Source organism: Chenopodium album, chromosome 22, assembly GCF_948465745.1.
Source record: "Chenopodium album chromosome 22, dcCheAlbu1.1, whole genome shotgun sequence".
Classification (NCBI taxonomy): Eukaryota; Viridiplantae; Streptophyta; class Magnoliopsida; order Caryophyllales; family Amaranthaceae; genus Chenopodium; species Chenopodium album.
The window spans coordinates 12,419,597-12,481,865 of NC_137855.1; the positions used below are offsets into that span (position 1 = coordinate 12,419,597).

The 62,269-nt window shown below is 34.6% G+C and overlaps 4 protein-coding genes across 4 annotated transcripts in view; 2 read left to right on the forward strand and 2 right to left on the reverse strand.

Annotated features, from left to right (window-relative positions):
• LOC145603972 (DEMETER-like protein 2) overlaps positions 1-3,825 on the reverse strand; it is a 4,859-nt gene extending 1,034 nt beyond the window's left edge. Inside the window, exons 1-12 of the mRNA XM_081659936.1 lie at positions 3,615-3,825; positions 2,270-2,797; positions 1,999-2,089; positions 1,516-1,918; positions 1,326-1,405; positions 1,146-1,230; positions 949-1,043; positions 797-868; positions 680-716; positions 228-583; positions 100-136; positions 1-5 (exon numbers count right to left, since the gene is read on the reverse strand). The exon at positions 1-5 is cut by the window's left edge and continues 53 nt beyond it. Of these exons, the coding sequence (XP_081516062.1) occupies positions 1-5; positions 100-136; positions 228-583; positions 680-716; positions 797-868; positions 949-1,043; positions 1,146-1,230; positions 1,326-1,405; positions 1,516-1,918; positions 1,999-2,089; positions 2,270-2,797; positions 3,615-3,825 (2,000 nt within the window). The remainder of the gene's footprint in view (positions 6-99; positions 137-227; positions 584-679; positions 717-796; positions 869-948; positions 1,044-1,145; positions 1,231-1,325; positions 1,406-1,515; positions 1,919-1,998; positions 2,090-2,269; positions 2,798-3,614) is intronic.
• Positions 3,826-20,354: 16,529 nt separating this feature from the next.
• Positions 20,355-30,141, forward strand: LOC145604487 (putative magnesium transporter NIPA6). The gene is made up of 9 exons (XM_081660370.1): positions 20,355-21,051; positions 21,166-21,222; positions 25,098-25,188; positions 25,289-25,449; positions 25,530-25,657; positions 25,760-25,897; positions 27,047-27,139; positions 27,247-27,364; positions 29,525-30,141. The coding sequence occupies exons 1-9, from the start codon at positions 20,931-20,933 to the stop codon at positions 29,653-29,655; spliced, it is 1,038 nt and encodes a 345-aa protein (XP_081516496.1). The 5' UTR covers positions 20,355-20,930; the 3' UTR covers positions 29,656-30,141.
• A 195-nt stretch (positions 30,142-30,336) lies between these two features.
• On the forward strand, positions 30,337-56,706 carry LOC145603582 (phosphatidylserine decarboxylase proenzyme 2-like). The gene is made up of 21 exons (XM_081659510.1): positions 30,337-30,939; positions 37,795-37,874; positions 39,352-39,376; positions 41,383-41,442; positions 41,585-41,653; positions 43,269-43,358; positions 43,435-43,485; positions 44,629-44,712; positions 44,817-44,908; positions 46,717-46,872; positions 48,035-48,119; positions 48,811-48,922; positions 51,004-51,104; positions 51,625-51,672; positions 53,112-53,258; positions 53,977-54,072; positions 54,166-54,240; positions 54,359-54,448; positions 55,103-55,189; positions 55,284-55,334; positions 56,100-56,706. Exons 1-21 carry the CDS (start codon positions 30,760-30,762, stop codon positions 56,208-56,210), a joined length of 1,890 nt encoding a protein of 629 aa, XP_081515636.1. The 5' UTR covers positions 30,337-30,759; the 3' UTR covers positions 56,211-56,706.
• A 349-nt stretch (positions 56,707-57,055) lies between these two features.
• On the reverse strand, positions 57,056-59,589 carry LOC145603583 (putative clathrin assembly protein At1g03050). Its single transcript, XM_081659511.1, has 3 exons — positions 59,347-59,589; positions 58,623-59,055; positions 57,056-58,315 (listed from the first exon to the last, which is right to left on the reverse strand). Exons 1-3 carry the CDS (start codon positions 59,587-59,589, stop codon positions 57,207-57,209), a joined length of 1,785 nt encoding a protein of 594 aa, XP_081515637.1. The 3' UTR covers positions 57,056-57,206.
• Positions 59,590-62,269: the final 2,680 nt, after the last annotated feature.

Below are 62,269 nucleotides of genomic sequence, written 5' to 3' on the forward strand. Positions count from 1 at the left end.
TCAAACTATAACATTGCATTTAATGGTCACGATGACATAATTAAACATGTTGCCTATAATCTTAGCTTGCATATTGCCAAACAAGGTACGGTCACTCACCTGTTCTAATATTGGATGCCAATCTGGAAGTTCATAGCTGCATTGATGATTCAATTAGTTAGAAAAGATCATCACATAGGATGATTTGTGTGTAAAAGGTAAATGAGAGTTTCAAACCACCAACTTACACAAAGTGTTGTGTTCTTATTCGGATTTTTTTGGGTTGTTTTCCAACTAAAGAAATAGCTTTTGAGTGATATTGTCCTTTCTGTTTCAAATTCCGGGGTGGTTGATCTTTCACTGGAGTTTTAGGAGCTTCAACATTACCTTCATGGTAGAACTGTTCATGATCAATTTCCAGACCTTTCTGTTTTTCATTTTTTGATTTCAACAACATTTGCTGCTGCTTAGCTTTCACCGACTTTTTTTGAGTCTTAGCCCGACCCATGACACCAATGTCTTCTATGTTGATTTTAGCATAATACTTGCACTCCTTTCTCATGGGACAATCAGTACAGCTAGGCTTCTGCTTTGTACAGAAGACCTGTGCTAGTTATAAACGAGACGCAGTTACTTCAAAACCTTACATTCAAGTGAACAAGAAATTCATAACCTCAATAACACAAGTTACTAAAATTACCTTCCCAAATGTAATCATGTGATAATGAAGTTCGTACCTAAAAACAAATAAGCGTAAAGTATAAGAAAGTATTGAGTCTATTATTGGCATGAAATTCATAGTTAAAGAATATCTTACAAGGTCTTTGGGTCAAGTTTGCATAACCGAGGAAAAAGATAATGATTAATCAAATCATGTAGCTTGGAATCCCTACAAGCAGCACATTTAAAGGTTGTTATCAAAGCAGTCAGTGGTGTTTCAACAAAGAAATAAGAGCAGAGTATTCTTACTCTTCCAAAACAGACATCTGAAGCATATCACTAGTATTTGGCGGGGCAGGAACCCACCCCAGACGCACTGTCACACGAGCAACATTCACATCAACCTTGAAAAAAAAATGTCATCAAATATATAGTCAAAGTTCATAAAATGATCCCATCAAAAAAGATTCCCTAGTAAAAAAATAATCACATTGTATAAATCATACAGGAAATGCAGGTTGTTTGAGTGTTAGAAGTTGGACACAATGTGCACTCTTCAGCCCCAATCCATATATGCTTAGAAGAAACTCCCTAGAAATAAGAAATTTGTGAGCAAGCAGTACAAAAATAACAGCATAAGAAAGTTTCGGAGAGGTTATGCAACAGTAAGTGGCAGTCATGCTTACTTCGCTTGAAGAGGGGGGACATTTCGTACCCATTCAAGGTCCAAATTTCCATGATCCTTCAACAGTCTGTCCAGAAACTCCTACATTGTTACAATCATTATTCCATTAACTTGCACTAATAACAGAAGTAGACATTTATATTTTTACTTTATTAAAAAAACTTATAAGGTATTTTAAGAACTAAGTTAACCTTAATGCGCTTAGCTAGTTTCTTGTTCATGCCTCTCAATTCAATAGCATTGGATATATCCACCATATCTGCTCGCCTGACAGCATGCCAGTCAACATAGTCTACTGCGTCAATGCTTCTTTCTGTCTCCGTGTTGCTAGAATATTGTGTCTTCAAAGTGTCCCAATCAGGCTTAATTTTTTCCATAATTGCAGCCTTTCCTTTTCTCAAGGTCTCCTTTTTCTTCTCATCTAATGGTTTCTGGCTTTCAGGCCCCAACTTTAAATGTCCCCCCTTCAAATCCTGCTTTTGGCAAGAAAAGCCACCTATTGATCTCTTTTCTCTCAGCATTCTATGGTGCCGGCTATAAGTATCACAATCACGATACTGGGGAAAGCTCACACCAAGTGACATAAAAGCCGAACTGCATTGAGAATTCAACTGGTTAGTGCTGCCACCCATCTTCACATTGGTTTCTGAAAGTACAATTAAATATAAGCATACCTCGAATAGTTGTCACTGACCCTCTGAGTCAAAAATGCACCAATAACCGAGTCCAAAACTGATCCTTTCCATGGAAAATAGACTCTGTTCCCTGTGTTAAAAGTAAGTAAGAAACGCTGACATTTCATTACAAGAAGCATTAGGTGGTAAGCAGAACAGCTAATTAATGCTCACTACACTATCGTAAATCAGTATCTTGTTATAAAAAGCTTTACTGATGAAAGAATAACATCAAGCAGTAAAATTAAAATTCTAAAATGTAATCACTCACCCTGAATGGCGCCAACTTTACTTGCGAATGAATGCACCTTTTCATGGAAAAACTGCAATTCATCATCCACCAAAATACTCTCATCTTTTTCCATTAAAATCTCGCAGCTTTCAGCAATAGCTTTCTTCAGTAACTCTTTCCATGCTCTGTTTGTCTCCTTGAAGTTTTTCTGATATGGCTTTTTCTTACCATCAATAGAGACCCTTCCACCATGCCCTTTCAGTTGAGTACTTATACTACTCGCTTCTTGAACTTCAACCAATTTAAATGCATTCGACACTTGTTGATTGATTGAGCGGGTGAAATAGACTGATTTCTCAGCTAATTCTGAAATTTTTCGCAACTTATCTTCCTCAAGATTAATCACAGCTTTTGATATTGATCGGCTTTGTTTGTTGGTCAGGGAGCCTCCTCTACGTGAAACACGCTTTTTCATTGAAGGCAACGGCGTCTGTGGTCCAACCACTGCTGACTTACTCATGCTTTCTTCATCCTTTGACTCATCTTGCTCCTCATTGTTCAAAGTTCCTGTAAAACACTTTTTTCAGTCAATCCCATTTTGTACATATATATCATGCATTCTTTCAGTTGAAAAATACTACTAAGGTAAATAAGGTTACTGATTAACTAGATTCTGTACTATAATCTACAACATCACAAATACATTATATTATGTTTTGGAAAATACGTCATTCAATTCCTTTATGAGTCGCCAAAGAAAGAGGAAGCAGCTCGATATTAAGCAATACACTTACTTGACTACAATTACCAGTAGCTAAAAGCCTAGAAGTCATCATATACTGGTGTTTAAATGATCAAGCAATTATTTCAGAAGAAGAGATGGGAGAATAAAAGGTTTGTTCCTGATTTGTTGTGAATTCTGATAGTTGTTTTACAAAAATACAATCCCGGTCTGTTGTAAACCTTAATCCATCATGAAAACCAGAACACGTCAAATTCTGCCAAAGCTCCTGCTTGAAAGTATTACCTAATTACTGCCGGATAATGAAATGCTGAAAAGCCGAAAAGGGGAAAAAACCACAATAGTATATTCATTAATGATTAAACCATGCTTTATGTAATGTTAGTCCTTGTGTTTATATCCAGATTTTTAGTCCGTCTTATATTTAATTCACACATGCTTGAAGCAAGCTACTGAGTGTAAAATGTACGCGTATACAAGTACTATAAGCTAAATTGCTAATGCCATGTTATATTGAACTATAAGATAAGTAGCATACATCCATGTCATCTTATTACCAACAAAGAAGGTTTCAATATAGGTAACTACTTTAGTCCATTATAAGTTTTATTAAATTAAACACCCAAAGGAAAGTTTACATACTAGGAACTGGTAAATTTTTCAGGATCTTGTGTGCACTTGAACCATCGCCAGCCACAGTCATTTGTGGCACCAACACTAAATCAGCTCGACTTTTTTTGCTGATCAAGGGTGTGTCATCATCAAAAACAAGGCGTCTTTTGCAACGAAGAAGCAAAGAACGGGCCCTTCGTGGCACTGGCACATCCCAAAGACTTGCTGAAGTTGAGGACATGATTGCAGTTTTCTGTAGAAGACCTGTAAATTCCTGTAAACAAAACACCAGCTATAAGGACAGTATCATTGAGCTATATTTTCAAAATTATGCACTAGTAACAAATATAATCGTCCCACTAATCCAACACAGCATAAACTTGTCTTACTAATCAGAAAACAAAAAACATAAACAGAATTTTGATTCAAAGAGAACTCAATTTTCCCACTAATAATATGAACACAGCTTTAAATTGTTCTTCACACTTTACACTACTACACTAGTCCATCATATTTTGCTTTGCTATCCATATTATTTAATATCAGTGCCTAAAATCAATAATCTAATTCATTACTGCTCAATATTGAAGAATATTTGTTATGTCACAATGCCATTTACAACGAGCATCGAAGTATTAATTTTAGTTTTATACTCCCTCTGATCCATCTACAACGAATGACGGTTACATGATCTGATCTACTCTGATCTAATCCGTTATGATCTTATTGAATTTTCAAATTTAACCAAACATTGAACTTATTTATATTTTGTAATACTAATCTTTAAAATAAAAACTTACGGAGTATCAAATGAGATATCATTAGATTCGTATTAATATGTACTTTTCACATATGAAATTTTCAGATATACTACGGGTCTGTTCTCATTGACTGAACTCAGCTGAAGTGAACTGAATTAACTCAGCTGAACTGAACTGAAATGAATATTTTATAAGAGAAGGAAATTAGGAGCTGAACTGAACCGAACAGAACTCAGCTGAGCTGAACTGAATTTCAACGTAAGAAAACAGGCCCTACCTCCGTTTCATATTATTTACAACGATTTAACATGAAATGTGAGTAGAAAGTGGCGAATCGTTGCAAATAATATAAAATGGAGATAATAATTTATAACGAGACAAAAGATATTCAACTATGGAAATCTAAATGCAAATAAAAAGATAAGATATGATTTTATTATAGACTAATTGTCACATTAAATATGAACTAATTATAACTATCTATCTGGAAAATTTAACATGAATATTGATCACAAGTAAGTCATCATTTTTTAAAGAACCCAATTTAAAGTTCCTCAGTTAAAATACAATATTAAAACTGGTATTCTTATGATCAAATTTCGTCTACATCATTTCTATTATGACTCTCTCTATACCAAAAAAATCAATTTAAAAAACAAATAGTTGTGCTAAAATCATTTTCCAAAATACTTGAGGAATAATGTGTAGAATTTCAATTACTTTAATCCATTGAAGTACAATAAACAAAAATAGAAACCTTTTTCTTTCATAACAATTGAACACATATTTCAATCAACACTAAGTATGTGCAAGAATATCATCATAATCATCATTTTTTCAAAAAGAAAAAATAAAAATATCATCAAAATCATCACGTTATCATAGATGCAATTTGATAATTAAGCAAATAATTATCCTTAAATTTACCAACTATAGTTTGTAGAAATTTACTTGTTTGAAAGAAAGGCACTGCAATTTTCTTCCCTATATTATGCGTCTCTTTTACTCTTTGGTTTTCTCTCTCTTTTACAGCAGTGAAGTGACAATGGTAGGAGATGGTCAGTCATGTAGCCTTTCCTTTCATTTTATACAAACGAGAAACTCAATTCAGTTGACTACTCCAACTTTAGACCATCAACTAGTGTAATATTCGTGCAATTGTATGGTCTTTTAAATGAAGCTCCGGTTTATCTTTGTGATGAATTAAAAAAAATATTTATTTAGTAATTAGTGGCATTTTTATAAATAAATTAAATTAATATTTCAGTTAGTATAACATTTTTTAAATAAATGAACATTATTATGCACAAATTTAATAAAAAATTGCTAATTTATTTATAAAAATGTCTTTAGACAAACGTTTTTTAATTTATCATGAATATAAATTTGTATATACTCGATTTTTCATGATGTACAATGCCACGGGATGATGACCATGATGTGGTATGTTTGTAGTACAACTCTATAAAAGAATATTGTCTTGTGGTACGGAGTACATATACATTCTAAAGAACATTTTTTTAGTGTGAAGTAAATTAATATATGAAGTATAGTATAAATTAAAGATATTCTACGGAGTAAATATACATTCTTCGAACTTTTTTTTTGAAACAAAACAATTCATTAATAAAAAGTCATCCAGTATCTGCAAATGAAATCTAAATTAACATTATATAAAAATTGAATCAAATTAGGGTTTCCTTCATTAAAGCTACGATCGTTGAAAAGATCTTGTACAGTGGTACATCTCTCGCGCACACATCGTTGAAATATACAAGCTTTTCGGAGAGATAGTCTAATGATTTGTTGTAGTCGTGTAAGGATGATTTTCATCGGTTTCGCATGAACGCATTTGAAAACTTGACAACCGTTGCGATTCCGAATATATCTTTACCAACGAACTACAATAGAACAAAATATTAAACCTTTTTGATAAACCCTAACATACAAACAAATCCTAATATAAACAAACAACTAAATTAACAAAAATCACGACTCCAATGATCAATTACTCCCTTTGTTTTGTAATAATCGCAACATTTTGACTTTTACACTATTCATATATGTTTACTTTGATTATCCATTAATAAATAAAGAAATAAATAAATAACATAAGATGCCATGTAATAAGATATTTTCAACGCGTTCCGTGCGGCTAGCGTCAGACAAAGTAACCCCAATAACACTAACCAAGTAAACCTTGTAACACTAACCGAGTAACACTAAACAATGACCAACTAACCCCTATAACGCCAAAGAAGTAACCCCTCTAACACTAACAAGGTAATTCCCATAGTGGTTGGCCACATGTTGTGGCCAGCCACATATTAAAGTTTGTGAAATATTTTAGATTAGCTTTTAAGTATATTTTCATTATATTAACCTTTATTCTTCTTAATAATACATAATTACAAATTTTAATGGTCAAAATTGTGCATTGACATGTATTGCAGTTAAAATGTTGCGAATATTACGAAACGGAGTGAAAACTAATTAACATATGCATTCCTCTTACTTTTCTTTTGAATTGATATTTTAGTCCCTTCTTTATCTTCTTATTTGGAGGCAAAATTTGGCATAATTTCACAATATCCCCTTTCTGATAGTGTGTATACATTCTAAAAAAATAGGTTTGTTATCCTTTTGGATTGAGAGCTCTCATTATGAAGTACTTACGGATGGTTGCTCACTCTGTTTAACCTTAACCCAATCTAACCTGAAAAAAAAAATCCCTCAATTCAAATTTCGACTCACATGGACACAACGACTTAGCATGACTTAACTTGGAAATACACCAGATCGATCTAATATACCCAAACCTAATCGGGTACCCGAATTGACACCTCTAATTAACTTTGACCTTCGTTATTTATTTAATTTTGACAAGCTTGTTACAATAATCCTCAATGTATTTTCATATTTTAAGGGCCTGTTCACATTTACTGAACTGAGCTGAACTGAACTGAAAGGAACTGATTGGAGCTGAACTGAACTGAACTGAACTGAGCTGAAATTAATATTTTATGAGAGAGGAAAATTAGGAGCTGAATTGAACTGAACTGATTGGAGCTGAACTGAACTGAACTGAACTGAACTGATTGGAGCTTAACTGAACTGAACTGAACTGAAATTAAGTAAATGTGAACATGCCCTAATTTTAATATTTCTAATGAAAATTAAAGATAATTTTAGTCAAAGCTCCGCGTCGAGAAACGTGTCGGTCAAATTACGCCACTTATAAGAGTGTCCAGTTTTCTGTTTGGATTTACAACAAATTCGATTTGATCTGAAATATAATTTGACTTATAATCTATTTCAATATGAATTTTCATTCAATCCTATCAGATCCATCCTGAATTAGAATTTGATTATTTGTATCTATTTAGAAAATCCAAATTAAGTTATATTATTGCAAATTTTTTAGCCTTTTACTGACAAAATTCAATTAAAAAAAATAATAATACGATTAAAAACAATATTGGTTCAAGCTTTTAATATCAATACAAGTCTTGAAACTTCAGTTTTAAATGATTATCATTTTAAAATTTCAAGTAAGCACTTTATGTATAGTGTGTAGTGGACATTAAAAAGTGTCTTATTATTAAAAAAAATGATGGGAGTATTAAATAGGACAATGAGAATATTGGAAGAATTAAATCTAATCATTTTTTTTTTTTTTTTTGGAAACGAATCAAATTGTTATTATGAAAATTGGATATGATGTCACAAAAAAAAAAAAAAAAAAAAAAAAAAAAAAAAAAAAATTGGATATGAAGCAATACTTTTCTTTTAAAAAAAAAGTAACTACAGATCTTAATTTTAGTACTATATTTCATATTAATAAAGACAATTAGAAAAGCTAAATTGACGTAAGAACATGGTCTCTTCACCTTAATATAATACTATTCAGTAAAATAATTTATGTTCAGTAAAAATAGTTTCAGTTAAGTAAGAATAAGTTCAGTTTAACAAAAATATTTTCAGTTTAGTAAAATAATTTTAGCAAAAATCAATTTCAAAAAACAAATATAACTTGAAATTAGTAAAATAAATTTCAGTTCAGTAAAAATTATTTAAATTTAGCAAAAATAATTCAAATTCAATTCAGCAAAAATGACTTCATATAATTATAAATATTTTCAATTCAGCAATTATAAGTTGAAGAGAACAAGACCTATGTTTGGGAAATGAATGGATTAACTTATACTATTATTTTTCCAAAAAAATTGTAAAGTAAATCTTAAGACCGCTTTTTAATGACTTTTTTTTTTTTTTGAAACAGTTTAATGACTTATTATTATGCTCATAATATATCTTTAGTAATCATAAATTATTGTTTCTTTGATTACAAAATCTGATCAAAATTAAAAGTTATTTAAAAAAGAAAAAGAATTATTTTTGCAAGACATGAGCTTAAAGTTCATATATATATGTGAAGGAGTTATGTCTTCGATAAGTGCAATTACTAAATATATCAAGGATCACTATTATGGAGATAATAAGTTCATTCTATAAGGTCGTCAATATCTGGTGCTAGATATGATAATTGATCTTTGGGTTAGTTAAATAGCCCAAAGCCTTATAGAATGGATCCTATGAGGTCACACAACAAGGGTATTGGGTTAAACAAGTAAGAGGCCCATTAATGGGCCTCATTAGATTATGACATACCATGTAGAGTGTTGAGCTAGAGTAGTGTGTTTTGGATAAGGGTTTTGGGCTTTTGACATGGGCTCTTATTTAGAGATGTGATCTATAAATAAGATCCATGCCTAGGGTTTGTAGTAAGCAGTCATAATTCACACTCAGTGAATTTTGACATCAAGGCAACCAATCCCAAAACCCTAAACATTCTCCTCACTCACGGCCCTCTTCTCTCCCCTTCACGTCCGTACGTGCGGTGCCCCTCATGGTGGCTCGTGGTGTTCGTCGTGGTGGTTCATGGTTAGCTCGTGTCTCTCTTCTCCGTTGAAGGTTGATTGAAGCGTTCAGTCACGACTAACTAGCATTAGTGGAGGTTTAATTTGTGCCCGTGGACCAAATAGAGGAATCACGCTTGGGGTTCTTTATCTCCCTTTTGTTCTTGCTCGATCGCACGTGGAATCACGCTTCAAAGGTACAATTATTTGTTCTTTATGTGTTATGCATTAGATCCTTGGATTAGGTACTGTATGAATATGATTCATGTTTATTTCCGCTGCGTAGTACCTATAAACTCCTACAGTGGTATCAGTTAGCCTATTGCATTTACGCATATTGCCAATAATTCTTTGATAGTCCACAATTTTAATTCAATTAGGAGGGAGAATATTTAATTATGGGTCAATTATTATATTAAATGTGATTTAACTCTTGGAATTGATTAAATGTGATTTAATAATGCTCAAAATAGCCATGAAGAGATCCGAATTTTGCCCTAGTTTATTCGAATTTTTTCGAACCCTAACCCTAATTTTTCGAAAATTTCGAACCTCATTAGCCCTAAAATCTGATTTTGTGCTTGATTTTGTTCGATTTCGTTTGTTTAATGATTCATGAATTTAATCTAGTTGATTTTATGTATAAATTGTAAATTTTGCATGATCAATGATTTGATTTAAAAGTTAAGTTAAATTGGGGATTGTTTTCATGAAGAACCCTAGATTTTAAAATTAGATTGTGAATTTAATTTTAAATTGCATGAATTAGCATAAAAGTTATGTTTTAATTTATCATGGACCGCATGAATTTTATTTAACAAAAGTTGTTGATTAAAATTGAATCAAAAAAAAAATAAAAAAATAAAAAAGGAAGGATTTAAGGTACGGCAGCCGCGGTTGGGTGGCGCTGCCACGGCGACTGCCGCACCAGGTGGTCCAGGAGGGAGGGCGGGGCTGGGCAGGGTGCTCGTACAGCAGGAGCAGCGACAGCAGTGCCGCGCAAGTGTTGTGTGTGCTGCTGCTGCCCTTGCGTCGCTGCTGTGCAGCGTACACCGCAAGGTGTACGGCCACCGTGGCTGGCTTCGGCTGGCCACACCACGGTGGCTGGCGCACGTTTTTCAAAAAAAAAAAATCTGTTTTTTGGAAATTTATTTCAAGATAATTATGAATTATTTTGGGATAAAATCAGTTTTATTTTGGATAAGTTAAAATATTTTGAAAATATGATCTTTTATTTTAAAAGATAAAATTTGTTTTATTTGGATAACTCTTTTATTTAAGAATAAAATCAAATATTCAAAAGTTGTTATATTTGATATTATCCATATTTAAGTTGTTAAATTGGTAATTATCCTAAATTAAAGTGGTTAATTTTGGATAAGATTTGTTAGGATATTCTGAGCATATTCCAAAAGGATAATAATTGATTTAAATAATGTGATTATCCCATAATTATTTTTGGATATAATTGATTTAAAATTTTGTGATTGGCTAGTAATTAGGATAGAATTTCCTAACTTTGTTAGGATAATCTTTGAGGATAAATATGATTTATCTTTTAAGATTAAAATAAGATTTGATCCTATTTCATGACTAATTTAGAATATATGATATTTTATTGATGATCATGAATAATATATGATATTGTCTAATTACATTAATTAAAATATGAGACATTTAATTAGATGCCATGTTTCCTTAATTGTGAACATTCGATGTTGTAGTTTAGGAAAACATGATGAGTGATTTATTATGTGGCAATTTTATAATATATGATGTTGTTTATTGTTATATAATGACTAGTATGGCCCGGTAGATTGCTAAATACGATCTGCGCATCGTGATGTATTTTTGTAATCTTAGTACGGTCTACGAACCGATAAAGTATTTTGTAATTTTATTTTATTTTATTTAAGTAGTAGATAGAATAGAGTAGAATTACAGGTTGCAGTTAATCCAAGAAGCCCATGAAGTGAAGGCCCAAAGGAGCAAGGTGGATGCGATCCATGATGATTCAAGTGGGAGCATTTACTTTATTAGTTTTCTTAGGATTAGGGGCCATGCTATGTCTCATTTATGCATTCAGCATTTTATGCATGTTAGATTTTATTGATGTTTTGTGATGATGCGCTAGAGTTCACTATTTAATCACAACATAATAAATCTAGATCCCAGTAATATTGATGCAACTTTTCCAATTAAAAACCCGACGAAAACCTTGATCGTTTGTGATGGGTCAGCCCTCAGCAGAGCATCATAATATATCTTGGGGAAGTGGGGGTAGGACCGCATATCTACACTTTTAATTGGTTATATTCAACAAGGTTACCTAAAGCGTTTAGAACCTTGAAGCTAAGAGTAATAATTAAACATGCGATGGTTAATTATTCAACCAAGAATTACAAGAGTTGTAATCAGTAAAGAGTTTACTCACCTTGAAAATGTAATGGTTGATTGCAGAGCCTCACTCTGGTTAATTATTGCACGAATAAAGGATCTTGGAATCACTTAATTCAAGATGGGATCACTTAAATTGAATAGAGTGTTTTAAAGTTACCAATTTAATAATCGCTTATGGTACTTTAAATTTAATAAACATAATTGAATTTTGCGTTTACTTATAAGTAACATGTCGTTCTAATTTTATTATTATATATAATTTCCTCGATTGAAAATAAAGTTGAGAAACGTTCTCAAAAATTTTAAAAGATAATCTATAAACCTATAGTCCAATTTTGCTAAGATTGTTCTAAAAGACAAGTTTTAGAAATTCATGTCACAGGTCTAAGGTTGGTTTTATTCAAAATGTTTGAGTAAAATGCCAACACATCTTCATTTTGAAAAATGTTTCAAGGGAAATAATGAGATGAGAGGTACAATCCCTCAAAAGACAAGTGTACAAGTCCAATAAAATCTCTTATCTTCAATATGATTGAATATAAGAAAGTGATTGGAAATCTCTGTGATCAAAAAGTTGATCAAATAATGGTATTCTTCATCTACTTTATATAGAGTTTAATACTTGATTAAACTCAAATATAAATAATGATAGAATAGACTTAGCAAGATCATGAAAAATGCTTAAAGTAATTGAGCAAGGTATCATTTTGAACCTAAGTGAAATGTTCTAAGTGGCTCAAAGGGAAAGGTTTAGGAATACATGAGGATTGCATTAAGAAGTTATAGGCCAAGAATTGCAAACAAGTTGCTACTTCTCAAACCTAAAACTACTTACATGCTAAAAGTTGTTATGAACAACAAATGTTTCAAATTAAATGGACCAATTCTAATTGATTAGATACTACCTCATATAGTTGGAAGGTAAAAGAATGGAAATGTTCCAATTTAAGAATTATATATTATAGAAATTGATTTGGCATATTGCTACTTCTTGGACATATGATGTCTTGTTTAGATCACTCATTGCACAATGTGATTGAACTAAAGGAAGAAGTTATTGCTAAAGGAGAAATAAATCTACAAGTTTAGAAGCAAATGTTGCTACTTCACAAGTAGAATCTATAAGTTTGGAAGCAAAAGTTGCAACTTTACAAGTAGAACCAGTTTTTCACCATTAATAATTGGCTAGAATTAAATAAATGTTATTCATTCTTGTCATTATCAAAACACCATTCAATGTTAGTAATGACTAAGCATCGAAGATTCAAAAAACGTGGAATAAATGTTATTCTATGCTTCTTTGAGTCATAATGTGTTTTGAATTGCTAAATAGGTTTAAAACTCTATATGATAGAAATAATTAAACAATTTCTATATATATAAATTGTCTCTAATATGTCAATTAATTCAAATGAAAATGAAAATTGCATGCGGAAGATCCAAAGGGATGGACTTTCAATATCATTGGATTATGAATCTATTGATATATGTAATTATCATTCTAATTTGAAATTATGACTAGGTCACCATTTAGAGAAATGATGATGTGAACTCGAGGTCGAATACATATTGATGTAAGAAAACCAAAGGTTCAAAGGCTAGAGACGGACAACGAAACTTCATTTGTGATACGATCACTACTTATGCTTAGTTGAAGCATGGAAGTGAAGATTTTGAAAAGTTCAAAATGTTCAGTATGAAGTTCACTATCAACTTGACAAGAAAATGATTACATTACAATATGATTGTAATTGTGAAAATTTAAGTCAAGACATGTACTTGGCAACACATTCGAAATATTGCGATAATTTAAGCCAAGACCTTGATAAACATCCAAGAGTTGAGAAATCGTTTTACAACAAACTCCGAAAGAAAACCTTGTGAAGTGTTTATGAAGGGAGCTATCAACCTATATGAGATATATTTTGATAGTGGATGTAAGTTACCTATCTTCCAACCATTGTTCAAGGGATATACTTAAGATAAGCTACAAAACTAAACAAAAACTACATACGTCAAATTAAAATGTAGCAAAGGCTTCATATGTGATATGGATAAGAAAAATTCTTATTAAGTCTTTCTACAAAGCAAGGAATAAAACATGTATTAAACCGTTTGATGCACGTTCGATTCCTATATAGAGCACTGGGTACTACTATACAACCATACTTAGCACAAAATGTTTGTTGCTCAAGTAGGTGCCCTTATGGAAATTGTTCCAAAAGGTCAAGTGGGAGTAGTGTAAATCTCAAAAGAGTTTGAGAAAAGCAACAAACAAACGTGGTTCAAACCATGTTTGGTTCACCCTATGCTAAATATGCCTCCTCAAACCATGATTGGTTCACCCTATGCTAAATATGCCTCCTCAAAAGGCAAGTGGGAGTATAAGAATCTCGAAAAGTTCGAGAACCTTGAAAGAGTTCAAGAAAAGTAATTTCGAAAATCTTGAAGAAATTCGAGAAGTAATCGAATAAAAGCAACAATATGAGCATGATTCACCTCATGTTACAAATGACAACGCGTGGTCTCATTAAGTGTAATGGGATTAATAACCATGTGTCGAAGGTAGTACATTCCAAGGGCACATCCTCTATTGTCGTTTCTCATTGAAAACTAAACAAAATTGTTGTATGAGTTTCAATTGTTGCATAACACCCACAATGATAACTAGCACATATAAACTTAGCCAAAGAAATATGATTTCATATTGACTGAGAGTTCTAAAATATTTATTTTGGAACATTATGATTATGCAAGTAATAAAGATGATTTGACAAGTTATGACTCCAAGTGGTTTAAAACCAGAAAATCTGAAATAGATCCTAAGTCTGTAAGCAAGTGTATGACAATTGAGTAATTTGCCTAAATTGGGTGAAACCCAAAATAAGCAAAGCAGATAAGAAAGAAAAATGTTTTCTAACTAAAGCAAAGACTTGTTAAAGGATTCAACTAATTCATAGTATGACTATGATTACGATGAAACCTTTACATGTTGCAAAGATCTATTAAAGATATTTAGTGATTTCTACCTTATAAGATTTGGTAGATGGATTTCAAAACACTTTCTTGAAATTGTTCATGAAAGAAGATTTTTATATGATACAATCAAAAGTTTGGAGATCCAATAATCCTAGGGATGCATAAAAGATCAATAATGGATTGAAGTTAGCATCAGGGAGTTAGTGTTCCTAATTTTGTGAGTTAATCAAATCGTTTGATGTTCTCGTTAAATGAAGAAAAGGTCTTGTATGTACAAGATGTTTAGTGGGAGCTATGAAGTCTTCTTGGTCTAGTACAAAATGCAATTATTGAAGGATCAAGTAATGGCTAATGCATTTTATATGAAAACCTTGAGAGGATGATGAGTACATTTGGGATTCAAGATCTATATAGATAGGTCTCAAAGGATGTTTGAGTTTTGGTTAAGAAGCTTATATTGATAAGATTCTTATAAGGTTCAACATTATATTGAAAAGAGTTTCAATCCCATGTGACATGGCACGTTGCTTAATGATTCAATACCTTGAGAAAGGTTGATGAAATTAAGGCTTTGAGTGATGATCCTTATGCAATTCGCAAAGGATGCATCATGCACATGCCATGAACTATACTCGTCTATTTGATTCGCGTGTTTTAAAGAACAAGTGATGATAGATTTCAATCGAAATCCAATGTAACGTTGGAATACAAATTAGAAATTCCTAAGTTCCTTGCAAAAGGGCGAAGGAAAATTCTTAGTGTATGGAGATAAAAATGATTATAAGATTTAGAAATTGCAAAGTTCATGTTTATGAGAATGTCTCATGAACTCTACTTTCTAAACCCCTTCCATGACCAAGGTATGAGAGTCATACTAAGGTTTTTGGATTGAAGCAAGTTATGTAATTTTAGTTGTGTATGTTTTGAGAAAGCATATTACAAAAGTAAATACATTAGCTTGTAGAATTATGTTTATCCATTGAAACAAAGTTTCAATCTTAGTTAATCGTGGTTTCAGGATTAAATAAAATGTCCAAAATAATTATGAATTGATGGGCTCACTAGGTTGATGACCTTTTGAATGAAACCCCACAGGTGAACTAAATTCATATATTATTTAAGTTCCTAGTTCGGAATCATTAAAACTGGACATAAATGATTTCCAATAATGGACTAGCATGTTAAGATTGATTGGATAGCGCAGTTTCATGGGCTATAGGAGCGTAGTGATGCTCGGTCAATCACATGGATATGCATGAATGATGCATGATCGAACTATAGACCTACTTTGAAGTTCAAGTATAGAGCTTCCGGATATATTAGTGGATTCCTTTGACATGAGTGGAACATTGATCTCATTCAATGATTGTTTTAACTGTGGTACATTCAAACGTCTGGCCATAACTAAAGATTATAAAGGATGTTTCCCGGTTACTTCATGAGTTGAGTGGGAGCTTTGGTTGCCATAAGATTGGATTGAGTCTACCTATTTAATTAGGAATGTGTCTTGGCCCCTTGAAGAGGGAGAATTCAGAAAATGCATGGCCGTGCTCAAATGGATTACATTGTAACCATTTGTTTTGTAATTCTAACTCAGATTTCAAGAAAGGATTTGTAGATTAATATGATCACGACATAAGATGCAATCATATTATCAAATCGACACACATTGACTTAAGGAATTTGAATATTGCGCACTTGTCTCAGACAAGTGGGAGATTGAAGGAGTTATGTCTTCGATAAGTGCAATTACTAAATATATCAAGGATCACTATTATGGAGATAATAAGTTCATTCTATAAGGTCGTCAATATCTGGTGCTAGATATGATAATTGATCTTTGGGTTAGTTAAATAGCCCAAAGCCTTATAGAATGGATCCTATGAGGTCACACAACAAGGGTATTGGGTTAAACAAGTAAGAGGCCCATTAATGGGCCTCATGAGATTATGACATACCATGTAGAGTGTTGAGCTAGAGTAGTGTGTTTTGGATAAGGGTTTTGGGCTTTTGACATGGGCTCTTATTTAGAGATGTGATCTATAAATAAGATCCATGCCTAGGGTTTGTAGTAAGCAGTCATAATTCACACTCAGTGAATTTTGACATCAAGGCAACCAATCCCAAAACCCTAAACATTCTCCTCACTCACGGCCCTCTTCTCTCCCCTTCACGTCCGTACGTGCGGTGCCCCTCATGGTGGCTCGTGGTGTTCGTCGTGGTGGTTCATGGTTAGCTCGTGTCTCTCTTCTCCGTTGAAGGTTGATTGAAGCGTTCAGTCACGACTAACTAGCATTAGTGGAGGTTTAATTTGTGCCCGTGGACCAAATAAGGAATCACGCCTGGGGTTCTTTATCTCCCTTTTGTTCTTGCTCGATCGCACGTGGAATCACGCTTCAAAGGTACAATTATTTGTTCTTTATGTGTTATGCATTAGATCCTTGGATTAGGTACTGTATGAATATGATTCATGTTTATTTCCGCTGCGTAGTACCTATAAACTCCTACAATATGTACTTTTGCAAACTTTATTTATTCAACCCATTTATGAACTTCTACTCTTAATATTGTTTGGATATAATAAAGAAAAATTTGTCAAGAATAAGCCAACCTTTGCATGGTTAGCTCAAAATAAGTCAACCTTTCGATTAACTCAAAATAAGTCGACTTTTAAGAGTATTTTTTTAATAGGCCAAATGACCTATAACTTATTACTACGTTTGTCAATTTTTAAATTAAAAATAATTTATTAAGTTAAATTAAATATTTATATATAATTATATTAAATAAACCTTGTACAAAAAAAATTATAAAAAATAAAAACAAAAAAAGTCCAGCCACAGAGCTACCCCTTCACCCCAACCATTACCAGCGGTCGGCGGCGACGACCACGTCCATCTCCCAGCGCCGGCGACCCTACCCCTCTCAATTTCCCCCTCGACACCCTACCCTCCCTTTCACCCATTCTCACTTTCCCCACCCCCTCGAAAACCACCTATTTCCCCTATCCTCCTATCAGTAATTACCCCTCCCCCCCATCCCCAGGCTAAATCGACCCCCTTTCCTCCGTCCCCAGCCTGAATTGACCCCCTTTCTCCATCCCCAGCCAGAATTGATCCTCCTCCCCCTCCCTACCCAGAAACGGTACCCCAAAACCCTATACCTAACCTACAAAACCACCCTAACCGAATTTGGGTGTCGTTTATGGTGGTTTTGGGGGTTGGTTTAGGGTTTCGGGGCTGGGTTCATTTAGGGACGATGGGAATGTGAAAGGGAGGGGATCAGATAGGGTTGCTCGCGACAAAGGAGAGAGATGGTCGCCAACCGCTGGGAGGAAGAGGGGGCGGCTAGCAGTGTGGCAGTTGAGATTTTTCTTTTTCTTTTTTATTATTATATTTATTTGATAATATTATTTAATTATAAATTGAAATTTTTTAATAATTAATCAAAAAATAAATCTTAATTATATTTTTTTAAAAGGACCAACCACATACTGACACTTGTCATAGTTTACCTTAACAACCGGTTACCTTTTAATATAACAGGTTTTGACTCATTTTGAGATGATATCTTATAAAAGTCAACTTATTTTTGAGTTAATTGAAAGGTTAACTTATTTTGAGCTAACCACGCAAAGGTTGGCTTATTTTTGACAAATTTTCCTATAATAAAAAGAAATTAGAGGGTAAGGGAGGGAAGGGAAAAGAAAGGGAACAAATCCCTTTGTTTGGATAAAGAGATGTGATCCAATTTTAATCCCTCTTCAACTAATATGGATGGAAGTGAAGCTCCATATCTCATCAGCTCCCTCCCTTTCCTTCCTCTCTTCCTCTTTTCCCATCCCCTTTTCTCTTTCAAGTTGCTACTCAAACATTATATTACAGGGAAAAAGGGTAAAATTTTGGTTTCAAGTGCATTTTCATTTGTATTGGTTCGAGTGCATTTCACCAATCCGATACATTAATTAACGTTCTATTTAATAGCAACGAGTTCAAGTTAGACGGTGTCTTTCATTAATGGTAGAAGTAATAACACTATCAACAATTGTGAGAAGTGAGTATGCAATAACTATATTATATCAACCATTCTTTCACGAGTAGAAATGTCAATGAGGTGAGGGCAGAACATATGTTGACTTTCCTATCCCCATCTCCCCGTGATGGGTTCACCGCGCTAGTCAGTACAAACCTAAAATTGTTTTACCCTACCCCTACTCGGATATCCACACCGCCTAATCTCTAATTTCTTGGCCCAGGCCACCAACCCACCTAATCCCTAATTTTCTAGGCCAAAATCCAACTTCTCTTCGCCTCCAAAACACAATAGTTATACATTCGACTAATACTCCACATATAATACCAAGCAAAGCTTGTTGGAGTTGGTGAGGAACTTACCTTGTGACTTTGAGGTCACTATTTTAAGCACCATTAACTACAAAATGCTTGGGAGTAGGGGATTCCCCCCTCAACTCTCTTGCGGAATTGAACTGGCTAAACATGTGAGAAGTGCCGGCTCAATAGGGTCTTTCTTTTTAAAAAAAACTCCACATACAATAACAAAAGAAACACTAAACATTGTACAATTGTTTTTCTTTATCATACAATTAGTCTATTATTATCTTTACTATTATATATTATACTTAAGATTTTTTTGGACACATATACTTAAATTTTTTAAAGATAAATACTTGTACAAAAATATAAAACTATAAGGAGTATTGTTTAAAATTCATGGAAGTAGGTACGAAGTGAAGCGAGTCTTATATTTGACCCGCCCCACTAACATCCCTATTCACGACACAACTTACTTTATACTCCCTCCGTTATATATAAGTGTCCAATTCGACGGATACACTTGCCAATGCATAATTTTAAATGATTATATTTTTCATTATTAATAAGTATAAAATATTAAAAGTTGATAGTTAAAAGCTACTTCCTCCGTTTTTTTTAGTTGACACTGTTTGACTTCTACATTATTCACAAACTACACTTTGACTCGCTTTTGTGATTAATAGATACGATAAAATATAGTCATGTGGGATCTTGTTTTAATCATCTATAGTATATTATAGTAATATTCACTTTTTACAATTTTATGATGTTGATAATTAAAGTTATTAAACGTTAAAAACATGTGTTGGCAAGCGTGATAATAGAAAGGTGTCAACTAAAAAAAACAAAAGTACTTGTATGTTATAAGACGATTCCAACAGATACTCATTGATCATATTTTATCTTATGTACGATGTTCAAAAATTGATCAAAGTAATACACATGAATAGTGCCAAAGTCAAAAATGGAGCACTTCACGGTTCATACTTTATATAAAAACACAATACTACCTCCGTTTCATATTATTTGCAACGATTTGACATAAAGTAGAGAGGAAAAATGTCTAATCGTTGCAAATAATATGAAATGGAGGTAGTATTTCATTTTAGTGCGGAAATGACGGTACTACCCCGGGACAATGAGCCTAATCCTAGGTAGCTGTCTATCATCATCTCCTCAAAAATCAAGCATATGCCTTTATTTTATGTGGATTCCATTTTTGTTTTAACAAAAGCATCCTTATTGTATATCCGAAAAAATAGTCATTAATTTTTCCCCCTATAAAAAATTGACACTTTTCCTTTTTTTTTTTTTTTTATAAAAATTGACACTTTTCTTAGTTTAACAAGTACTTGCAATTCTAGCATTCTCCAAATGATGGGCCCCATGTCAGAATTTGAACGTATTGATGCCTTGATGGCTCAAATAGCAAATAGACGGGCAGGTGGGATGAGAATTTTTAATTATTTTTTTTTGACAAAAATACGTCGTTTTTATTTGATTTAATTTCTTTTTCTGCCTCTCATTTTTATGTGATCAAATCAAAGAAAGTAAAAGAAGATCGCAAACTTTGCAAAAAAAATAAGAGGAAGAACGACCCAATTACAAAAATTCAAAGAAAAATTAGCTTCTTTAACTTCTGGTCAACTATTTTCCATTTTTGTTTGTTGTAAAGAAGTTCATTAATTTGATTTTCTCACAAAATCTGAGCTGGGTTTTTAAGAATTCGATCAAAAATCCCAACAAATTGATTTGTTTTTGTTTTTGTTTTTTTTTTTTTTTTTTTTTGTTTTTTTTGGAAATTTGTGGTTGTTAAGGGTGTTGGATTGAATAATTAGAGAAGAAGCTGAAAGTTAATCTGGGGTTTGTGTATTTTAGAGGATCATGATACATGGTCAATCAAAATCGTTGTTGTTTTGATTATTATTGTGATTGTTGTTGTTTTGGGAAGCAATGTATAGCAGTAATTTGAAGGGGGTGATATTGGCATGTGTGTCAAGTGCCTTCATTGGGTCTAGTTTCATCATCAAGAAGAAGGGTCTTAAGCGGGCCGGTGTGGCGGGCCCTCGGGCTGGTGATTTTCTCTCCTGTGTGATTAAATTGGTCAATTTGATGAATACCCTTTTCAGCAATTAACCTAATTTTGCCTAAAATGTGTGTTAATCATGTTTTGTTTGATTAATTTTAGGGAATGGTGGGTATGGCTACTTGATGGAGCCCCTTTGGTGGGTGGGAATGGGCACTAGTAAGCCACTCTTCCTTTATATTTTTATTGTTCAATGTTGTTAATTTGTGGGGGCGTTCCCTACTCAGCGACGCGCTGCACTTCCTAGACCCGGGTGTAGTGATAAGTATGCAAGGGTTGCTAGGTCGTCGCCCAGAAGCGACGCGCCACATTGCCCGAGTGTGGTGTCAAATGAGCAAGGGCGTGCCATTGGGGCGTTCCCTACTGAGCGACGCGCTGCACTTCCCAGACCCGGGTGCAGTGATAAGTATGTAAGGGTTGCTAGGTCGTCGCCCAGAAGCGACGCGCCATATTGCCCAATTGTGGTGTCAAATAATCAAGGACTTGGAGTTGGGATCAGGAGGGAGCGTGGGAGAAAAGAATTTAGTTTGCGGATTGGTTCTTGGAATGTGGGGTCTCTTACGGGAAAATCAGCAGAATTGGTAGAAGTAATGAAAAGACGACGCGTGAACATCATGTGCCTCCAAGAGACAAGATGGACAGGAGAAGGAGCTCGAGGCTTGGTTTTGGGGTATAAGGTATGGTATGTTGGGCAAGAAACGAGCCACAGAACAAGGAATGGTGGAGCTAGGAACGGAGTTGGTGTGGTTCTCGATGAGAGGTTGGCAAAAGAGGTGATCGAGGTCTATCGGAAGAACGATAGGTTGATAAGGCTGAAGTTGCTATGTGGCAAGGAGATTGTGAATGTTATCAGTGCTTATGCTCCCCAAGTGGGTTTAGATGCAGAAGAGAAACGACAATTTTGGGAGGACCTAGACGAGGTGGTGCAGGGTGTCCACCACTCAGAGAAGTTATATATTGGAGGGGATCTAAATGGGCACGTTGGGGCGAGCCGAGATGGCTATGAGTGTGTCCATGGAGGCTTTGGGTATGGGCAGAGGGACGCCGGTGGTGAAGCTATTATGGATTTTGCCCAATCATATGATTTAATTTTGGCTAATACTTGGTTTAAGAAGAGGGATTCACACTTGATAACTTTTCGGAATGGAGCAAATGCAACTCAAATAGACTTCCTGCTCACAAGGAGCATAGATAGACAAAGTTGCATAAACTGTAAGGTTATCCCAGGGGAGAGTGTGGTCACCCAACACCGGCTATTGGTAATGACTATTCGTCTGAAAGAGAAGGCGAAAAAAAAAGTTAGACAAGAAGAACCAAGGATAAGATGGTGGACCCTAAGGGATGCAAAAGCTAAGGTTTTTACAGAAAAGGTAATTGAAGAAGCGGATTGGGATGGAGAGGTGGATCCGGACATGACCTGGTTACGAATGAAGAACTGTTTCCTAAGAGTGGCCAAAGAGGTCTTAGGGGAAGTAAGGGGAAGAACTTCGGTACAGAGAGATACTTCGTGGTGGAATGAAGAGGTGAAAGCAGTAATTAAGCAAAAAAGGGAATGCTATCAAGCCTTAGGAAAATGTAGGAGTGATGAAACCTTTGCAGCGTATAAGGAGGCTAAGAGTAAGGCAAAGGCAGCTGTTCGCCAAGCAAAAGAAAAGGCATATCAGGAGGTTTATGAAAAGCTTGATTCCAAGGAGGGAGAAAGGATCATTTATAAGATGGCAAAGAGAAGACAAGAGGCAAGGAAGGATATTGGCATGGTGAAGTGTGTCAAAGATAAGAACCAAATGGTCCTAGTGCAAGAGGAGGGCATCAAGGACAGGTGGAAGGGGTACTTCGATGAATTATTTAATGGAAGTAATGGAGTTGTGATAGGAGATACCTCTATGAGTGATGAAGAAATCAACATGGAGTATGTGCGAAGGATTAGGAGAGTAGAGGTGGAGATTGCACTGAGGAAGATGAAACCTAAGAAGGCGGTTGGCCCTGATGGGGTACCGATAGAGGTGTGGAGGTGTTTGGGTAAGATTGGTATTGATTGGTTAACAAACCTTTTCAACAAGATATGGACGGCTACAAGGATCCCACAAGATTGGAGGAAGAGCACCTTGGTCCCGGTTTATAAAAACAAAGGAGACGCTCAAGATTGTTCTAACTATCGAGGAATTAAGCTTATGAGCCATACTATGAAGTTGTGGGAAAGGGTGATTGAACAAAGGTTGAGGGCATGCACAAGCATTTCAGATAACCAATTTGGTTTTATGCCTGGGAGATCTACTATGGAGGCAATCCATTTGATAAGACAAATGATGGAGTTTTATAGGGTAAAGAAGAAAGATCTTCATATGGTCTTTATTGATTTAGAGAAGGCATATGACAAGGTGCCAAGAGAGATACTTTGGTGGGCAATGTTGAAGAAAGGTATCCCACGAAGGTATGTAGACCTAGTTAAGGATATGTATCGGGATGTGTCAACAAATGTGAGGACATGCGGAGGGTTGACAAAAGATTTCCCTATTACAATCGGATTGCATCAAGGGTCTGCATTAAGCCCTTTTCTTTTTGCAACGGTTCTAGACGAATTAACTAGACCAATTCAAGATGAGGTTCCATGGTGTATGCTGTTCGCAGATGATATCGTTTTGGTGGATGAGACTAAGGATGGGGTTAATGTCAAGTTGGAGCAATGGAGGCAAAGGTTGGAATCTAGAGGGTTTAAGCTAAGTCGGAGTAAGACTGAATATTTGGTATGTCGTTTTGGCACTCAGAGGGGGACAAGCAATGAAGTGGTGAGTTTGGATGGAAAGGATTTGACCATGAGTGAATGTTTTAAGTACCTAGGGTCGATCATCCAGAAGAATGGTGACATTGATCAAGACGTGACCCACAGGATTAAGTCAGGGTGGCTTAAATGGAGAGCGGCCACGGGAGTGCTATGCGACCGCAGCATTCCCTTAAAGTTGAAGGGAAAATTCTACAGGACTGCCATAAGACCAGTGTTGCTCTATGGTACAGAATGTTGGGCTTCTAAGAAAGAGCATATTAAAAAGATGGAGGTTACGGAAATGCGCATGTTAAGGTGGATGTGTGGAAACACTTTAAGAGATAGAATCAGAAATGAGGTTATTCGCAAGAAAGTAGGTGTGGCGGGCATTGTAGATAAATTAAGGGAAAATCGTCTGCGTTGGTTTGGACATGTAAGACGGAGACCCGAGGGTGCACCGGTGCGAAGAGTGGAAGAGTGGGACCATGGAGGGATTAAACGAGGAAGAGGGAGACCAAAGATGACTTGGTTGGAAGGAGTGAGGAAGGATATGAAGTGCATGGATTTACGTGAGGATGAAGTTTTGGATCGTAAGGGATGGAGGAGAAAGATTTATGTTGATGACTACACGGAATAATCAAATTTGGTTCATGTTAGCCGACCCCACTTTTGGGATTAAGGCTTTGATTGATTGATTGAATGTTGTTAATTTGTCCAATTTCATTTTGTGCTGTTGAATTTATTGAAAATGACATTTTAAAGGTGGTATGATGATGGCATTGTTGAACACAAGCTACCAATTTTGGGTTCTTTATTGTATGGAACTATGGTATGGATTGTTTCCAGTGCGTTTTCATTTGTCGGCATAAATAGTACATTGTTATCATGTGATTCATGTCACATTGATTATAGAATGGAATTGATTGTTATGTTGTTCGATTATGTGCATTTAATAATTTTGGCGCTAAGTTTAAGTTCTAGAGTTTTTTGCAACTTCGAATTGCAAGTAATCACTTATAGTTCCTATATTATAAACTAAAAAAAAAAAACCCATTTGGTTATGCTGTTCAATTTTTTGTAATTTAATTATAATGCTGTGGTGATTATTGTGTTTGTTTCCACAAACCAAATTCAATTGATTTTGTGTTTAGGAGTGTTCATTGGGGAAAATTGGTGATTGTGGAGAAATAACCAATCTGCAGATGGCTTTTTGTTTTGTTTCCCAAGTTTCAATGTACTCATTTCTGCATTTTGGGGTTTTATATTTGGGCAGTGATTGTTGGAGAAATTGCTAATTTTGTTGCTTACATTTATGCACCCGCTGTGCTGGTGACACCACTTGGTGCATTGAGTATAATTGTTAGGTAAGTTTGAGCTGAATGTGCTGGTAATTCATCTGTTTTTCTATCCATTGCAATACAATTGTGTTTGAACTATTGCAACTGATTTTGGGAATTGGCTCAGTGCGGTGTTAGCCCATTGTATGTTAGACGAAAAACTGCAGAAGATGGGGATGCTTGGGTGTCTTCTCTGCATAGTAGGCTCTGTTGTCATTGTGCTTCATGCACCAGGGGAACGTTCAATGGATTCTGTTGATGAGATATGGGCATTAGCTATTCAACCAGGTCTGTTCATATATTCAAACATCCACATTTATGATCTTTAGAGCGTCATGATTAATTTTTGCTTATAATTGTCCATGCAGCATTTTTGTTATATACAGCATCAGTTGTAGCCGTGGCATTGGTACTGATCATGTATTGTGCTCCTCGATATGGTCAAACCAATATATTGATTTATATAGGCATATGTTCGATTATTGGATCTCTGACCGTAAGTATACTGCTTTGTAGTGTGTAACTTTGGTGTTTGTTCGCTAAATCTATTTTACTATATCTAAGTTCTTCAGTTCATATTATTTCGTGTACTTTGCAGGTAATGAGTGTGAAGGCCATTGGTATTGCAATAAAACTTACTTTGGATGGAGCTAATCAATTCAAATACTTACATGCATGGATTTTTGCGATGGTTTCAGTTACGTGTATCATTATACAGTTAAATTATCTCAACATGGTAGGCATTCCTTCAAAATCTGTAGAAATTTTATGAAGCATCTTCCTATTTAGTTATTTAGTTTCTGTGAGCACCTGGCCTCCTCCAAGAAAAGGAGAGCCATTGTTTGCATTTATGTGGTATTTTTGAATGTAATTAAAATCCCCCTACATTGTTACAAAAAAGCTCTATCCCTCACCCTGAACTTGATACATCGTTCAAAGGAAAAAATGGGGATGGGGGAGTGCCTAACACTGCAGCCGTATGCCTTCTGGCAAAGGAATCTGAATATCTTTCCTTCTTTTCAATACCTTCTTTCTTTGAAATTGGCATTTTAGTCATCCCTTAAGTTAACCCAAGTTGATTGCATCTTATTGGATTCTCTGTATCCTCCCTTCCCCTCAACCTTTGGGTGAAATCGAAAGATAATTGATACTTTGTGGCTTTGTGCTAGAGACCCCCTTCCCATAATGATTATTCAGAAAGTGAAGATGTACATCTTGCTTAGAAATGTAGAATGCTATGTGGAACCTAGGACTCCCCTATAGGAAATCTATGTGTTCAAGCAAAAATTTACCCACCACCGAGTTTTTTCAAGCAAAAATAGGCGTGAGAGAGATATGTGGTCATGGATAAATCTATGTGTTCAAGCAAAAACGTGCCCACGACCAAGTTTTTTCATGCAAAAATTTGCCCGGCCACATATCTCTCTCATGCTGTATTTATCCATGACCATGTACTTGAAAAATCCATCTTTCCCATATTTACATGGAGTCGTGTGTTGAACCTGTTGATATTGATGCTGAGTTGTGAGTAGCTGCAAAAGGATGCTTTTTTTTTTTTTTTTTTTTTTTTTTTGTTTAAATAATGGGGAAATGATAGTACTAGCTTGATTTTGTAAATATTTTTGATGAGTTCAGTTGTGTTTTTCCGTACTGAAATCCTGCTAGTGTAGATTTCTAGAAACATCAAAGTATCAAACATTTTTGTGCTCTGCAGATCCACTACTATCTTGAAATCCCGTGTTTACTACAGTAACAGATGTAGAACAGTCGTATACTATGATTGTTATTTCATTCAAATGTCACTAACTCATTTTAGAACCTGGCACACTTCAGACAGCCAATACCTATTCATCGTTAATCTGATTTCCATTGGAAATGATTACAGGCACTTGATACATTCAATACGGCATTGGTCTCTCCTATCTATTATGCACTGTTCACATCATTTACGATTCTTGCTAGTGCAATTATGTTCCAGGTATGTCCTTTGTACTTTCATTAGCCTATATTTAATACATGCAGACTTGCTTGTTCAAAGATGCATCGATTATATCATGTCATACTTAATTTGGCTCCGATCTATAGGATTATTATGGTCAAAGTATAAGCAGCATTGCATCCGAGCTTTGTGGATTTATCACTGTGCTATCAGGAACTGCAATCTTACATAGTACAAGAGAGCCTGATCAACCTTTCATTACAGGTATGGTTTTTCTGTTTTATTTGATGTTGGTGTTTAATTATATTGTATGAGTGCTGAAAACTTGTATGATAACCAATTGAAGTGTAAGAAACAAAGTGTTTATATTTTATTTCTATGCTACTTATCAATATAGGAGGAATAACGGTATTTCAGCTGTAGTCTGTAGAGTACATGAAAGTTTATAATAAGGCATTTTGTCTTGGAACTTGATCCTTATAATATTGTTTGAGAAAGTATGTAACTATAAAACCATTGACAGCCGATATTTATGAACTCGGAAGACTTCTGTGCACCTGAGTTCTGAGGTCAGTATCATATGAAAAGTGGTGCAGAAACCGTAGTGCTAACAGTACATATTTCAAAAGTGTATCAAATCTACTGAAAGTGTTATTAAAAACTACTTTATAGCTATTTCCTGTGCAGGTACATCATTTTCGTTCATGAGAGAAACTTTGTAATTTTCTCCATATTGGTGGCTTAGTTATGAACTTAATGTCTATGTGCTCTCAGTTTTGTGTGCCCACTTTACTTTAAGTGCAATGGGTAATTTGTTTCAAGATAATGGGAAGTTGTTCGATAACATTAATTAATTATTGGTTAAATTTATAGTTCTGCCAAACGTAGTTTGTTGGTTACACCAGAATATTCAATTGCTGACTGTTCTTGGTTAAATTGTGAAGCTAAGGGTTCCTTATTAATGAAACATAAGGTATTTATTCCAGAATATTTTGTTTAAATGATTCTTCAGTGTATCTTTGCCTTGGAACAGAACATTTAATATGTTTTCAAGTGTTCTTCCATGACCATTGAAGAGTCACTTATCCTTCATCTCTATCATTAAGCTTATATGAAAGTAAAATGAGTTTTACAATGGACCAGGGTTAGTTGACACTAATGTAACATTTGCATTGTCCCTAAAAGCAATGTGTCAAATAATTAGTACCATAATAATACATGAGCATAGTGTCGAGGTTTCATCACAGTATATAATTTCATCCAAGCTGTAGTGCTGTACTATTGTCTCAGGCCTCAGAATATCTTGGTTCATAGAAGAGTGAGCAATGCAAACTTCATAGGGACCTATTAGAAAAATGTCTCACCTTTCCACTCCCATTTATATTCGTTTATAATTTCTCTTGAAGGAAATAAACTAAAGGAAAACTAATTTGCTAATGTTCCTTGAAAAAATGTATTCCATGAAGTCATTTTTCATTAAAAATGTTTTTCGTCAAACCAAACAGAGCCTTAGTGAGTCGTGTGATCCATATATGTTCAATAGTGTTGGGAATGGGTGTATTTTTTCTTGGAATAATATGCTCAAATTCTGGCTACTACACTCTAGCCAGCTGCTTTAGTTGAGTGATATCAAATTTGTGAACATGTATACTTTCAAAGTCCAGTTTTGACTGTTACAGTATGAGCTGAATAGTTAATTGTAATTTTTCTTCCCTTCTTTAAAGTTCGAGGCTCTGTAATACCGTGTTAAAGTGATACATGGGGTATCCATGAATGAAAGAGAGGGACTACACTCAAATTATGAATACAGTTATATATGGGTATCCATCTTCCGTAAGATAAAAGCATGGGAGTCTATTTGAGTTTGACTTGGGTAGTCAATTTCTTATCTGCCTTTTGTCTAACTTGTTAGTTTCTCTCTTTTCCTTTTGATGCTCAATCTGCCCATGGCCTCGGCTTATAACTGAGATGATGTAGTCACATTATTTTCCTCTTACCCAAAACTGAATAGAAAACTGAAAACTCAAATGCATATGTTGATGTAATTAGTTGTTAGTTTCCTACTCTAAAGAATTAAATATAATTGCATATACCTTTTTGATTTGTTTTTCCCTACCCCTGCGACATTTCTCTTGTGCATCAATATAGCTCTTTTATGAAAACAATAAGGCTTTTGTCATCCCAAGAATCGATGAACTTGAAGAATAAATTATTTCTGTACAACAGTAATGTTAAACATAATTTAGGCCTTTTACAAAACTGGATATAGTGACTGATGAAATTCATTGACACAATTTGACTCGGTAGATTTGGTCCCTATATCAGTTATTTGTTTAATGTTTCTTGATATTCTAGTAATGCGGTATAATCTTCCCTTCACTTCCTTATCGTCACTACTTAACACCTTGATTTTTACTGTATCAGATTTATATACACCACTCTCTCCAAAAGTATCATGGCATCTGCAAAGTAATGGAGAGCTCTGGAAGCAAAGGGATGAAGATGATCCACCTTCTAACTGTATCTCAATCATCCGGCAAGATTACTTCAATTAGGTTGAATTTTGTTGAAAAAAGTATTGCATTTATGGGTTGTCCCACCACCCCTCAGAGATGCAGCTTCCCTGTACAGGAAGCATAACGCGTGATTTTGGAGAACCTCCGACGAGGCATGTAATGCAGTTTGATCATATACATGCTTGTGCCAGTTGTATAAGGTGCAGGGCTATACATATTGGTTTGAGCTCAAATTTTTTCACAAGCTGCACTTCTCGGCGGGTCAATGTATTCTCTCTTGTGCAAATAGCTCACTAACTAATTACTTATACTGTTTAATCACGGCTTGTCCACCAATTTAGCATTAGTCCATGGTGGTATGCCCTTGTAAAATTTGACTGTGCTATATTTTGGGGGTAGAAGCAAATTTTACCCCTTTATTCTTTCCACAAACCGTTTTCGGTGCATATTGTACTTAAAGTAACACAACCAAATTTTTTAGCGTAGTAGATAATCAATTTGATATGAAGAACTTCATTCGATGAATTTGGACAATTTTCCATGGTACCTTGACTTTCAATTTAATTACTCGTTTCGACTAAATAATCACACTTGCTTTTAAAACATCAATCCACCAATATTTTAACAAGCATCACTTCGCACCACCAAAGTCAAGGTCTCACATACTCTATTTTTAGTTTGGTGTTTAGCGAGCCAAAAGGGTGAAGATGAGCAATCCCAAAATCTGAAATCGGGAAATAAGCTTTAACCACTCAAGCAATCGTGATTCGTGACGGGGTGAATGTCTTATCCTAACCAACCACTGGATTGTCTGTTACCGTGGTACTAGTATTCAGTCAATAAAAGCCGGAAAATTAAGAAAACGAATCAACAGTCAACCCCATAAGGCCATAAGTAATATGCCCCACTTCCACCCTAACAATCCACCCACAAAAAAAAAAAAGCAAGGACAAATTCTCCAATTGTTCAGTACATTTGCCTTTTCAATTCTTAAATGTAACCGACCATTTAAATTCTTATTCTTATTCCAATTAATTTTCATTAATTCGACTGTTTATTATTCCTTAAAAAAAGTACTCCACTTTAAAATTAGAAATTCTGATTGTTCTTCGCCATTTTCGTGTAAATTGTTGAGATAGAAGAATGGGGCATGGAAGTTCGAAAGATTCATCACCATCATCATCTGATAGTCGCAGAGCAAAATTGCGGCAAAAACTGCGGCGTGTTGTGCGGCGTGATAGTCGATCGAAGAAATCTGGGAATGGATTTAAGTTGGTTTCTGCAGATGATTTCGCTGGAATTGCTCTTCTTACTCTCATCTCTGTATGTTTTCTTTTTCTTTTTCTTTTGACTTTTTATTATTTTATTTATTGATTTACGTAATTTGTACTTTTATACTACGTACTCGTACCTGTCATCGTGAGTATATTACGGAGTATTTATGTTTTTGTTTTACTAGATTTGCGTTTAGGTCCTTTATGTTTATTTGTTTTTTCAAAACTTCTTAATCTAATCATTTGAGCTAAAAAAAAAAGAAAAAAAAATAAAAATTGTGTTATTGCCTTATTGGATCTTAAAATGAGTATTAGAAAAATATAAGCGGCCTGGTTAGAGTATTTATACTATTTTCATGCTTTACGAGTTCATGTTGACCCACAATGACTAATGTGATTTATATTCCCTCCGTGTTTTTTTTAAGTGACACAGTTTGACCGACACAGAGTATTAGGAGATTTTATTGACTTTTAATAAAATAAGATGTTAGTGGGGTAGATTAAAGGAGTGAGAAATAATAAAGTAAAAGAATGTGAGAGGAAGTGGGGACTATGAAAGGAGTGAGAAATGATAAAGTACGAGATAGTGGGGTGAAGATATATTATTAAAATGTAAAGAATTTCTAAAAGAGGAAGTGTCACTTAAAAAAACACGGTCGGAAATGGAAAGTGTGTCACTTAAAAAAACACGGAGGGAGTACAACACTTTCCAACGAGCCGAACGATGGGTCGTTGTTATTTGTTAGAGAGCTGGTTTGAAACTTTAAATAGTTGATTGTAAGAGTTAGTTTGGTTAGTCGATTGTATTAGCAGTTTGTATAAAATGTTTGTGAATAGTAACTAAATCTACTTTATTGTGTAAAGATATATGTATAATATATTAATAGTACTCCCTCCGTTTTTTTATATGTATCACTTTGACAATTGCACTATTCACATACCATGGTTGACTTAATTTTTTCACCTCTAAATAATGAATAAATGTTAGAAAATATTGTGTAGAACTACCCTAAAGATAGGGTCATTTGTGAACAACTATCCATTTTTTTTATTTGTTTAGAACTACCCACAAGTTTGAAAACATTTGGGTAACACTATCCATGAACATTTTCCATCAAATTAAGACGTTATCGGAGTCCACTTTTTTTACTTTTGCCACCCAATTAACTCTTGGAATTTATTTAAAGGTTTTAATTCACCTTAATTAACCTAATTAGGGTTTAATTAGAATTCATTTTAGGGTTCATGAGTTTAAAATTATTTAGGGATTTTGGGGTTTAATTGAATTAGTGTTTTTGCTTATTTTAGCATTAATTGGCCATTGTAATTGATAACAGTGAAAAATTGGGCCAATATAACAATTTAATTAGACGGAAAACGTTAGTGGGTAGTGTTACCCAAACGTTTCCAAACTTGCGGGTAGTTCTAAACAAATAAAAAAAAAATGAGTAGTTGTTCACAAATGACCCTATCTTTAGGTAGTTTTACACAAAATTTCCTAAATGTTATTATATTATATATCATTAGATTTGTCATAATGTCTAATTTCATAGTATAATTTTGTTACAATTTATACTAATACAAAATTAAAGATATTTATGGTCAAAGTAGCATCTCGGCAAATGTGCTGGTCAAACTGATGCATATAAAAAAAAACAGAGGGAGTATCAACTAGAGCTGTCAATTCGGGTAAACATGTCAGGTTTAGGTGGGATCAACACGGGTCGGGTCTATTCAGATTAATGCCGTAACTGATGCAGGTCGGGTTTGGGTTGGGTCATGCTTGAACCGGGTCACGTCGGATCTTACATCTTATCGGGTTTGTGTCGGGTTTAGGTCTGGTTAATAACATGTCGGGTAACATTTAGGTCGGGTGAATAATAGGTCGGGTTTAATTCGGGTTTAAAGGGTTAAAACGGGTTAGGATCATTCTCGGGTTCGAGTCGAGTTCGATTCAAGTTAATAATTTGCGGGTTAGAATCAGGTCGGGTCATTCTCGGGTTTGAGTCGGGTTCGGTTCAAGTCAATAATTTACTGGTCATAATCAGGTCGGTCCATTTCCAAGCCGGGTCATTCTCGAGTTCAAGTCGCCAAGTCAATAATTTGCTGGTTATAATCAGGTCGGGTCATTTCCAAGTCGAATCATTCTCGGATTCAAGTCGGTTTCGGTTCAAGTTAATAATTTGCGGGTTATAATCAGTTCGGGTCATTTCCAAGTCGGGTCATTCTCGGGTTCAAGTCTGCAAGTCAATAATTTGCGGGTTACAGTCAGGTGGGGTCATTTCCAAGTCGGGTTATTCTCGAGTTCGGTTCAAGTTAATAATTGTCGGGCATCCTTTCCAAGTCTTGTCATTCTTGGAATAATTTGCGAGTTATAATAATCAACTCGGGTAATTTCCGAGTCGAGTCATGTTCGGATTCAGGTATCACAATATTGGGTTAATTTGCGTTTAAGGTTGATATTAGGTCGGGTTATATCGGGTTCAGTTACACTTTTTAGGTCGGTTTGTTAACGGTTCATGTAATGACGTTCACTTTTAATCACTATCAATTTCTTCATTCATTTTAAGAGAAATAATTTCAGAGAAGTTTAAATTCGAGCTAATAAGTTGAAGTTTAGATAAGGTTTATATACATTATAAGTTCATATTATTTCTAGTAAAATTCAGGTGGGGTCAATGACAAGTCGGGTTGAATTTGGGTCGGGTCAATAATAAGTCGGGTTAATTTCGGGTTTGTTTTGTAACAAATCGGGTTGAATTTCGATTCGGGTTAGTAACACGTCGGGTTAAGAATAGGTGAGGTTGAATTTAGGTCAGGTTAGTAACAGGTCGGTTTGAATTTCAAGTCGGGTTAGTAAAATTCGGATTGGGTTAGTAACAGGTCGGGTTAGTAACAGGTTTTGACGGGTTAAAATGGGTTTGGGTCAATTTCGGTTCGGATCGGGTTTGGTTCAAGTCAATAATGTATAGGTTACATTTGGGTCGGGTCATCTCCATGTCGGTTCATGTTCGGCTTCGGGTCTCAAATACTCGGGTCAACTCGGGTCTAGGGTTGGTTTCAGGTCGGGTTCGGGTCACCATTTTTCCGGGTTCAGACGGGCGGTATTTCGGGTTGGGTCAGCTTTTGACAGCTCTAGTTTCAACAATATTGGTAAAGAGCAGTAAAGTTAATCAATTTTAAGGCCCGTTTAATCAAGTAAAAGTACAATTGCAAATTAGTTTTCATTTATTTAGTTGCATTACTTGCATACAAGTAAAGTTCAAGAGTAAAAAATAGAAGTGGGAATGTGAGGGAAGTAAAATGGAGGCAAGAATGAAGGAGGAAAATACGACTTCCATTGTTTTGTAAAGGAAAATGTTTTCCATCATTAAGGATGCAATTTTCCACCATTGGGAAAATTGTTTTCCACCTCCTTCACATACCAAACTAAGGAAAATTGGAAAAAAAAATGGGAAAATCATTTTCCATGAAACCATTTACATCAAACCAAATAGGGCCTAAGATAGAAGAGTCATTTTCCCTCAATTGCTAGAAACCCTTCTCATCGAAAAGCTCCTATTACAAATCTTTCTAAAATTGCTCTTTCGGATTCGAACTCTCTCTCAAATCTCTCTTTTTCCCCAAACCTTGCCTTTTACCCAATACCCCTGCAAAAGAAACACCCATAAGGAATCAAATACATAGTCACGTGAGTACATATTACAATCATCTCTTGACAATGTATAGTTTCTTATACTTCTTCCATTTTTTAGTTGCATCTCTTTGCAAATTGCGGACTCCTAGGCAATTTTTGAAGATGAGACGGATAAATGAGAGGGATAGAGACGAGAGAATAGAAAAAAATGGACTCATGTGATAGGAGAGAGATAAAGTGGGTTTATTAACTTGAAAGGAGTATATTAACTAATAGTTGATTGTACTCGAACCTGTCATTGTGAGTATAGTACAGAGTATCTTTTTTTGTTTTACTCCCTTCACGTTTAGGTTCTTATATGTTTTTTTGTTCAAAATTTTCTTAATTTATTATGGATTATTCGATTGGAAAATAAAATAAAATTGGAGTAGTGCATATTCAAAATTCAACATTTTTATATTGTCCCTTTTGTTTTTAAGTGGTCCGGTTAAAATTTTTGCACCAGTCTCATACTTTATGACTCTACAATGACCCTCATTGGATATTTTTTTTTATTGTGCATTATTAACTTTGGATAAAGTATTTCAAGCAAATTAAAGAAACTTAGAGAGTACAAATAATTTGTGTTAAGAACTTTTTGGTTTCAAATTTTAAGGATATAATTACTATTTGCTATTCCCTATTAATAGTGGTGGATGTCAATCCTTAACGAATTGGTGGATGTCATTCCTTATTAATCTTTCACTTGAAGACTGACCATAATCTGTCTTCAGGCCTTGCTCCATGCAGCATAACTTTCTCGTTAACTTAAGCCTGCCAACTAAAGCTGAACACAACTTTAGTTTGTCAACAGTTACGTCTTTGTTAAGATATCTATGCCAGATTCTTAGTTCCTTGAATTTTCTCTAGTGTTAGTACTTCATCTTTTAATAGAGATCTTAATGATATTAAAGTCCGATATGCTTAGTTCTAGAATGTGATGCTGAATTTGTTGCCAAGTGTATTGCATTATGACTCTCACCGTACAATACATTATTTCTTACTAGATTCCCACCTTGAAGCTGTATCATCTACTTATCGTTGTATTTCCAATTTTGAATATATAACCTATGGTGCTTTTATGGTTGTACTTTTAGTTCACCTTTATCAAAGTACAAACACTTATCATGGTACCTCGTTGATACTTTGTATCCATTTCACTGCTTCTTAACGAACTTTTCCTTGATTTGACATATGAAGTAGCAAACAACTCCCACTAAATGTTTAATATCTGGTTTTGTACAAACCTTGCGTATTTGCATACATCAAACTCCCAATGGCCGGGCATAAGGAACCTTAGCCATATATTCTTTATCTTCTTCTTCCACATGAGGAGACTGATCCTTGGAAAATGAAAAGTGACTTGCGAAGTTGCGTGCTGTTTGGCTTAACGTTACTCATATTAAATATTTGTGAACACATTTTTTTCTTATCTCTTGTAATTTGCATTTCGAAAATCTTCTTTTTTGACCTATGTCCTTCATGTTAGACTCCTTTGACAATTGCTGTTTCAACCTTCTTTTATCATCCATGTACGATACTAACATTTCATCGATATAGAGTAGTAAGATGATATAACTTGTTCGATATCTCTTAATGTAACAATAGTGGTCAGCGTTCGTCAAAGTTGCACATCTCTTGGGCCATACAAACCTGTTTTAAGTTACCATATTTTCCTTCCCACTTTCTAAGAAACCTTCTGGTCAATGCGTGTATATTTCTTCATCCAATTTGCCGTGAAGAAATGTAGTTTTTATGCCTATTGCCCATGATGAAGATCTGCAATGGCAATAGTACTCAACACTGTTTCTAGTGGTATTGAGTTTCAGAACAGGTGCAAACTTCGTTGTAGTCAACTCCTTTTTGTTGGAATCTTTGACTACTAATCGAGCTTTTTGTCTCTTAGAGCCATCATGCTCTTTGTTCACTTGATATACCCATTTATTGTGAAGTGCCTTTTTCACCCAGAGGTTGCATGGCTACTTTTCATGTCTAGCTTGAAACAAAAAGATTTCATCTCATCTTTCATTGCAAGGTCCCACTTGCCATTCAGACTATCCTTAATCAATCAATACATGTAATTTATGTATTTTATGTTAGGATCATGAGGCTGAGAAGTCCTCACGACTAGGAGATTGCAGTATAATGGAATGTGTTGTATTGCTTTGTCTAACGTGTTCTTGTTGAGGTTATCTTACAATCGACTCTTTCATCATATTGTGTGGGACATAATCTTCATCTACAAATGTTAGCCCACTCTGTTTGTGAGTTTTATGTCTATCCTTGACAATGTATAAAAAAGCTCTAGGCGCGCTGAAGCGATAAGGGTTATGCAGCGCTTAGGTGCGCCTATTTGAAGTGAGGCGCACTATATAAAAAATTATAAAAAAATTGGCAAATGTGTGCTCATGTGCGGTGCGCCTAACCGATGCCTGAACAAAAACGTCTCGCAAAACCAAGTTAAGCACTTAGTCACTTACCTTATATCACCTTGCGCCTTAGTGCCTAGGCGTGCTTTTTCAAACACTGATCCTTGATTCTTTGTACATGATTGTTTCATTGAAAATCATATCTCTAGTATGAATCACCTTTTTATTTTCATCATCTCTGATGCGATATCCAATGCAGTGTTTGAAAAGAGCACCTAGGCTCTGAAGCGTAAGGCGTTAAGGGTCATGCGCTTTTTGTGGTCTAGGCGAAGTGATGTCGATGAGGCACAACTAAGGTGCACCAATAAGCTTAAGGAATCTGAAACGCACAAAGATTTTTCAGAATTTTTTTATTTTTTATTATATGCGCCTCACTTCAATGAGGTGCATTGAGGCTTTTTATACAATATACATTGATTCAAACTCATCCCTCATCATAGCTAAAAAGCCAATCATGGCAAAAGAAAATGGGACAACCAATAGAAAATAAAGTGAATACTTGTTTATATACTTGTTTAAGAACTTGGTATTCTCTTGCCTTTCTGCAACATTTCCTCTACTAGGATTTGCATTTGATTGTTTGATGAAGAGGGAAAGCAATACTATATAACGTATAGGTTTATTGTTACCCTCAATATTGAAATAAGCGTAGGAGAACTCAAGAAAGGAGAGGGGGGGGGGGGGGTGGATTGGCTTTTAATAAGTTATAACTGAAATTTTTTTTGTCAAGAAGTTTATTTTGTAACATCATTAGCATGTAACTCAAAGTAATAAATTGTTATGACTTTTATATATATAGGCAAAGATGACTTTTAAAGACAAATGGTTGGCCTGTGTTACGCTTGGAGAACAGACATTCCGCACAGACATCACCGATCAGTTAGTATTCTTTGTTTAAATTTAACTTTGTTGTATCTAATTAGTTTCTCTTTTGTTATTTTATGTAAGCCGGTCTCTTTATGTGCTATACTAAATATAATGACAATCATGTTCTGTTTTGTGTATGAAATTTAAAGGAGTTTATCTTGAAAATACTGTTGGATTGTGAATTAGCTTACTCTGTTAACCATCTTTTACATATAATGTACTTTCATCTGTCATTTGTAATATTACTGCAAGATATGAGTATGTAATATCATAAAGCCCTTTGTGTTTGGACACAACTTTCTAATGGAATGTACTAAGGAATGGAGGCAGTACATATAATTGCTAGAGACTTTTCAGTGATTAATTTTGTTCATATTTTTTTTTTTGAGTTTTGGCCAGTTATATGTCTTAGACATCCCATAGCTTAGCCTATTGGCTATTTTCACAAGAAAGTTTCATGGGAACTCTTTTGTACACAACATCATTAACTAGTAAGACTAAAGTGTTCATCTATATTATGTCACTATTTTTTATATCCATTATTTTTGTGCTTACAGTCAATTTTTTAAAATCTTGTGTCGTATGGGGTGAGGATGGGGATGGTTTAAGACCTTTAGAGGCGGTTTGCCAGGTTGAGGAGAAGGTGCAAAACAAGGTCATGGAAAACATTGTTGAGTGGAAGTTTGATGACTGAAATGAATAAAGAGGATTTTACTAGTGAGCACTTATGCTGTCATTTGTCAACAATAAAATTAATTGGGAAATTCTATACTATAACCCTCTAATATTGACTTTTCCAAGTTGTGCCCCCTGCTTTTGAAAGTTACACATTGTAACATTAAATTACAATTACGTATCAATAGTCACTTTGCCTGTGGCCCACTTTGCACTTTTTAATATTGTTTTTCTCGATTTGCATGCTAATTTCACAAAACCTAATGTTAGACAACATGGACAAGTGACAGTGTGTTTATGAATGTTTGTGGTCATAATGGTCTGTAATCCCATGTACTACACTACTACCACATGGCCATAAGGCCTCCTTGTATGTGTTGTTGTTGGGCTCCAAGTCCTACAGTCATAATTGTTTCAATTTATTGTTTTGTATCATTGTATGTGACTCTATTAGCTTAGTCACAATTAGCTGCATGCCCAATTCCTAAAATTGTAATTGCACTTAGTAATCTGATTTTTAAAGAACAAAAGCCTTAATGTTTTTTTGTTTTTTTTTTTTTTTTTTTTTTTTTTTTTTTTTTTTTTTTTTTTTTTTTTTATAAAAATGTTTATAGTCTATGCATGAATCTTCCTAATTGCTTCTACTTCTTCATAATTAGTTCTCTTTATTGTTTGAGAGTTGATGGTGATTACTACAATATGCGTGGGAATTGCCCTTCTATTTTCAGTTGCAAAATATTCTCTACTGTATTCTCTGATCTTTCAAGATATTCTTTCCTTTTTAAATTAACTTGTGCTATTTATATTTGTGCAGAACAGAAGAGCCTGTGTGGAACTCTGTAAGCAACTTCAACTTATATCTTTTTGGCTTTTTGCTGTATTTTAATATGGTGCCTTAAATGTTTGGTTTCTTGGGAAATATTGTTTTGGATGTTAGGCATTGTAGAACCAATTTATCCGTGTATTTGATTGGAAGATTTGTGTTCTGTTTGTTTAATTATCACTTATCATCTGGGTCTAATATCTGCTCATGTTTGATAGTGTAGAAATTATGGATTTTACATGTTTTCTTTTCTTAATGCAAGGGACTGGGATGTGTTGCCTTCTGGTTTCAAGGCTTCAAGCTGCTCTCTTTGTGATTTTCTGTAACTAAACACGCTGTAATAATGTAGCTTGTCTTTGAATAAATTTTGTTTCATTACAGTGAGTTCCTTCTTTTGCTCAACTGAAGGAATGTATGACAAAGGGCATTTGATTCTATATAGGGCCATTGAGAAGCAGATCTTTGTTAGATGTGGGTGGCATTATGTTGCAAGTACAAAAAGGTTTTGCTGGTTATAAATGATAATAGGATTGTGAGATTTTCTCTAGATACACATTGTAGTACAGTAAGCTGTTAGGCATTAGCTATAATGTCTTGTGCTTTCGTTGTATTATTTCTCTTGAGCTGCAGTATCATGGTATTTTAGATGGAGAATGGTCTGATGCTTATATGTTGCACTCTGTCCATGAAATGATTAGGCATAAGATATCTATCTTTAAAAGTAGATGTCTAACTGTAAAATGAAAATCATAAGATGTCATAATTGCATAGCTATTGTCATGGTTAGTGAAATAACTAACTGTAGGCAAGGTGTCGAATACCAGAGCAGTGGTGAACTGAGGGAGTGTAATTGCTGTTGAGTTAATGCAGCTACAACAAAATTTAAATTATCATTTTTTGTGATTGAACTTACGCAGTATGCCCATGAGCAATAGTTCTACTTGAAGCCACTCTATTGTCACATTGTGAATTTGCTACTTTGTATGGCATAAGCTATTCTTAGGTAATAGAGATAAATTTGTCCAGTTTCTATGTCATCCACTTGTAGCTTGCTAGTTTCCTTAGATGGGTTTTGGAAATCATAAGGTGCAGGGCTTCTTGAAGCATTGGCATTGAGGGATTTTATCTTAGGATATAGTTTTAAGTCTATCTTGGTGTAGAACCTCTCACAAGCCTTCTTGTTGAGTAGAACTGTGTTATTACTTTTGTGATTTTGTTTGGACTTACTTGCTCCTGACCCTCTTTTGCATTTGTCATTATGACAATCTAATTTACCCCGGACCCTCTTATAATGTAAAGCTCAATCTTCACCGTAGCGAACCTTTTCCCTTACCTTGCTTTTTTTTTTTTTTTTTTTTTTTTTTTTTTTTTTTTTTTTATTGTGGCCACTTATAATTTTATCATGGGCTTTTATTTTTATGTTTATTCTAATTGTTTATATCTTTTAATAACATGTCAGCATGGCAGCATCTGCTATGACTGCCGTCTGCATCAATGATTTCATTATTTCTATCAGACTATCTATAAAGTTTTATCCAGTGCAAAGTTAGAAAACTTTATAGCACTATACTTTTACTTTCAGTTCCCCATGTTTCATGAACATTCTAAGATTTGTTCAGGTTAGGAAACTGATTTGGACAAATATCACTGCAGCGTAAATATATGTAATCATGTTGTCTTGTTTTCTTACAAAGTGAAGTTTGACGTGAAAGTGAAATTTCTGGGATGATGGCTGCTCTAATGTAGATGTGTTATATGAATGTAGTTTGTTTTTGGTGACCTTACTGCTAAATTTGTTTAGTAATTGAAATGGAAAGTACTGGATTTGAGTTTTCACTTTCATTGTTATGGTGCTTTTGTGCTACGGTGCATCAGCATGCCCTCACTTTCCCCTTTTATTGACTTTTATGTTTTCTTCCCCTTTTCTCCTTTATGGATATTCTTTCATTTATATATTCTCTAATTATGATCCCTTGCTGTACTCCTCTCCTGAACAAATTTCAAATCTGTTTCTTTTTGCAGGAAAAGAAACTTCTTCTAGAAAGTAATGGGCCTCATATTGCAAGAGTAACTGTTTATGAGGTGTGGACATCTTCTGCTTCAGCCATATAAAGTGTTATTATTGATGTATATGCATTATGCTATCATTCTAAAGAGAAGACTACTTGGTAGCTTTTAAAAATATGGATATATTCTGACATAATTTTTTCTTTGTATATTGCAGACCAACTTATTGAAGAAGAACAATCTCATAGGTTATTGTGACATTAACCTGTTTGTTTTTCTAACTCAGGTGCGTTATCTAATTAGTTTCTCTACTTACAAAGCCTTAGAATATCTCAATTATTAAATTTGGTCATTCTTAAGTAAAGGAATGTAAAATTTATTAGGAAAAACTGACAGTACCAGTTTTAACTATGAGTGGTCTTCCTATAAAAGGTCTAAACTTTTGAATAACTAAGGAAATGCCCCAATTTTAGGGTTTTTTCTTTAATCAGTCCTCAACCTAATCCAATCAGTTCAGTAGATATGTGCGACATGCCAACATTCATCCTCAGCTGCATCTGCCAAGCCACTAGAGCCCCATCCTCACTATACCCATCTACTCAACTACACCTTCCCTTTCTAGAACCACTATGCCCTCTCCATGCCCCATCCTCACCTTCTCATCCACTCAACTGCACCATCCCTTGCTAGAAACCACCATGCCCTCTCCCTGCCAGGGGAGGCTTCCACCTCAACAAAGCTACGATAAACCTTAAACTAGCGAGCGTTTTTTGACATTCAAACTCCATTTAACCTTAGTTCTAAAATTCTAACAGCCCTAAAAGGGAAATTCTGGGATTTGCTCCCCACCTTCTGTTTTCTACCCACCCAACCCAAGTCACCCCGTCATTGGACACCTTATCACACCCTTCCCAACTGCCATGACCTCCTGGGTAAACTCTTGTGGAGCGGCTAGGCACCTTGATTCTGCTAGGTCCATAATTTTTCCTCTTCCACAGTCCACCACAGGTAAAATCTACATCCAAATCATTTTCTTCTTTTTACCTTCGGAAACAATACTCTTTGCTCTTCATATATTCAGGTTAAGGTAGATCCATGTGATTTAGTTGATTTGATATTAACACATCTAAGAAAAAAAAAATATAATTAATATTCCTTCCGTTTCCAAATGATGCACCCATTCATTGTAGTCTCGGTTAAAGAGCTCAAAATATGATCATGAATAATTGCCAACATGCAAGGAAAATTTAGTCATGTGGGTCTTGTTAAAATCTTCTTCATATGTTAAATTCTATAATTTTAGATAATACAGAATTTGAGATATTAACGATTGAATAGTGCGTTGAAAAATGTGAAAAAGCGATGGTACATGTTTAGTATTTAGGGTATGTAGGTTATTAGGGTAGCTTGTTGTATTGATTTGTTGTGTTGAATCGTTGATGCCTTACACATGACTATGGCCTCTACATTACTAACATCATGATCTTTGTCGCTCTCATAGATGCTGAATAGGGATTGGGGAGGAACAGGGGGAGTGCTATTGGGTTAAAGGGGCAGAGCTTGATGATGGAGTGAGGGAGGGGAGGCAAACTTGGAAACTCACAATTGAATTTAATTTTAGAAAGATTGTAATTGACCTATTTATCTGGTTACAAGTCACATAATCTAATTAGAGAAGAAACACCCGGAAGTTTGGATTGTCCTGGGTAATCTAAAGTTGGGACCATTTAAAAAGCCTGCCCATAGTTGAGACTGATAGTGTCAATTGTTATCCTTTTTGATTTTTGCTGTCTGGTATATAGAGTTTAAATCCTCTTGGACTTGTAAATATCATGACAGAAGTAAAATAATAATATTGTGTTTGAGATTACTCATGCATGTAAACTAGTATCATTTTGCAGGATTTGGAGTCTGATATAGTCGAAGTTGATCTCTTGGATCCATCCTCGACCGATGTGGTTGGCAAACTAACTTTTTCGTGTTATGTTGAGGTATGTATTATATATGTAGTGTTTGAATGAATTTTCAATCTTATTTGGACTATTGGTCAGTTGCTGTCTCTTGTAGGATCCAGAAGAAACAGAGAAAGATTTTGCACGGCGCATATTGTCTATTGTGGTATGTCGTTCAGTACTGTGTTTTGTTTGACAAGTAATTATTTGAAATTTATTTTTTCAATTAAATCTCCTCATTGCTACAGTTAAGTCATCTCATTTTAGCCCTGTTCAATGATTTATTTGATGATTTTTCGTAACATAAATAATTCAGGGCATATTTTGGATCACATGTAGAAACTCTAGAAAGTTAACAAATGGATCAACAGATCTAGTATATCAATTGGTTTAGTTAATAGTTAATGCTCTATACTAATATTGCAAATCTATCCAGAAATCATATATTTAATTTGTCAACTCTCCTTACTATCTTGAATTAAAGAGGGGGAGGCCGTTATATGCACCTGAACTCTACAGAAGTCTTTCAAGTGACTAAGAGACTATTTCTTACATTGGAGTGTTGTGGTACAAGGATCATGAGAATCTTTGCACGATTTTATCCATTTGGAAGAGCTTTACATTTGGTTGTAGTGTTTGATACTTTGATGTATGAAGTATTGAAGTCCATTGTTAGCTTTGACTTTTTCCCAAGCGTGCCAAAATTTTTTGATCCTTCTCATTGTCAACACATGATTATCCAGCTTTGATATGATTTTCTTGACCAATGCATCAACCCAGATTTTCTTCATCTTGTATTTCCAAGCAGAATTGGGTGTTGCTTGGATCTTTTCCATGAATACTGTGATGTACTTTATTGCTTTGCTCCTGTCAATTTGATCTTTTGCTTTTAATCTTCAATATAAAGTCTATGGTATTTACTAGCTCATTTTCCATTTTTGATGTCATCAGAATCTTCATCACTAATACTTTTACATACATACGGAAACAAGTTTCTAAAATTTAAGATTGGATTATTATCCCTACTTGTAAGATTTAAAGCAATTTTAACAATGGCTTTCATGCTTTGGAAGTTGCATATTGTATTGCTGTTGTCATAGTATTAGTTTATTACCACCATAAGCTGTAATTACGAGAGGTGTTACAAATAAAGGAGTGATATTTCTTTTGTGCTAAGCTTATTAATTGCTGTTGCTCTTTTTTTTTTTTTTTTTTTTTTTTTTTTTTTTTTTTTGTAGGCAATCTTTTTCTTTACTTTAAATGTACAATATAAATGTATCCATAGTCTGAAATTTTTAATTATTTGCAGGATTATAATGAAGATGGCTGTCTTTCTTTCTCTGAATTCTCTCAGTTGATTGATGCATTTGGCAACCAAGCTGCAGCTGACAAGGTCTGTTATCTTTTTTATTTTTCAGAATGAATATGTATAGTGCTAGAAAGTTTGGTTTGTATCTTTATTATGTTTCTGAGGAACTGTTATTCCGTAATTTGTAGAAAGATGAGCTTTTCAAGGATGCAGATAAAAACGGGGATGGAGTTGTTAGCATCGACGAATTGGCTTCCCTCCTTTCCTATCATCAAGAAAAGTATGTTGTGTAAGAGCTTGATTAAATTAGCCTAAGAAATATGATTGGGATCTCATTATCGGTTCACGGGTAGATTTTTAAAATTTTAAAATTCTGATATTTACTTTTTTTACATGAATTTTCTCAATGTAATGTGGGTTTAGATTGCTATCCTATGTTACTCGAACTCGGGTACCCATGTCCGACACGGGTACGTGTCCAAGTGTCCGACTCGGCTATTTTGTGAAAAAATTCTATGATTTTCAACTAAAATGAAGTGTCCATGTGTCATACCCATGTCCGAGGGTCGAGGGTCCGACACGGGTACTTGAGGTAAAATGAAGAGTCCGAGTAACATAGTTGCTATCAGCTTAGTTGTCCAGTACTTAGTTTGTAAAAGAAAATAAATAAATATAAAATATAAAATAAATAAAAAAGTTGCTAGAATGAAATATGGTAGTGCTGAAAAATGTTATGATACTTGTAGGAGAAGAGATTATTGATGCAAATAATTTAGTATTAGTAGAAGGTGAGGTATGCAAGACTTCAATGGATGTTGAAGTCACCACCAAGGGCTCTTAGAGGTTAGGGCTTATCTCAACCTAAGATAATTCTTTTTTATTTTTTCCTTGCAAGCTTCTCTAATAAAACTAGGAATCACTAGGAATTCTGCCATCAAGTGCCAACAGAATGATCACGTCGTTTTCTTTTAAAATATGCTGGTGATTCCAAAATCCAATGTCCACTTTAGTCGACTAGTTAATGTCACTCTTGGTTGTAAAACAAGTATGCTGCCACATATACAAAAGAAAAAGGTGAGAGGAATACTTGGTCCATGAACAATTGCAATTTGTAGTGATGGAGGATTTGATGATTGAATTAAAACATGTGGTAATTCCCTATACCATGACTCTTCATCCCTCCACGGTACTTCCATTTCCTTTCTTGCAACCACAACCGTTCAATCACTGCCACATTCATCATCATTACCACCGCCATCTCTACCTTCATCTCCACCGCCATTAGCAACACCACCACCCATAGCAAATCAAGCCACACCCCAACCACCTAAAACCACTATTACCACCTCGTAACCACCCCACTGTTCATCCAAAACTGGTCTTACCTTCCCTGAAACCACCCTCACCCACCTCAAAACCACCCCAACTCACCCTTAAATCTCACCCCCTTGAAAACCCACCCCTTCCACAAAAAACTACCAACAACCCACAACCCTAAAATTTGAAAAAAAAATAAAAGATTAAAAATGAGGAATTACCTTTTCTTATCTTAACTTATGGCTTTGAAAGGTCAAATTTGACGATGAAAACTATAAATGTAGAGTTTTCTTATTCAAATTTGACCATTAAAACCTGAAATTTGACCTTCAATGGCAGTGATGAAAAAAAAAGAGAAGGAGAGAAAGGGCTGCAGTGTTGGCAAGGCGAAGGGATTGCAATGGTTGGGAGGCGGCAGCTAGGTGAAGGGGTGACGACAGTGGTGGGGACTCTGGGGAGGTGGCAAGGAAGGGTGGTAGTGACTTATAAACAAAAACAAGGGGTAAGGTGGTGGTGTTGCAATGGTGAGAGGAGAAAGAGTTTTGAATGACCAAATATAACCAAACAACAATTCAAATCAAAGGGTTTTTCTTTCAATTCTCTCTCACCCTTTCTTAATTCCATTTCATTTACCTCATGCGAATCAAACACCCCTTGTTATTTGTGTGCTTTTGTAAGCATTAGTGTGGAATTGTGTTCTTTGGTCAGCTATGATTTGTGAGTTTCTTATATTTTGAGCATCTGATTTATTATTAACTGGTTGCTTTACAGGGAACCCCTCATTAACTCTTGTCCAGTTTGTGGTGAGCTCCTTGACGCTTCCAATCAGGTTGGTAGCATGGTTCATATGACCTTGTGTTTCAATGAAGGGACAGGAAACAATGCCATGAGTGGGGGATATTTAACAGATAAGCAGGCTTCATATGGGTAAGTATATTTCACTGATGCAAATTTTAGTACTCTGGTTATTAATTAATTAATTAAATGCTGAATCTTACAGCCTACACCCCTGGGTTCTTAGCCGCTGGGTCAATTAGGGGTGTGCAAAACTAGTCCGTATAAAAAAAATGTACCGGACAAGATTGAACCAAATAAAAAAGAAATGGTCTGATCTCCAAGTTGAAAAGTATAATGTACGGTCTTTGGTCTGGTCCAAATTAATCAATCAAAGCCTTAATCCCATAAGTTGGGTCGGCTAACATGACCAAATTTGATTATTCCGTGGAGTCATCGACATAAATCTTTAAAAATCAGTCTTAAACAACACCAATTTTTTGTTACAAAATATACATATAAGCCTTGAAATTGATTGATTTCTCATTTGATATGATATATTGAGCTATTCAATATTATACTTCCAAAAAATTCATTGAACTATCAATTTCCTCCCTCTTTTATTTATTTATTTATTTATTTATTTTGTTTTGTTAATTGCAACACTTTGACCCGCAAGGAGATTTATGCACTTGATTTGAATTTGTTAAAATATAATGTAAGTGGGCTTTGTTAAGTTAAAAAAAAATGATGTAAAAGTGATAGTGGGCGAATAGTTTATGTAAGAGTAAGGGATGTGAGGGAAGGAAATTATTAAAAAAGAGTGTGGGTGGGGTATGAGTGGGGACCATGTGTAGAGAGATATTATAAAATAGTTAATAGTATTTCTATTCAAGGAAGTGTTGCAATAAAATAAGGGTTGTTTTTAGGAAGGTTTGCAATAAAATAAAATAAAAAAGAAAAAAAAAGGAAGGCGTATTTATTTTCCTCTTCTTTTCTATAATGTAATAGAATAATACAAAGTATAAAAACATACAAAATGTCTAAATCTGGCCTGAATTGATCTCGTCTAGGTTTTAGACTGGTTGTAACAGTCTTGTGTAGTCTGTTCTTGTCTGGTCCTAGCATAATTTTTCTGATCTACGGGTCTTGCTGGTCTTTTGCTCCAGTCTTAAACCGGTGAACAGCCCAATAGTAATGTTTTACCCCTCATATTTTCAGTATAGCTTTGTAAGTTAGCTTTTGCTGTTTTTCTTGAAGTCTTTATTAGATTTATAATAATATTCATTTTTCATTTCTGTTTTGCTGTATTTAGATGGCTACTCAAACTGAGTGAGTGGGCACAATACTCTTCTTATGGCATTGGCTTGAACTCAGGCTCAAAGGCAGGACATATTCTGGTATGGAAAGAAGGTCTTTTTGAGCTTTATTTCACTAATTACCACTCTCCTCCCTATATGCTGATATAGCTTGTTCTTTTTACCTCCTGGAACTGTTGTTTTGCTATTCTATTCTTCTGAGAAGGATAGTTTGCTAGTGGACTCTTCTGAGTTTCATCACTGGCCAGGAAGGGTGGGAGTTTTATTTTGGGTCCTTCAATCAGGAAATGTGAACAGTAAGCTTCCCTCATACAAATAAAAAGCCATTATCTTTGGAACCAAATCCATCAATTCATATAACATACTTCGTACATTATGACCTTACATATCTCATTAAGAAATAAATATATTTGAGATTCTAATGTATTTAACTTTTATTATAACTCAATCACATAACAAGTAAAATAAGGATCAATATGATCATGATATGTCTGTGAATTTTGAATACATATACTCCTTCCATCTTTTTTGGGCTCCCAATTCACATCCCCATGTCTGCCTTTCATTAATATCTGAAGTATGATATGTGGGCTGTATCTTGGGTATACAGGAAATGTTAGTTATGCTGGCCTAAATTATTATATTCTATTAGCCTTAATTACTACTTCATATAAGTTTCTGGAGTACATATCGTGTTTTCTGATAAATTGGCATCTCAAATTATACACTTATTATTCGGTTCTGTTGATAAAATGTAATGTTGATGCTCTAGGTTTTTGATCGTACAACAAAGAGGCTGGTGGAAGAACTAATTGATGGAAAGATTATTTTGGCAATGAGATCCTTGTATCAAAATAAACCAGGGCTTTACTTTCTCGGAAAAGGTACAATCAATTAAGTGTAATAAATTTAATAAGTGGAGGCTTTACTTGTATCTGATCTTATTTTTCAGCTTTGCCAACTTGTCAGAGACTTATAGGTTATAAAGTCAGATGTCCTTATGTCTGGTCTGTTTTTTATTTGTTATGTTGTCATGCTGTTTTGGAACTTTCAACTTCTCTACACGTATCTTATTATGCTCTTGCTAAAAGTTTTACAGAGAAAATGTTATTCATAGACTACTTTTTTTTTTTTAAATACTCCATTGTGAAGGTTAAGGAAATGCGCATGTTAAGGTGGAAGTGTGGGAATCAGAAATGAGGTTATTCGCAAGAAAGTAGGTGTGGCAATTAACTAAGAGAAAACCGCTTGCGTGGGTGCACCGGTTAGAAGAGTGCAAGGGTGAGACCATGGAGGGCTTAAACGAGGGAGAAGGAAACCAAAAATGACTTGGTTGGAAGGAGTTATGAAAGATATGAGATATATGGATTTGCATGAGGATGAAGCATTGGACCGTAAGAGATGGAGGAGGAAGATTTATGTCGATGACTACACAGAATAATCAAAATTGGTTCATGTTAGCCGATCCCACTTATGGGATTAAGGCTTTGATTGATAAATACTCCATTGTACTCCCTCCATTTGTATACTTTTTTTTATCGTTTTTTTTTTTGTTTGGGGGGGGGGGGGGGGGGGGGGGGAGGGGTTTGTGATCAATTCCTTATGTGTTCTCATCCATTGTGTTATACCTACTATCACTTTAATCTTATATCTAAATAAATATTTTTTCCTTTTTGCCTTCCCTTGTTCCTGCATAGGACCCATTTAAACCCATTATTCATACCTTATTCTAACCCTGTTCTCTAAACAGTAGAAATACATGGATATCTTTCAACCGATCTTCTACTTGATCTTTGTATCCACAATAATTGGGTAGAACAAAGAAACGTGAGAGTACTATTCTAGTATTCTTTCATAGATTGTTTTGGTCTTTTAGATAGTTAATCTCACGAATTATGGTACTTGTCAATTTCAAGATTCTTGAATAATTTATATGAATTATAGCATTTCGGATAACCAATTTGGTTTTATGCTTGGGAAATCTACTATGGAAGCAATCCATTTGATAAGACAAATGATGGAGTTTTATAGGGAAAAGAAGAAGGATCTTCTTATGGTCTTTATTGATTTGGAGAAGGCAAATGCCAAGGTGACAAGAGAGGTACTTTGGTGGGCAATGTTGAAGAAAGGTATCCCACAAAGGACGTGGACGATATGTATCGAGATATGTCAACGAATTTGAGGAGATGTGGAGGGTTGACAAAAGATTTTCCTATTACAATTGGATTGCATGAAGGGTCTACATTAAGTCTTTTTCTTTTCGCAACGATTCTAGATGAAGTAACTAGACCAATTCAAGATAAAGTTCTATGGTGTATGCTGTTTGGACAAGCAATGATGTGGTGAGTTTGGATGGAAAAGACTCGACCATGAGTGAATGTGTTTATATATCTTGGGTCAATCATTCAAAAAATATAGACATTAATCAAGACGTGGCCCATAGGAATGAGATTATTCGCAAGAAAGTAGGTGTGGCAGACATTGCAGAAAAACTGAGGGAAAATTGTCTATGTTGGTTTGGGCATGTAAGACGGAGACCCGAGGGTTCACCGGTAAGAAGAGTGGAAGAGTGGGGCCATAGAAGTGTTAAATGAGGGAGAGGGAGACCGAAAATGACTTGGTTGGAAGGAAGAAAGGATATGAAGTATATGGACACGCATGAGGATGAGGTTTTAGATCGTAAGGGTTGAGGAGGAAGATTTTTGTGGATGACCACACAGAATAATCAAATTTGGTTCATGTAGCCGACCCCACTTATGGGATTAAGACTTTGATTGATTGATAAACTTGCATTGTGCTAACTTTTTTCAGTTGTATAATTTAGACTTTTATAGCTAAATTTCCATGTCTTCTTCTTCATCTTTTTTTTCCCCATTTTGTTAGAAATTAGTAGATTATATTGCAATTGCCTTTATATTTATATATGTATGTAATAAACTGTATTTTACTCATGATTGTGGTGCAGGAGGCAAAGAAATTATGCAAAAACTCTCTGAAAAGCAAGGAGAAAAAATGAACTCGGCTGACTCTACAAAAGAGATACCAAAATTTATTGAACTTTTCAAGGTATGGTACTTGTGTTCTCCTATTATTGGCGGTTTGGTAATGATGACAACTGTCCTCTTTCTTTATACAATCAAGTTCTTTTAGCTGTGCTGTTTAGAGGGGCCAACTTATATTTAATCGATTATCTTGCTAGGCTTTTTTTCCCTTTCGGATGATTCCTTATAAGGATTCATGTTAGCCAACCCCAAATCACTTGAGACTAGGGCTTTTGTTGTTGTTGTTGTTGTTGTTGGGAGGGGGTTCTTTCTTATGGTCCAATATAAGCATTTATGGTTTTGTCGAATTATTCCCACTATTTCCTTTTCTTAGTGTTGTTTAAAAAATAAATGAATATAATATGACTACTTATTTCTATTATTCTTTTATTTTCTGTTCACCTTCACATTTTTGGTGTGCAAATAAAATTATCTTTTGCTCATTAGTAACAAATTTTCTTTTTTTGTATGTCAATCATCACTCATATGTTCTTAATATTATATGCTGAATAGTAATTTACTTATATAAACTTTGTATCTTGCAGGATCAACTGAACTTATCTGAAACAAAATACCCTCTGGATCACTTTAAGGTATGAGTACTTGAACTTATATGGTTTTATGACGCAACCATGTTAAATTTTGTTCTAAGCATGATGCGGGATATCCTTTAGTTCTATTGCCGCAGCAAAGTTTTTTTATCATGAAGAAGTACTTTGGGACTTTAGGCTCCAGTGCAGCGATGTAATTTGATTATCTTGACAAAAGTGGCATGAAAAGGGTTCATAAAGTTTCTAGAACTTAACTATTTCACTTTTTTTTTCCACAAAAATCTTGTAGGAGAAATAGAATTTAGATGCAACCGTGTGAGAAAAGTGGATTTTCATAGTGTAGTCCTTTGTTTAAGGGAAATGCAGGTTGAATTATGTGTGATTATAGCTTAGTTGAAGATTAAAGATTATGTAGATGAGATTGCAAAATTAAGGGCCTGTTCACATTTACTTAATTTTAATTTAGTTTAGTTCAGCTCCAACAGTTCAGCTCCAATCATTTCACTTCAGTTCAATTCAATTCAGCTCCTAGTTTTCTTCTCTCATAAATTATTCATTTTAGTTTAGTTCAGTTCCGTTCAGCTCCAATCATTTTAGTTTAGTTCAGTTCAACTCTAATCATTTCAGTTCAATTCAGCTCAGTTTAGTAAATGTGAACAGGCCCTATGTATGAAATTATCGATTTAGATTACACTTTGCTCACTGCTTGTTATTGGGATTTCCTGGAAAATAAGGATGATTTTAGGTCTGCATGAAGTGATAAATAAAATTCTTGTGTAAAGGTATGTAGTTCCATGGGAAGCCTCATTGCAACCTAGGATGGCCTTTTTAGCCAATATCGGTAGGCTATCTGATTGGGGACCTCTTGTTTGTTTTCTAAAAAGCTTAAATCCTGCATATGCAAAATATTTGTTGTTATCTTCTTTCATTTGTGAATCCTTTCGTGTTTTAACATTTTGAGGCTTGATTGAAGAGTGGTAATGGTCCTACAAAGGTGGATATTAGGAGAAATAATCACTTGAAGGATTTTTCAAGCATTTTTAACTTGATTGAGCTAGTTGTGAGCCAACTAAGTTGTTTTTGACTCCAATACGTTCACTGTTAATCTTTTTGGAGCTGAATTTGAGGGATATCTTTATGCATTTGATTTGGGAATGACATTGACACCAATGACTTGTGGTCATTTTCATGATGTTTGTGACTACAATTTTATGTTTTCACCCCTTTTGTTAAAGACACAAGTTATATCAGAGAGTGGGATCTATGTGGGAAAATCACCCTATCTCTTCCTTTACTTGATTCATTTTGAAGTTTGGATCAGGCAGCAGCATCTATATATATAGTCCATTTGCTTATTCATGATTTGATGAAGACTATTTTTTTGTTTTAATTTTTTTTTTTTTTTTTTTTTTTAATCTCCCCTGTTCATTTCTTTTGTCATTCTCTCACAATCAATTAACATCTCACTTTTGATCGTACAGACCTTTAATGAGTTTTTCATTCGGGAACTAAAGCCTGGTGCAAGACCCATTGCCTTCATGGATCGTGATGATATTGCAGTATGTGGTGCAGATTCTCGTCTAACGGCTTTTAAAAATGTGGAAGACAGCACCAGATTCTGGATCAAGGTACTATATACCATTTGTATATTTAGAGGAGAAAACAGTGTTTTGTGGAACTAATCTCAATACAAGTTGATCTTTGCATTTGTACAATAATATGTTCAAGGAAACTTTCATCCTCATACTTTTTTTCCTCTACAAAACATGGCGGCTTGACAGCAGAAAGAGTAATCCTACCTGTTTTATTTCATTGACCCTTGATACAATATCACAACCATCTTTTCATTTGATTTATTGTGAGAGCTTACACTTGCCAAACATTTTAATTAATAACTATGTGCTTATGGTAGGGATCGTCATTTTTATAGGATTACTGCTGTGTCATATTTGCTTTTGGATGGGTGCTGCAAACTACTGAATACATTGTATTGCCTTGAATCTATATGAATTGATCATAATTTTATTGAAGAAGTATCTTGTATATTGTTAAGCAAAAGAGTAATAAATGTTGAATATAATTAGGTCTCTTAAGACCTTGCCCCTATAATTGATCTAGACCTCTGTCTTCTGTAGTCTTTTATCCTATAGAAGATTTCTTGAAAACACTTAATATCGGTGGATACTCACTGGACAAGCTTTGGCTCTGCTATAGAAAAATTGGCCTTTACCATAATTTTTGAATTTTAAAGCATATAAAATATAAAAGAACAATGGTCAGTGTTTTGTTGGTTGTTTGGTTAAATCTAGAATTTTGTTGCCAAGCTGATATAATATGATTATGTAGGGTCGGAAATTCTCTATTCAAGGCCTATTGGGTAATGATGTTTCTGCCACTCATTTCATTGGTGGAGCATTGGTGATATTTCGGTTAGCTCCTCAGGTAATTAGTAAAGTTTTCTTAAGTAGATTCTTTTGACCAGCCAGCATCCTTTTCCACCATTTAGACATAATTATAATCTAACTATTATTGCAGGATTATCATCGTTTTCACTTACCAGTTTCGGGGACTGTTGAGCGATTTGTTCATATACCTGGGTGCTTATACACTGTATGAACTATTGAAACTTTTAAGTGATTAGAGTTAGATATTCTTCTCTCTTTTTTTACCCATATTTTTTTGCCTTTTGTTTCTCATTTTCAATTTCCTTTTTCCGGTTATGAGGCAGGTTAATCCTATTGCTGTAAACAGCCATTGTGATGTCTTCACAGAGAATAAAAGAGCTGTATCTATCATTTCAACTTCATGTTTTGGAAAGGTTAGTGTTGCTATAAGCTTCTTTCAGGAACATGTTTTTATAAAGGTTACCAGTGGAATACCTACTTGAATATTTTGAGGTTAAAGTTTCTGAGCTCTTTTTTTCACTAGTATGTATCAAAGTTGATGCTGGACTTTGTTGTTAATAAGTAGCTTCTTTTGTTACACACCTTAACTTGTTTTTTTCGTGTTCACAGCATAGTCCATTTCCTGTGAATTAATCAATCAATGGGACTATTTTTACTTCATTTTTTCCTTTGTGTGAGGTAGAAAGTTAAAATTATATATTACTTTTGTGTGAATTATTTATTAACAAAACTGCAATTTAAGGATTTAGCCCTTCATATTTTTCCACTGCTAAATAAGCATTAGTTAATTCCGTAAGAAACAGAATGGCTTGAAATGGCAAGGTAATATAGGTAGTAGAACTCTTCAATTCCACGTATATGCTGCTGAATCTCATTCCTTTGAAAACTGACAGTCTTTAGACTTAACAAGTCATAATGTAGCATTGCCAGATTTGCCACAATGGCTGTATATCTGAATGACTGCTGGTGTATAACCTGTATTGTGTAGACCAGTCATCTTAGTGCTCCCACTTCCCAAGGAAGAGAAACTGTTCTTTTTCATTAAGCAATCATAAATCTGTTTGCAGGTAGCTTTTGTTGCGATTGGAGCAACAATGGTTGGCAGCATTACATTTACTAGGGAAAAAGGTGACTATGTACAGAAGGGCGAGGAGGTTGGGACTTCTTGAATTATACTTGGTGAATGGTGTGCCTATTTTCTCCATTTACAATCTCCATAACAACAATTGTTTTTTACTGATGTTGCAGTTTGGGTACTTCTCATTTGGTGGAAGCACTGTAATTTCTGTGTTTGAGAAGGTATATCACTTGCAAATTACGTTCAAATTTATTTTTTATTTATTTAGACATAAAATTATTTTGAATAAAAACAAATTTATGTATTACCAATTAACTAACAATTGTACTTAACAGCAAGCTAAGTTTTATTCTAGTATTATCTCAGTCTTAGGTTAAATGCATAATTCTAGTTAGCAATATGATGGTCCACATAGAGGCTCAAGCTGAAATTGTTAATAATATTTTAGTAACAATCATTTTATTGTCTGCAGAATGTCTTATCAATTTTCCTCTGCTTTTTACTTGTTCTCCTTGCATAACTGTTTGTAGATTGTCAGTAAGAAAAAATGCCAGGTTTGGAGGTTCCCTGATTCTGCTTTTTTGCAAGCACTAGTAATCAGATCACTCTCTTTGATTCGAGTCGTGTCTAACAATAAATTCTGGAAATATACTCTTATTCACTACTACTGTTGTCAAAGATATTGTTAGCAATGCATGCCAATCAATTTGGAGGAATAGAAGGCCTTAAACATAAAACAGAGGAGATAGATGTTTATGTCAATCATACTATAAATTAAGAGGAATCCATATAGATATAAATGAATAAGCAAATAAGGTCAAGAAAAATTAACTTGGTAGAACTGAATAATGCTCTCCAAGAATCATATTTCATATTTTGCATTCGTATTATTAGAATTAGAACCGTAGTGCTAATCTAAATTTCATTAGAAGTTGATTCTTGGTAGATAGATGACATGCTCTATTGATTTATTTTTTTCTTTGCAGGGCGCTATAAAACTGGACGAGGACCTACTAGATAATAGTGCCCGATCACTTGAGACTTTGGTTCGTGTAGGAATGGCGCTGGGTGTATCTACCAAAACAAATATTCAATAAAGCTGCCTGCTACAATTTGGTGCAGTGCAATAGTTCATTGCACTCCGAATCATGAGCCTATGTGTTCCATCTCTCTTGCCATTTTTTTTTCTTTTTCCTTTTTCAGTTTCCCACTTTTTTCACCATAGTTTTCAACTGTTTTTGTCTGCATATGAACTAGTGACGTTAAATCCCTCTCTTTACAATTGCCACTCTTACAGAATAGGGATTTGAGTTTTGTAATGCTTGCCAACATCCAGGTAGTTATGATGAAGACAAGACAATGATGAACAGACTTATTTGTTAGACACATAACTTGTCCCATTGTATAGATAACAATGATTCCATCTTAGTTTAGTGCATGATGAAGTGTGATCAAAGTCTGATGTTTCAATTGATCATTTTCTAGATGTTATATAGACAATTAGCCTTTGTAAATGTGGTAGTGTACCAGTAACAGAAGAATGGTCTATGGCAGAATCTTTCATGTTAAATTGTTTAATTGAAGATTTTGATATGAACTAGACTGCAAATTAGGTTTGGTCTTTTCTTCGTGTCTGAAATATAGAATAACTCAGTAGATTATTATTTTTGTTCATGCTGACTGTTGAGTGTTCTGAAATGTAAGATTTCCCTCTTTGATATTGCCCTTCGTCACCAGCTTTTTATCACATCGTTCGTGACTACAACGTGATCTCTCTCTGTAAGTGTATAGAAAGGAGTTCAAGTAATTTTCAGTTACCTAGTCTCTCTTTCTCTTTGATCCCCAATAGAGTACTGAAAGTGGCACTATTTCTGGCCTCAAATTTTGTTAGTATGTCAATACTCAATAGTCTAAATATGTTGTCAAGTACCGCTTAACTGCTTACCATTAATGTTTGAGATTGAATACTCACAAACCTTGGTATTTATATTGAACTTCACTACTACAAATTTTAAATTACAGAGGTTTACATTCTTACAACAAATACCAAATCCTACTGCAAATGTTCTATTGTATTTGTATACATTTCAGCATCAATATCGGTAATGATAGGCATTATATCCATGGCCATAACCTCCCATGTTGTTTGGCATTTGTTGTATGTTTGACAGTGCAGCATGGCCCTGCATACCATCCCTGTGATATTGTTGCCACATAAGTTGTTCCTCAATCAACCGTTTTTGTTTCTTCTCTAACTCTGAGATTTGCACATAAGGTGGTGGGGCGACTGCCAATGATGCTGCAAATGGGTCTACGACAGGCGAATAGAAGCCTGAAGACGATGATGGAGCTGGTAATGCTAGCATGTTGGAGTTTCCAAGGGATCCTGGAGCCACACTGCTAGCACTCCCTGTACCGCCCATGCGATTAGCAGCTAAAGTTGCATTAGTTGCCCCTTGTGTATACATGCCATTTAATAGCATTGTGTCAAAGCCACCCCCAAGGGAAGCCTTTTGGTGAGGCAAATAGCTAGCTGATTGGACTAGTGTCGTCTCCCAATTTGATGTGTCATTGAAGACCTCCCACAGTGGAGGTGGGGTTAGGCCGTCGCCTGTTGCTCCATCAAATAATGCCAAGGCAACGTTATCCTCATGCTCTTCATTAGTTGGAGCATCATCTCCCAAATTTATTAGATCAGCCTCTTTGGATTGAGGTTCATCTTTCTTCATTGGCTCTTGTTCCTTCTCTTCCTCTGGAGGGAAACCTTCTGCCGGAGGAAGTGCCTTTATTGTATTCATATCCTCGACGATTTCTTCTTCTTTCTCCTCTAGTGAGGCAGATTCTTTCTGCTCTTTGTTTCTGTCCATGTTAGCCAATTTGTTTACAATACTAGCTGCTTTTTCTCGTATGAATTCGTCCATAAGATCAAGCTTCTTTGGGGTGATTTTCTCAACTTCAGGGTATTCGGAGGAGCGTACCACTCCTATGTCTTTACACCAGGCATAGTATGAATCGAGCTCATCGAATTGATTTGAAATACGACAAAGAATTTCATGTACTTTGATACATTCAGGGATATCCAACTCCATAAACTGATCGATCAGAATAGCTAGTATGTCTGTAATGTCATAATATATTTGGAAGCTGTCTCTCACAATCGAATACAGAGCTACTATTACGATACGATTGTGCTTTGCAGAACCTAAAATTTCAGACAAGAGAAGAGAATACGTTAGTACCAGCATGAAAATAGCTAAGGGTACAAGTGTTATGTACTTCCTCCGTCTCTATTTAGTTGACGCGTTTGATTTAGGCACATATATTAAGGAGAGGAGGGAGAGTGAGAAAGAATGAAAAAACAAGTGGGGTAGCTTGTAAATGCAAGGTAAAAAAGTTACCAGGAAACGTGTCAACTGAAAAAAACTTCCTAACAAGGAATACGTGTCAACTAAAAAGAAACGGAGGCAGTATATACTTGGAATAGTAAGAAGAGCAGGGAGGTGAAGAACCTGATGGCTTGGTTGTAAGGAACCTTTCAAGAAGTTGTTGCAAGTGGTGGATCTTTGACAATACTTGTTCAGTAGAAAGGTCAGTAGTTGCTACTGTCCATGGAGAAGAACCAGAAACCGAAACATTATTACTTGAGTCACGGTACTGCTCTTCCGGCTGCTGCAGTTCGTAGGAGGACGAATAGGAGTGTGTTCTATGGTGATGATTTCTCCTCTTTCCCTGTACCTTGAATTCAAGTCTCTCGTCCAAGTACAAGGCGAACATCCTTACAAATGCAGAGTAGTCCCAACAGTTAGACCGTGAGTCTCGGAAATCTGACATGTTGAGCATCCGAGTCCCACGCCTTGTCGAGTAGAATATCTCTTGCTCAAAGGCAGGGTCTCCTTCTGATAACAGCTTTTGGATTAGCATTAGTGTCTTCAAGGCTACTACCTGTATGTTTAAGAGTAAGAAACTATTGCGACATATATACGTGAGCGTTATCTTTATTTGGTTACATTAGGTACAAGTGTGAATATGTTACGAGTATCTTCGTATTTAAACCCAAGTGAACTACTCCTATATATGTCAATTGGTTATATGATGAACCTCGCTATATATGATCATAAAAGGCGAAGGAAGCAAATATCTGCATATTAATTACTGCCTCCTAACTTGATAAATAACAAATCAAACAAAAGATTGAGCATTGTAGTAAATCATAAGTATATAAAGTCACATTACCCAATTTTTGGTCTTGCTAAGGCGCCTAGAAATCGTACTAACACAAGATCCAATGAAGGCTCGAGAGTAGCAAGTCAAGCTATAGATCTCATCATAGTATTTCTCTTCAGCTGGATACTCGTCATGGCTGGTTGCCTTAACAATGGCTATATCTAAGTCCGATAACGAGGCGCTGCTTCCTACCTTTGCTAGCCCAATGGTAGTTTGATCCTTCACTGCCCCTATGGCTCTTCTAAATGCCATCAATTCTATTCAGTTTCTGAGGCTTTTTGTGGCTATTCAACTTTTCCTTATTTCTTTCTTTGGTGTTGTCTCTGCACTACCAAAGAATCCATGTCAAAACCCAATTTAACGCATGCATGCGATGTATAGCAGACCATATTCTTATATACAACGGGTGTATAGTATAAAAAGTTATTACATTGTTCACTTTTACGTGATTGAGATTGAGATGACTAGAACAATGTATACGATACACCTACTTGTATACAAGTTTTTGCCAAGTACTTATCTCGATCATGCCGAAAATTATGAAAGGAAAAACAAAATTAGACATATTAAAGTAATAATTATTAAGTTAAATAAGGTGATTGATATGATGGTGAAATAAGTACCCCAGGTATTTATAATTCACAAACCTCACATGCATTACTGTGATTATTTTATATACTGTGAATGTAATAACTCTTTTATGAAACCAGAATAAACGATCTCACAAATTTGTAATTGTTACATTTATGAGCATCCTTAATTCAAATGTGTAATTGTTACAAATTGTTCTTCTAAATTGCTCTCTTTAAAACAAATGTATAAGACTATTATGAATAAGTAATCTACTTTCTTTTCTTTTTTTCTTTCTTTATTTTATTTTTATTTTTATTTTTTTTGTAATCAACATCTTACATTATATTTCATAGTTCTTTAAAACAGATGTATAAGCAAGGGCGGATCCATAAATTTTTATAGCCCGGGTCGAAGTTATAAAGTATTTCAAATAATAAGTCATAATGGAATATGAATTTAAGAAGCCCATACTTAAAAAAAAAAAAAAAAGGGAATTGAACCCTTGACCTTTTAAATCTATAGAACAAGTAACTAACCAACTAAGCCTAATACGAGTAAAACTTAAGTATTTGTACAAGTTTTTTTTATTTATATAATATCAAAATCTGGGCATTGGGGGGGTGGGGTGGCTCGGGTAGGCCCCCCTTGGATCTGTCTATGTGTATAAGAGACTATTATTAATGTGTAATCTTTTCACCAAAAAAACATGAAAATTAATGTCTAACATTTGTTGAAGAATTATTACATTCATGAGCATGGAAATAAAATAAGATATAGTATTAAAGGACATGAAAATTATTTTTCGCAATTTAATAATAAAAATTAGCAAAATAATCAATGAACACAATAAGAAAAAAAAAATTGTAAGATAATGTAATAACTTATAAACTTACATAATTGTCATTCCATTGTCATCTATAGGGGTAATAACTTGATAATTTGTCGTTTGAAATTCAATTGGAATGATTAATCGCCTCTTTAATCTATAAAATATATACAAATAAGAACAATAACAAATGCTATTGTACAAATTAAATCAAATTTACACTATATTGTTATGAATGATCGAAAAAAAAAAAAGATGAGGAAATGAGAAGAAGATTATTTTCTTATCCTCATTCCCTCTTTCTCAAAAAAAAAAAAAAAAAAAAATCTCGTTTGATTATCTGTTTTGGGATTTGGTATACAAATTTCAATAGCGTATGAGTCGGAAATAATCTCATAAGGCAACCATACAATATTCCTATATTTTAGGGTAAAATAAACTTATGCATATAGCTGTAGTCTTTCTTTTACTACTTTTTCCTCCTGTAAAAAAAAATAAATAAATAAATAAACTTTACTACTTTTTCCTTTACATTGTTGTCAAAAAAAATTTACATGTATGTATATTATACAACGAAGGGGTTTCAACAAAAAAAAAGAGTGTGTTTAATACGTAAACTAGTGAGTAGTCCGAGCGTTGCTCCGAGTTGCTATTGTTGTGAAGTTTAATTGATAAAAAAATTTAAAAACTTTTTTTAACTACAATTGTCATTGTCAAATCAAAATTGAGTTATTCTTTGACTATGTTATTTTTTTAATTAAAACTTGAGGTTTGCATTTATATAAATTTGTTTACATATTAATATCAATGTTGACAATTGATTTAGATAGTTAAATAGTCATTTTTGTTATAAGCGGTTGAGGGATCGAATTTCCTTATCCAACATAAAATGTTGGGAAGATATGGCGCTACAAAAAAGGGACTACGTGAGTACGTGACACATCGACGTTTCTTTTAATATATTAGCTAGTATAGACTAGGGGCCTGTTCATATTTACTGAACTGAGCTGAACTGAACTGATTGGAGCTGAACTGAACTGAACTGAACTGATTGGAACTGAACTGAACTGAATTGAGCTGAAATGAATATTTTATGTGAGAGAGAAATTAAGAGCTGAACTGAACTGAACTGATTGGAACTGAACTAAACTGATTGGAGTTGAACTGAACTGAACTGAACTGAAATTAAGTAAATGTGAACAGGCCCTAGGTTGAATTTTGTGCAATGCATAGTTAGTAGATTTTTTTTTTTTTTTTGAGAAATAATAAATAATTATAATAACAATAAATTTACAGAAAAAAAAGGTATAAAATAAAATGAATCAGCTCACCAAGTATTAAAAAGCATGATGTATATGTTAAAATTTTAAAAATGTGTTGGAAAATACTTTTATTTTATTTTTATTTTTTTTGGAGACAATGTGTTGGATTATAATAACAAAACATGTAATAGTTATAATGAACAATTTGATTTTTTATTTAATTTTCTTTTTTTTTAGAGTGATTGATAGCTCAAGTGGTTACAGCTCCCCT

Bases quoted from the DNA above. Each gene is read 5' to 3' on its own strand.
- LOC145603583 (XM_081659511.1), bottom strand. From the start codon at position 59,589: ATGGCATTTAGAAGAGCCATAGGGGCAGTGAAGGATCAAACTACCATT. The intron at 59,056-59,346 runs GTAATGTGACTT...TTAAACATACAG, and splicing joins TTAGCAAGACCAAAAATTGG to GTAGTAGCCTTGAAGACACT. The intron at 58,316-58,622 runs GTTCTTCACCTC...CTGAAATTTTAG, and splicing joins CCTTACAACCAAGCCATCAG to GTTCTGCAAAGCACAATCGT.
- LOC145603582 (XM_081659510.1), top strand. From the start codon at position 30,760: ATGGGGCATGGAAGTTCGAAAGATTCATCACCATCATCATCTGATAGT. The intron at 43,486-44,628 runs GTATGTCGTTCA...AATTATTTGCAG, and splicing joins GGCGCATATTGTCTATTGTG to GATTATAATGAAGATGGCTG. The intron at 55,190-55,283 runs GTTGGGACTTCT...CTGATGTTGCAG, and splicing joins ATGTACAGAAGGGCGAGGAG to TTTGGGTACTTCTCATTTGG.
- LOC145604487 (XM_081660370.1), top strand. From the start codon at position 20,931: ATGTATAGCAGTAATTTGAAGGGGGTGATATTGGCATGTGTGTCAAGT. The intron at 21,223-25,097 runs GTAAGCCACTCT...ATATTTGGGCAG, and splicing joins GTGGGTGGGAATGGGCACTA to TGATTGTTGGAGAAATTGCT. The intron at 27,140-27,246 runs GTATGTCCTTTG...TCCGATCTATAG, and splicing joins CTAGTGCAATTATGTTCCAG to GATTATTATGGTCAAAGTAT.